The following is a 61340-nucleotide window of genomic DNA, read 5'->3' on the forward strand; positions in this document are numbered from 1 at the left end:
ATGTAGCACCCTCCTCTTTTAACACTGCAACAGGGGCAAAAATCCATTGAAAGTCCATCAGGAAACCAGATGTGCAAAGAGAAAGTTGTCAGGACAAGCTGAAGGTATGTGAGCAGACAGATCTCCACTCAGACCTGTGATAACCAGTCATGGCTGCGCCGAGTCCAGTAGATCCCAAATCCTCATCCCAAAATGCCAGATAGATAAAAACAGTCGCCTATGTACACATTCGTAATGCTTTAAATAAAATATTACCTAGTTAAGGTATTTAAACGCCTGTTTATCATGTGGGTGCTGGTGGAGAAAGCTCTGCACAGAGACGGACGCTATAGGAGACAGGCTCACAGCCCACAGCTCCTTTCTGCCCAGTCAAGCCCCCAAAACTAAGGGTTTTCCCAGAGCTGAGGTTGCAAAGGCTGCCGGGCCATGCAGAAGGCTTTGACCAAAAGTGTCCTTGCCCACCAGAGAGACTTCCAGCCTTTGCGGGTTCCCTGTGGTGGCCTGATGGGAGGCAGAGGCAGAGAACATCAGTGTTTGTATCTTCAGACCTCTCAAAGCTCAGGAAGAATTGACAAAATCAGAGATCCAGCAGCCAGGACACGGAGTCGCCAGGAGGACTTAGGGAAATGGCCTTTACCTGCCTGGCCTCTAGGGGAGCAAAACAACCAGGTGTTGTGGAAAGAAGCATGTGACCTCCAAGGACCTTGAGCTGAATTCCAGGCCCCGCCTGCACCAGCTAGATGACCTTGGACACGTCACTTAACCTGTCTGAGCAACCTCGGTGTCCTCATATGGCTCATGGCTGTAATCCTCGCACTTTGGGAGGCTGAGGTGGGCGGATCACTTGAGGTCAGGAGTTCAAGACCAGCCTGGCCAACTGGTGAAATCCCATCTCTACTAAAAATGCAAAAATTAGCCAGGCGTGGTGGCAGGTGCCTGTAATCCCAGCTACTCAGGAGGCTGAGGCAGCACTGAGTGCACCACTGCAGTCCAGCCTGGGAGACAGAGCGAGACTGTGTCTCAAAAAAAAAAAAAAGAAAAAAGAAAAAGAAAACAGTAATTTCATCTTGTGAGGTTTTGGAAGAGCAAAATACAAGAAGAGGGATGTGAATGTGTGCACGTTCATAAGTGCGCATATTATCTGTTATACTGGTAAAAAGGGGGATGGTGTGCAGAGATGTGTGCATGGGGTGCAGGTCATGGTGTGCCTGTAAATTAGCTCTCCAAAAACAGGAAGCTCTGATCTGTAGCTTTCACCCATCACCATGGTGTAAACACTCACACCTTGGTTAATTTCACCCTACCAGTCTTCTAATAACTTGCGAAAGCCTGAATATGTAACAGTCAGTCTCCAGGGTGCCCTAAGGATGTAAGAACACTGATACCTTCAATGACTCCTCACCTCCCGCCCCAGCAGTGGAGCAACATGAGACGGGATGGTATACCCTCCTCATGTAAAGTGCTCATGGCTCTCCCTCCAGCAGCGTCCCCCCCACAACCCATATCCCCTCTTCTGCCACCCACCAGATCAGCAGCAGAACAAGTGTGGGACTCCTCCTGCCTCCTCCTCTCCACACCTTGCTCTTCCTGCTAGGGTTGACTGTTCTATATCTTCCATATAAACCAGCTCTCTGGGCTGGGCGCAGTGGCTCACGCCTGTAATCCCAGCACTTTGGGAGCCTAAGGCGGGTGGATCACCTGAGGTCAGGAGTTCAAGACCAGCCTGACCAACATGGTGAAACCCCATCTCTACTAAAAATATAAAAATTAGCCGGGTATGGTGGTGGGCGCCTGTAATCCCAGCTACTCGGGAGGCTGAGGCACGAGAATCACTTGAAACCAGAAGGCAGAGGTTGCAGTGAGCCAAGATCACACCACTGCACTCCAGCCTGGGCGACAAGAGTAAAACACTATCTAAAAAAAAAAGTGGGATATAGGCCGGGTGTGGTGGCTCACACCTGTAATCCCACCACCTTCGGAGGCCAAGGTGGGTGGATCACTTGAGGTCAGGAGTTTGAGACCAGCCTGACTAACTCGGTGAAATCACGTCTCTACTAAAAATACAAAAATTAACCGAGCATAGTGGTGTGCGCCCATAATCCCAGCTACTTGGGAGGCTGAGGCAAGAGAATCTCTTGAACCCGGGAGGCAGAGTTTCCAGGGAACCAAGATCATGCCACTGTACTCCAGCCTGGGTGACAGAGAACCAATCTCAAAAAATACATAAATAAATATAATTTAAAAACCAAACAGAAAAAACTCAAACCCTGATGTGTGTATTATGATCCTTGTGGATCATAATCTCCATTTTATAAATCAGGAAACTGAGGCACAGAGAGGATAAGGGACAGGCCCAAGGGTCTTGCACACTGGTCTGTGGAGAGCTGGATTTGGGTCAGGTTCGACTGGCACCAGACTCTGGACTCCTATCTCACCATTTCTGAGCGTCTCTGTGACAGAACTGGCCCTGTACAGGGACCCTTTGGGGCTGGGTTTGTTGTCACCAGCTTCACATCCCTGGCTTCCCTGGCCGGGCTTCACAAGAGGTACAGTTGGGAAGTGGCGGAGCGGGAGGAGCCTGCATCTGGCTTGTAGCATTTGCGACGACCAATTACATACATTGCTTTTCATCCTTGGCAATGCCACTTTGGCAGCACAAAATTGGCCCCGGCATGAGTATTTACACCATGGAAATTGACAATGCTACACACCAGAGGTTTTAAAACAATTATTCTCTTTTTTATTTTTTTGACATGGAATCTCGCTCTGTCACCCAGGCTGGAGTGCAGTGGCGCAATCTCGGCTCATTGCAACCTCTGCCTCCCAGGTTCAAGCATTCTCCTGCCTCAGTCTCCCGAGTAGCTGGGATTACAGGCGTGTGCCACCACACCCGGCTAATTTTTTATATTTTTGGTAGAGATGGGATTTCACCATGTTGGTCAGGCTGGTCTCGAACTCCTGGCCTCAAGTGATCCACCCGCCTTGGCCTCCCAAAGTGCTGGGATTACAGGCGAGAGCCACCATGCCCCACCAAAAAAAAAATTCTTTAATTTTTTTTTAAGGTCAGCTTTCCTCCCTGGGCAAAAGATTTGGAGGCAGTGTGTTTCCTTGCAAGCAGCCAGGTCTGGCCAAGGGCAGGAGGCTTGGGTGTTAGATAGTCCTGGCTTCAACGCTTTGCTCCGCTGGTTAGAAGCTGGGTGCCCTCGGGAAAATCACCAAACCTCTCTGGGCTTTGGCTTCCTGCTTTGTAATATCAGCAAATTATCCTTACCCCACGGGGGGAGTCTGTGTGAATCGGTGAAGACAGCATCTAGAAACCACCAAGGGAGACTGACACCCTGGAGGAGACCCAGACAGGTGAGCCTCTGCCTGCCCCGCTTCCAGCTCTTTCTCGTCACACCTGCTGAATATCACGCCTGTGACATCAGCATGCTCATTGGAAGTGGGTGCTGGAATTGTCACTGGCTCTTTCTGAATCCCATAGATGCTGTCCCCAGAGCCTGCATTTCGGCATCTGGTTACGCTGTACATGGTGGCAAATTTGACAGGTGCCCATCTCCCAACCCTTTGACCTCTACCTGTCCCCTCTCAGCACCCGTGGTGCATGAAGCCAGCATGGGCACCCTTAGCACCCCAAGCTGCTCCCACCTCCCACTTCCTGAGCCCAGTAGCAGGGGCTCAGGCATCGGTGGAAGGAAATGCTCTGTAGCTTTTGCAAACTGATATGGAAAAGAGAGTTTGGGATATGGTGGCTCACGCCTATAATCCCAGCACTTTGTGCGGCTGAGGCGGGCAGATCACTTGAGGTCGGGAGTTCGAGACCAGCCTGGCCAACATGGTGAAACCCTGTCTCTACTAAAAATACACAAATTAGCTGGGTGTGGTGACGGACACCTGTAGTCCCAGCTACTCGAGAGGCTGAGGCAGGAGAATCGCTTGAACCCAGGAGGCAGAGGTTGCAGTGAGCCGAGATTGCGCCACTGCACTCCAGCCTGGGCAACAGAGCGAGACTCCATGTCAAAACAAAATCAAAAACAAACGAGAGTTTGGGAAGCTGAAAATTGGGGACCGTAAAAGTGTTCTGTAAGCCTTCAGTGCTGTCATCCCCCTGTGCAAGCCCCCCGCCCACGACCAAAGTGGCTTTAGATCTCCAGTTCTGGGTCCATCTGCATCCCCCTCCCCACCCTCAAGCGCTATCCTAGGATTCTCCCTCGCGGAGCCTGAAGCTGATGGAAAGGAGAAGGCTCAACGCCACTCACACCACACCTTCAGCTTCCAATCCAGTGGGAAAGGCAGCTCTGGTCTGTGACGCTGACTCAAATCCTTCCCTGGCCGGGAGGCTGTCGACCCTGGGGACAGCCTAGCCAAGCTCTGTCTGGGCCTTACAGAGAAGTCCTCCCAGGTGGGCACGCAGCCGGGGTGTGGGAGGTGTGTTGCTGGGGCCACTGATTCAGCTGCCCTCCCAAATGTGAGTCTACTGAGCAGGACACTGCCTCACTCCCACCTGCCTTCACTCATCCTGCCCTGGCAGTGCCCACTGAGCGCAGTTGCAGAGGCCAACGAGTCCAGAACGTCACACAGGCCAGCCTGCTGCCGACTGCTCTCCTGACTCCCTGAGGCATGACGACAGCTCTGCTGGGTCACCGGGAACATCACGGCCCCAGGGATGGAAAGGAAGAGAGTGTTGCTGTCTGAATTTCCGGTGCATGCCCTCCCCACCCTTTTTTTTTGAGACGGAGTTTTGCTCTTGTTGCCCAGGCTGGAGTGCAGTGGTGCAATCTTGGCTCACTACAACCTCTGCCTCCCGGGTTCAAGCGATTCTCCTGCCTCAGCCTCCCGAGTAGCTGAGATTACAGGCATGTGCCACCATGTCTGGCTACTTTTTGTATTTTTAGTAGAGACAGGGTTTCACCACATTGGCCAGGCTGGTCTCAAACTCCTGACCTCAGGTGATCTGCCCACCTCGGCCTCCCAAAGTGCTGGAATTACAGGCGTGAGCCACTGTGCTCGGCGCCCCTCTCTACACCACACACCCAGTGCGCAGCCTAGAATGCTACCAGGACAGGGCCTTGCCCACTGGAGAGAATGGCCTAGGAAACTTCTTTTCCTTTCCTGCACTACTTAGGATACATTCAGAGGACATCCAGGGTCTGGGCTTGGGTGGAATGGAATCCTGGGAAAATCACTTCCAGAATGATGCTGGGGAAGAGAAAGGGTTTATGGGAAGCATGCCCTGAATTGGAGTGAGGGGAGGAAATGTGGCCAAAGCCCTTCAGAATGCCCTCCATGTTCTCACCAGACTACAGTTGGAAATTCCACCATTAGCGATTCATTCCTTTGGCTGACACCCCTGAAATCGTGTGATCTTTAGGATCAGGGGTTGCTTTCCATTGGAAAGCCAACAGAACTAATGAGGAGAGCAGGTGGTGTTGTGCATTTGTTATCCTGCTGCATCTTCAAGCAGCCCATAAAGTGCTGCTTTCCCCATTTAGCAACTGAGAACACTGAGGCTCAGAGAGGTTAGGAAACTGACCAAAGCTCCCACAATGCCGGGGTTATGCTGAATTTGATCCCAAGTCCAGCAAGACACAGTCCCTCCCTCCAGGAGCTCCCAGGCCTGGGACCAGTGCAAGTAGCTGCATGATGAAGGATGGGGCTCCAAGCCGTGATGCCGGAGGGCAGGGGGCATGACAGGGAGCAGAGGGGAAGCCCCTAAGTCAGAGGAAGGCCAGAAGTTCCCCAGTGCTGATGCCTGAACTGGACTTTGAAGGATGAGTAGGAGTAAGTTGCGTGGACAAGGGGATCAACAGTTCCCACCAGTGGGACCAGCACCTCCAAGAATCCAGGGGCATGAAGGAGCAGGCTGTCCTGGGGAAATGCAAGCCCAGATGCCCAGGAGGAGGGGGCACGGGAGGTGCAGGTGTCAGACTGAGGAGTCAGCAGCTGCTATGGGGCCACTAAAGAAGTCCCAAGTCATCCAAATAGGAAAAGAAGTCAAAGTATCTTAGAAGAAAAGAAGAAGAAGGAGAAGGAGGAGAAGAGGACGAGGAGGAGGAGGAAGAGGAAGAGGAAGAAGAAGCAGCAATGAGAAGAAGAAGAGGAGGAGGAGAAGGAGGAAGAGGAAGGGGAAGAGGAGGAGGGGAGGAAGGGGAAGAAAGCGAAGAAGGAGAGGAATGGGAGGAAGGGGAGGAAAGGAGGGAGGGAAGGAGGAAGAGGAGGAGGAAAGAAGGAAGCAAGGAAGAAGGAGTAGTCCCAAGTCACTGGTCCCAGGAAGGTGCTTTGGTGTCCGTCAGCATCGTGATCACAGGATTTTATCTTGGCCTGGCATGGTGCCACGCCTTGGGAGGTCTCCTAAACAACACCCCAGAACCTTCAGAACCCCCTCTCCCAGCCCCAGGCCCAGGCAGAGGTCAAGTTTTCAGTGTCTCTGTCCCCATTTGGGAACGAGTCTCTCTCCAACCAGCCCTCCCCTGCAAAAGTTTCCCCACTGACCTCCAGCCCTGACCCCAGCTGGTGGGAAATATTTGGTGAGCTCCACAGGTCAGGCTTACCGAAGACAGCTTCCAGGCATTAGGAGTGCCTGTGTAGACACACGTGTGCACACACACGCACATATACACGCACACACACGCACATATACACGCACACACACGGGCAGGAGGACAAAAGCTATCCACACAGCATCTCCCAGCACGGAGGCAGTCTGGTCTGTGGAATGTGTTGAGATAATTTAATACTGGCTTGGACACACTGGATTCCAGGTGCAGGAACCCTGGAACTCCCTGGAATGTGCTAGAGATAAGCATAAGGCATCCTGTCTGTGCCCACTCCACCCTGGTTGGGAGTCGCAGAATGAGGACCTCCTGACTTGAGACAGATTCTTTATCCAGAGAATCTGAGATTCCAATTCAGATCCTGGAGCTCGGCCTGCTACTCACCTCCCCAGTAAATGTCCAGGCAGCACTGGACAGAGAGGCTGGCTCTGCCCTGAAGGGGGCTGAAGAACAGGCCCCCAGCAGCCTTGTTGTTGGGCTACTGAGCACTTCAGAGGTTGGGAGGACCTGGAACAGTCTCCCCAGATCCATGTGCCTTCCGTTTGGGGTACACCTGAGTAGCCTCTAACAGCCACTGATTGGCACCAAGAGAGAATCCAAATGTTGGCATCACAAACCTTAAGTATGGAGCAGGGAGCAAGTGCCTGGGGGCTGTTTGCCCCATCTTATGAATGAATAGCTCTCGTAATGTCTCTGGATTTTTGGAGATGGGAAGAAATGGCCAAGTAACAGCATCCTCATTCCCAACTCTACTGAGAACCAACTACGGTGGAACAGAACATCAGGGGCTGCATGGGTGTGTGCCTCAGTTTCCCTCTACTGCCCCCAAACTGCCTACTCCAGGAGTTTCCCAAAAGGGAGGGGGAGATGAGGAGATAGGCATGCAAATGCCCATTTGGAGATTTTCAGCTACTCTGGCCATTATCCCATTTCAGAGCACACCAGACAGGAAGGGCAAAGAGGTCCCATCATGAGTGCCAAATTGATTGGTACTGGCTGCCCAGAACACTGTGCTGGGAAGAATTCTGACATCACCCATGTACTGCACTTGACTGGTGATGTCTGCCATGGTCACAGCCATTCACCATCCCTCATCTCCAAGCTGGGCTGTCCCCTTTCCCTGAACCAGAGACAATACGCCAGCCTGGACTTTGGTAACAGAGAGGGAGGCCCTGGCCACCCAGGTATAAACAACCCACAGGACTCTTTGCCAGATTCCTCAGGACCTTAGGAAACCCAGATTGGCCCGTCATTCCCCAATTTTCCAGGACCATGCCTGCTTCCTTTTCTGAAGATGTTAATGTTGCTTGTATTAGGAAACACTCATCTAAAATAGAAACACATTACAGGGTTAATTTCTCCTCTGTAAGAATGGCTAAATGCTTTCTTTCTCGCTGGGGACTCGAGGGACGATCTGGCTGTCACCCGAAGTCACCTTGGAGCCATCAAGAACTCTACCCAATAAAGGGAAGACAGGCCTTGGCGCTGTGCTCTGGGTTAACGTTCGCAGAAACGTGCTCCACTCCTAAAGCCCAAACGACCTCTCGAGTCTGGGTCACCTCATTTGGACACCTTGGTCTGCAGGGTGCTGGGCAGATAGAGGTACCTCCAGATGGCATAGTAGTGGGTACCAGCACCAAATGCTACAAAGAGATGCCAGATGGCGTGGGCAAAGGGGATCCTCCCGTCACTCTTGAAGAAGACCATGCCCAGGCAGTAGAAGACCCCTCCGGTCACCAGCTCCCAGATGCCCTCGGTGTTGGGCTGTCGGCAAGGACAAGGGTGGGGCACAGGTCAGAGGGGCAGTCAGTGTGGCTGAAAGCACCAGCCAGTCCCCACCACCCAAAACCAAAAGACATGCAGATGGCAAACCAGCCCAGACTCCCAGGTGAGAAGCCTCAACACTGACATACCAGCAATTCTCCCCAGACTAGTTCTCAGATGATAGACATTCTCATTTCTATTAAAACTTCACCAATTTTTTTTCTTTTGACAGGGTCTTGGTCTGTTGCCCCAGCGGGAGTGCAGTGGCACAAGCGTAGCTCACTGTAGACTCCAACTCCTGGGATGATCCTCCTGCCTCAGCCTCCCCAGTAGCTGGGACTACAGATATCCCATGGCACAACCATGCCTGGCTAATTTTATTTTATTTTTGGAGATGGGGGCATCTCACTATATTGCCCAGGCTGGTCTCAAACTCCTGGTCTCCAGTGCTTCTCCCACCTCGGCTTCCCAAAGTGATGGCATTACAGGTGTGAGCCACCACACTCGGCCTCAAATAATATTTTTATAACTTATCTTATCTGTTTTTTTTTTTTTTTTTGAGACACAGTTGCTCTTTTGCCCAGGCTAGAGTGCAGTAGCAAGATCTCAGCTCACTGCAACCTCCACCTCCTGGGTTCAACCAATTCTCCTGCCTCAGCCTCCCGAGTAGCTGGGACTACAGGCATGCACCACCATGCCCGGCTAATTTTTGTATTTTTAGTAGAGATCGGGTTTCACCACGTTGGCCAGGCTGGTCTCCAACTCCTGACCTGAGGTGACCTGCCCACCTTGGCCTCCCAAAAGTGCTGGGATTATAGGCGGAAGCCACTGCGCCTGGCCTATAGCTTATCTTTTGTAAAAATGTAATACATCTGGGTATATACCCAAAGAATTGAAAGCAGGGTCTTGACAAATACTTGCACACCCTTGTTCATAGCAGTATAATCACAACAGCAAAAGGTGGAGGCAACCCAGGGGTCAGCCAAGGAATGAATGGATAAACGAAATGAGCTCAAGGCCGGGCACGGTGGCTCACGCCTATAATCCCAGCACTTTGGAGGCTAAGGAGGGCGGATCACGAGGTCAGGAGTTCGAGACCAGCCTGGCCAACACAGTGAAACCCCATCTCTACTAAAAATACAACAATTAGCCGAGAGTGGTGGCACGCGCCTATAATCCCAGCTACTCAGGAGGCCAAGGCACGAGAATCACTTGAACCTGGGAGTTGGAGGTTGCAGTAAGCCGAGATCGTGCCACTGCATTCCACGCTGGGCGACAGAGTGAGACTCCATCTCAAAAAAAAAAAAAAAATGAGGACAGGACAGAGTTATAGTTTGCAGAGATGCAAAAAGTTCTTGAGATGGATGGTGGTGATGGACGCACGACAATGTGAGTGTGCTTACTGCCACTGAACTGAATATTTTACCACAGTTTTTTAAAGTAATGGCATGGCAAACAAAAAAAAGTAGAGAAAATAATTTTTGTTTTTGCTTCATGGCAAAAAATATTTAGAGAAAAAAAACATGGTAAGAAAAAAGTAGTAGTCCTGGCCCCCAGATGTGAGTACTATTAACACGAGTTGTTCTTAGTGAAAGAAACTCTCCGCAGGGCACGGTAGCTCATGCCTGTAATCCCAGCACTTTGGAAGGCCAAGGTGGGCTTAAGCCCAGGAGATCGAGACCAGCCTGGGCAACATAGTGAGACCCCATCTCTAAAAAAAAGAAACACTCATAGAATAGGAGGGAATTAAGCAAGAAGAACCTGCCAAGCCCTCACCAGACCAGGAATTCAAGACCATCCTAGGCAGCACAGGGAGATCCTGCCTCTATAAAAAAAAAAAAAAAATTGTTTTTTTGAAACAGAGTTTCACTGTTGTAGCCCAGGCTGGAGTGCAGTGCTGCAATCTCGGCTCACTACAACCTCTGCATCCCAGGTTCAAGACATTCTCCTGCCTCAGCCTCCAGAGTAGCTGAGACTATAGGTGTGTACCACATCTGGCTAATTTTTTTTTTTTAGAGATGGGTCTTGCTATGTTGCCCAGGCTGGTCTCAAACCCCTGGACTCAAATTATCCTCCCACCTCAGCCTCCCAAAGGACTGGATTATAGGCATGAGCCACTGATACCTGGCCTACTGCCTCTTTAGACAAGTCATGCCAGGCCTCAGTTTCCCCGCCTGCCAAAGGAGAGGGTTTGTGACAATCTCAACAGCCAGGTCCAGCTCGGACACTCTTGGTCTCTTGCAGGGACCCATCTATGCAGGGCTGGCAGCACTTACCATGGAGAGGATGACCAGGGCGGGAAAGAAGCCCATTACGACATAGCAGAGAAGCTCCACAAGCTTGTACCTGGCAGGAAGACAAGCCGTGCCGGCCTTAGGACATGCCTCCCCACGAAGAAACTGCACACAGCTCCCTGTTCTTGGGGAAGAGGGAACACTCTGGCCAGAACAGTGAGAAGAAAGGACGCTTTCTCTGTCCAGCACGGCTTGGCTCAGATTTCACCCAGCTACATCCAACAGGTGCTGGCAGTTATGTGACCTTGGGCACTTTCCCTCCCTAAGACTCACTTTCCACATCTGTAAAATGCATGCTGGTGCCAGAGCAGGGATTACAAACATTGGGCATAGCACACACATGGGCACTTCCGATGCTCAGCCCATGGCAGACATCACTATTCGATCCCAGCATCTCTTCCCACAAGGCCCAAGCAGCCACTTCCAATTGAGCTGGGTTGCTGCAGCAGCTGAAGCCTCTTTGCTGTCCCTGGACTAAATGACTTCCAGAGGTTCCTGGGCTCTGAGACTACAGGAAGTCTGTTATGTTCTTTTGCTTGTATCGTCCTGTTTCTTTCCCCACTGAATTATTTCCATCCCCATCACTCGACAGAATGGGAATACAGAGAGTGTGGCTCTCTCAAGACCTCTCCCCTTCATCTGCTAATAATTTAGGTAGGGCAGGTGGCATGTGACCACCCCCGCCTCCCCCCACCCACCCCGGTCCAATGGGGCTAGGAACCTATGTTTTTTGGTTGTTGTTTGTTTTTGAGACAGAGTCTCGCTCTGTCGCCCAGGCTGGAGTGCAGTGGCACGCTCTCGGCTTGCTGCAACCTCCACCACCCGGGTTCAAACCATTCTCCTGCCTCAGCCTCCCAAGTAGTTGGGATTACAGGCGCCCATCATGACACCCAGCTAATTTTTGTATTTTTAATAGAGACAGGGTTTCATCATGTTGGCCAGGCTGGTCTTGAACTCCTGACCTCAAGTGATCTGCCTTCCTCGTGGATCACTCGGCCTCCCAAAGTGCTGGGATTACAGACGTGAGCCACCATGCCTGGCCACCTATGATGTCTTTTTGACAACTTCAAGTTGACCCTAGGGTCTGCAAGACCTGGTGGCCACCCATGAGCCTGAATGACGTGACAGCCAGAGCTGTGCTCTCATGATTATGAGATCATCCTGGACTCTCGGCAGCCCAGGAGTGCTGGGGAGGCCGGAGCATGTAAGGGAATCCCGCCTCCCTGAAGCCCCCAGGCCTGGCTTACCGCTCGTGGAAGAAGAAGACATAGATGGTGCCCACGGAAGCCATAATCCAGACCAGCCAGCGCATGTGGGAGGCCCAGGGGCCCAGCTCCCGAAGGTTCAGCCTGGGAGAGAAAGAGCCAAGGCCATGGCCCTGAGGGGGGCCCACCAGGACCCCGGCCCTCGAGGACTGGCCTGTCACAGGAAATGGACCCCAGGGAAGTCCTGTCACCTGTGACTCCATGGCTGGGACATGGGTGCTCACAGGAAGACGGGTGAACAGGCAGAAAGGGTGCTAGATAACTTGAAACAGCAAGCAATGATTAGAGGAAAATTAGCAAAATTGATAATATCTAGAAGAAAAGGTAAGTAGCACCTCAAACTGGTGGGATTATGAACAAGTAAAGCCTGTTTGGGGGCGATTGTGCATTCTCTGTCACCGCAGTTCCGGCAGCTAACCAAGGCAATGCTGTTTTGTTTTATTTTATTTTATTTATTTTATTTTATTTTATTTATTTTATTTTATTTTATTGAAATGCAGTCTCTCTCTGTGCCCCAGGCTGGAGTGTAGTGGCACAATCTCGGCTCACTGCAACCTCCGCCACCCGGGTTCAAGCGATTCTCCTGCCTCAGCCTCCTGAGTAGCTGGGATTACAGGCATGTGCCACCATGCCTGGCTAATTTTGTATTTTTAGTAAAGATGGGGTTTCTCCATGTTGGCCAAGCTGGTCGCGAACTCCTGACCTCAGGTGATCCACCCACCTTGGCCTCCCAAAGTGCTGGGATTACAGGCCTGAGCCACCGTGCCCGGCCTCCAATCCTTTGTTAATAATTATTTTAAGAGACAGGGTCTTGCTACTTGAGAAGCTGGGGTGGGAGGATCGCTTAAGTCTGGGAGGTGGAAGCTGCAGTGAGCCATGATCCCAGCACTGCACTCCAGCCTGGGCAACAGAGTAAGACCCTGTCTCAAAAAAATTAAAAATAATAATAATTAAAAAATGAAAAATAGGAAGAAGATCTGTTTTTACCAACATAGATAGATCTCTAAGCTATATTGTGAGGTGTTCAGGAGGGTGGAGGGTATGAACCAAGAAGAATAAGATGACAATATTGTGTGTATGTATAAAGAGATAACTGTTGGCCGGGCGCGGTGGCTCACGCCTGTAATCCCCGCACTTTGGGAGGCTGAGGCGGGCAGATCACGCGGTCAGGAGATTGAGACCATCCTGGCTAACATGGTGAAACCCTGTCTCTACTAAAAATACAAAAACAAAATTAGCCAGGCGTGGTGTCGGGCGCCTGTAGTCCCAGCTACTCAGGAGGCTGAGGCAGGAGAATGGCGTGAACCCGGGAGGCAGAGCTTGTAGTGAGCCGAGATCGTGCCACTGCACTCCAGCCTGGGCAACAGAGCAAGACTCCGTCTCAAAAAAAAAAAAAAAAAAAGGGATAACGGTCAATGCACAGAAAAAAAAGATCTGAACCTCTTCCCAAGTGGTTTTGTCTGGAAAGGTGTAGTTAACAGTGGTGGTGATGACTGAGGAAGAGGGTCCTTTAAGTTTTTTCTGGAATGAATTTCTTTTTTTGTTTGTTTTTTGATATGGATTCTCGCTCTGTCACCCAGGCTAAAGTGCAGTGAGGCAATCTCAGCTCACTGCACCCTTCGCCTCCCGGGTTCAAGTGATTCTCCTGCCTCAGCCTCCCGGGTAGCTGGGATTACAGGCGCACCACCACGCCTGGCTAATTTTTGTATTTGTAGTAGAGATGGGGTTTCACCATGTTGGCTAGGCTGGTCTCAAACTCCTGACCTCAGGTGATCTGCCCTCCTCGGCCTGCCAAAGTGCTGGGATTACAGGCGTGAGCCACGCGCCTGGCCTGGAATGAATTTCTGAAATGAGAATGTGTTATGTAAAACTTCTGCCAAAAAAAGTGACCTGCTTGGAGTCTGTCATTGTAAAGAATTTAAGTAACACCGAAAAGTTTAAGAGTAAAAAATAATAACCCATCTCATTACCCAAAATAACCATCAGTGAACATCATTCTAGATATCCTTCCAAGTAGACCCGAAAATAGGCCACTGGGTAGAAGGATAGGACGGGATGAAGGGAAAGGAGAAAGGGTGAGAATTAAAGTTATACACATCTTTTTTAATTAAAAGTATTACATTTAATTTTAACTTGACTTCAAAAGAAGAAAATGGACACTTACAAATTTTGCTGAACTTCAAACAAATGTTTCTTCACCATAAAATTCACTTGGACTCTGAAGTTAAGATAAATTATGTAAAGCACAAGAAAACTGGATTTTCTGCCGGGCGCAGTGTCTCACGCCTGTAATCCCAGCACTTTGGGAGGCCGAGGCAGGTGGATCCACCTGTGGTCAGGAGTTCAAGACCAGCCTGGCCCAAATGGTGAAACCCCATCTCCACTAAAAATACAAAAATTAGTTGGGAGTGGCGGCGGAAGCCTATAATTCCAGCTATTTGGGAGGCTCAGGCAGGAGAATTGCTTGAACCCGGGAGGCAGGGTTTGCACTGAGCCAAGATCATGCCATTGCGTTCCAGCCTGGGCAACAAGAACGAAACTCTATCTCGGCAAAAAAAAAAAAAAAAAAAGTGGATTTTTTTTTTCAAGCCATTCTTCTGCCTTAGCCTCCCGAGTAGTTGGGACCACAGGTGCCTGCCACCACACCCGGCTAATTTTTTGTATTTTTAGTAGAGACGGGGTTTCACCGTGTTAGCCAGGATGGTCTCGATCTCCTGACCTCATGATCCGCCCACCACAGCCTCCCAAAGTGCTGGGATTACAGGCGTTAGCCACTGCGCCTGGCAGGTGGATTTTTTAAATTACATGTTTCAGTTTCTTGTTTGTTTTTTTAGAGACAGGGTGTCACTCTCCCAGGCTGGAGTGCAGTGGCACAATCATAACTCACTACAGCCTCGACTTCCTGGGCTCAAGCGATCCTCCTGTCTCAGCCTCCTGAGTAGCTGGGAGCACAGGCACATGCCATCACAAACTAGTTTCTTTCAAAAACTCCTCATGGTTATGGTATTCTTGGACTTCTTTCATGCGTGACCATGGTGCCTATTGTTTTTATGTCTGCATGACAACCCCATTTGATAGTTTATTCTGAAGTTTATCTCTGGGAAATTATTAGAAGTGTCTCCACTGTGTGTCAGCATTAAATGGTGCTGTGGCCACATTCAGAAGCCAGCTTGTTTTTTTTCACATTGCAAATAATTTACTTTTTCAGTCTCAATGCCTGCAGAATTTGTCTCTTTCATTTCCATCAGCTTCTCTCTGATTGCTGTAATTTAGACTTTTTGAAAATGTATTCTCCCTGATTATGTAAAACCTTCAATATTTATTTGGTTTTCGGTTTGTTTGTTTTTGTCCCCAACAAAGAGAGGGAGCTGGGGGTTTTGTTTGTGACAATACCCTCAGATACCAGCACAGGGCCTGACACAGGGCAGTGCCCAGTCAATCACAACCAGGGGTAAAGGTAAAGAAGAGAAACTCAGGCCGGGCGCGGTGGCTCACACCTGTAATCTCATCACTGTGGGAGGCCGAGGCAGGCAGATCACCTGAGGTCAGGAGTTTCAGACCACCCTGGCCAACATGGTGAAACCACATCTCTACTAAAAATACAAAAATTAGCAGGGTATGGTGGCATGTGCCTGTAGTCCTAGCTACTCAGGGGGCTGAGGCAGGAGAATCATTCAAACCCATGAGGTGGAGGTTGCAGTGAGCCGAGATCATGCCACTGCACTCCAGCCTGGGCAACAGAACAAGACTCCATCTCAAAAACATAAACAAAACAAAACAAAAAATAAAAACAAAATAAATATATACTTATAAAATGTGGCCATTGCAATGGCTCACGCCTGTACTCCCAACAGTTTGGGAGGCTGAGGCGGGAGGATGGCTTGAGGCCAGGATTTCAAGACCAGCCTGGGCTACATACTGAGACCCATCTCTACAAAAATAAAAATATTAGCCAAGCATGGTGGCTTGCACCTGCAGTCCCAGCTACTTGGGAGGCTGAGGCGGGAGGATCACTTGAGCCCAGGAGTTGGAGGCTGCAGTGAGCTATGATCACAACACTGCACTCCAGCACAGGCAACAGATCAAGACCCTGTCTCTTAAAAAAAAAATTAAAAATTTAAAAGCTATATTAAATAAATTAAATATTAAGTAAATATAAATATAAGTATATATGTATGTATATGCATGTGTATGCATACGTCTATGTCTATTACACATATTTATATATGTGTATATATGTAGACACATATGCATACATATGTACATATTAATATTTGCTTTTCTGGATGGGCACGGTGGCTCACACCTGTAATCCAAACACTTTGGGAGGCTGAGGCGGGCAGATCACTGGAGGTTAGGAGTTCGAGAGCAGCCTGGCCAACATGGTGAAACCCCATCTCTACTAAAAATACAAAAATTAGCTGGGCGTGGTGGCGCATGCCTGTAATCCCAGCTACTCGGGAGGCAGAGGCAGGAGAATCTCTTGAACCAGGGAGGCGGAGGTTGCAGTGAGCCAAGACCTCGCTACTGCACTCTAGCCTGGGTGACAGAGTGAGATTCTGTCTCAGAATTCTCAGAAAAAAAAAAATGTATATATTTGCTTTTTCTGCATAAAATAACTCAAGAAGTGAGTTATTTTCTGCATAAAATAACACAGCAAAGTGGATATAAGTAGCTGCTTCCAGGAAGGAAAAAAGGGTGGCGGGAAGCTTTTAACCTAACTCCTTTGTGCCAAGTCAACACATTACCCAGCCAAATAGAAAAATAAATTCAAACGATGAAAAGAAAGGCCGCCAAGGGTTTGCTGGGTGGCGGGATGGTACTCACCAGGGTGCGTAGGAAGCCGCTATGAAGAAATAGATGACCATCCGGTCGAACATGTGTAGACAGTGTTCCACCATCCTAGGGCGGCAGAGAAGCCGGCAGTCACAGCCCCTGCACAGCAGGGAAGGGCCAGTGCCCCCAGAGCCGTGCCCTGGGCTGATCGTGCCTGCCTACAGGTTAGCAGGGCTGGGCTCCTCTGTCCAGCCAAGACCCCTTGGCCCTCAGAATCCCCATCTGTAAGTGACCAGAGCAGTGGTCTTCAAACCAGGCTCCTTATCACCCTAGGGGCTGCATGGAGACACCTTGCCTCGGGGGTCCCACTGAGGGCCTTGCGCCCCTACAGGTAAGGATTGAACATCCTCCGTCCCACTTTTTTTTTTTTTTTTTTTTTTAAGATAAGGTCTTGCTCTGTCTCCCAGGCTGGAGTGCAGTGGCACGATCTCAGCTCACTGCAACCTCCGCTTCCCGGATTCAAGCCATTTTCTTGCCTCAGCCTTCCAAGTAGCTGGGATTACAGGCACCTGCCACCATGCCCAGCTAGTTTTTGTATTTTTAGTAGAGACGGGGTTTCGCCATGTTGGCCAGACTGGTCTCAAACTCCTGAACTCCAGTGATCCACCCGCCTCGGTCTCCTAAAGTGCTGGGATTACAAGCGTGAGCCACCGCGCCTGGCCATCCTCCCCTACTTTAATCAGAGCCACTGTGCATTTCTGCTTTATATACTGGGTTTTTCCAAAGATTTATAATGGGGAAAGAATTCTGTGGACAAAGTGCAAAAATGGCCAGATGGAGTGGCTCACACCTGTAATTCCAGAGCGTTGGGAGGCTGAGGCAAGAGAATTGCTTGAGCTCAGGAGTTGGAAACCAGCCTGGGCAACACAGTGAGACCTCATCTCTACTAAAAATTAGGAAGATCAGCCAGGCATAATTGTGCATGCCTGTAGTCCTAGCTACTCCAGAGGCTGAGGCAGGAGGATCTCTTGACCCTGGGGGGTGGAGACTGCAGTGAGCCATGTTTGTGCCACTGCACTCCAGTCTGGGCAACTGAGCTAGATCCTGTCTCAAAAAAAAAGTGCAAAAACTACTAAATTACGTGCCCCTCAAGACTGTCTGGGAGCTGACATTCTAATGCTAGAAGAGCTTAGTGGTTCGGATCCAAGCTGTGGAGCCAAAAGGCCTGGGTTCGAATTCCAGCTCTACACTTCAGGAGTACATAACCTTGAGCAAGTTACCTATTTGATCTAGGTCTCAGCTTCCTTCTCTGTAAAATACGGAGGATGCCAGCAACCTGACATGGGGCTGTGGGGAGGATTAAATTAGCTAATACCCAGCACAGTACATAGTAAGTGCTCAATAAATACCAGCTGTTTTGGCCAGGCATGGTGGCTCATGCCTGTAATCCCAGCACTTTGGGAGGCCGAGGTGGGTGGATCACCTAAGGTCAGGAGTTTGAGACCAGCCTGGCTAACATGGTGAAACCCCGTTTCTACAAAAAATACAAAACATTCCCCGTCTCTACTAAAAATACAAAAAATTAGCCGGGTGTGGTGGTGGGCACCTGCAGTCCCAGCTACTTGGGAGGATGAAGCAGGAGAATGGCATGAACCTGGGAGGCGGAGCTTGCAGTGAGCCGAGATCATGCCACTGCACTCCAGCTTGGGCAACAAGAGTGAAACTCTGTCTCAAAAAAAAAATAAAAAATAGATAAATAATAAAAATAAATAAACACCAACCATTTTTATGATGACCTCACCTTGTGTAGTGAGCGATAACCCTCAATACATGGGACTGGAATGGTGCCAGCCTCCACAATGGTGACCAATGAGTCAAGCCCCTAGTATTCACACACTGGGACCCTCCCCTCCCAAAACAGATAAGGTAAACTCAGGGAACAAATAGGACATTGCAGAAATGATGGTGTGTGGTTCCTGAGGCCAGATCATAAAAGACATTACAGCTTCTGCCTTGTTCTATTAGGTCGCTAAGTTTGGGGAAAACAAGCTCCCATGTGGCTGTGAAGACAGCCACACTACAACCCAGCACTAGCTCACCAGCCAAGTGAGGGAGCTTAGAGCCTCCAGCCCCAGTCAAGCCATCAGATGACAGCAGCCCCAGCCAGCCTCTGACTACAGGAAACAGCACAGACTGGAGCCACACAGCTAAAGCTCTCAAACTCTTATTTGAGACAGAATAAGTGTTTCTTGTTATTTTAAGCCATAGTGCTCTGGGATACTTGGTTACAAAGCAATCACTGACCAGTACAAACTGTGGCTCTGTCTAGCAAAGTGCAGCCCTGAACAAATTTGACTAATGATTGTATGCACGGCTCAACTGCATGTCTTCCTAGAAATTAAAGGGAGTGGCATACAGCTTTATGGGGGGCCTGGATTCCCAGAGTCAGCTTGGGTTGAATGTGGCTGATATGCAACCTTGAGCAAATAAGGTTTCTTTTCTTTTTCTTTTCTTTTCTTTTTCTTTTTTTTTTTTTCAACAGATTCTCACTCCGTTGCCTTAGCTGGAGTACAGTGGCACTATCTAGACTCACTGCAACCTCCGCCTACCAGGTTCAAGCAATTCTCATGCCTCAGCCCCGTGAGTAGCTGGGATTACAGGTGTGTGCCAGCCCCAGTGCCTGGCTAATTTTTGTATTTTTAGTAGAGACAGGGTTTCACCATGTTGGCCAGGCTGGTTTCAAACTCTTGACCTCAAGTGATCCTCCTACCTCGGCCACCCAAAATGCTGGGATTACAGGCATGAGACACCTTGCCTGGCCTGTAATTTTTTTTTTTTTAATCAAAACTAGCCAGGCACAGTGGCTCACACTTGTAATCCTGGCACTTTGGGAAGCCAAGGAGGGCAGATCGCCTGAGCCCAGGAATTCAAGACCAGCCTGGGCAACATGATGAAACCCCATCTGTACAAGAAATACATAAAATTAGCTAGATGAGGTGGTGCATGCCTGTAGTCCCAGCTACTCGGGAGGCTGAGATAAGAGGATCGCTTGAGCCCTGGAGGTGGAGGCTGCGGTGAACCGAGATGACGTTATCACACTCCAGCCTGGGTGACAGACTGAGACCCCATCTCAAAAAAAAATAAAAATCAAAACTGTAATACTCAGGGATTCTAGTGCCTGCATTGCAGAATTATTAGAAAGATTAGGGAATGGCGCCTGTAGCATGCCTGGAACGAAGCCCAGAGGGGAGCTGGCCCGTCGTGACCACCCTGCAGCCAGCAAGGGCTTTTCTCTTGGTCCTCTCAGAAGCAAGCAAAACAAGTCAGGCGTGAAGGCTCATTCCCGAAACTCCAGCACTTTGGGAGGCTGAAGCAGGTGGATCACTAGAGCCCATGAGTTGGAGAACAGCCTGGGCAACATGGTGAAACCCCATCTCTACAAAAAGATACAAGAATTAGCCAGGCATGATGACACACACCTGTGGTCTCAGTTACTCAGGCAGCTGAGGCAGGAGGTGCTTGAGCCCTGGAGGTGGAGGCTACAGTGAGCTGAGACTGTACCACTGGACTCCAGCCTGGGCAACAGATTGAGACTCTTTCTCAAAAAACAAACAAACAAACAAACAAACAAACAAAAAAGAAAACAAGTTGGCCAGGCACAGTGGCTCACACCTGTAATCCCAACACTTTGGGAGGCCGAGGTGGGTGGACCATCTGAGGTCAGGAGTTCGAGACCAGCCTGGCCAACATGGCGAAACCCCATCTCTACCCACCCCCCAAAAAAATACAAAAATTAGCTGGACGTGGTGGTGCATACCTGTAGTCCCAGCTACTCGGGAGGCTGAGGCAGGAGAATTGCTTGAACCCAGGAGGCAGAGGTTGCAATGAGCTGAGATAGCGCCACTGCACTCCTGCCTGGGCTACAGAGTGAGACTCCATCTCAAAAAAAACAAAAAACAACAACAAAAAAAGTGAGCAAACCAGGCTCCCGTGGGCGAGGTGGTCTGCCCTGAAGAGACTCAACTGCAGCCTGTTTAAGGCAGGGCTTGTGCCTCCTGCAAAGCCAGCCTGTGGGTCGCCCAGCCCAGCCCCTCCCAGCTCAGTGGAGAATGTCACCAGGCAGACCGGATGTCCTGGTTCACCCCCCGGGCTGCCATGGGTCCTCCTGCCCCGACCCCCTACCCGGCATGGGTCCCCTCTGGGCGGGAGGCACCTGAGGTGGCTCTTCTTCCAGGAGATGGTGTGAAACACAGTGGACACCACGAAGAGGCCGCAGAGGCCGAGGCCGTAGATCCAGGCAGAGATGGTCTCCCAGTCATCGTCCGACAGGAAGTAGAGGTTGGAGCTGCCCAGGATGCTGGGGATGATCCAGAACTGGAGGGGCAGGGACGGCAGGGACAGGTGCAGCAGCTGGGTGGCTCAGAGCACACCTCCTGCCCCGTCCCCGGCTGAGCTGCCCAACGTGGCAGCACTCGGCTCTTGAAATGTGGTCAGTGCCACTGAAGAACGGAATCATTTTATTTCACTTTAAGGGATTCAAGTGTAAATTTCCTTTCTTTCTTCCTTCCTTCCTTCCCTCCCTCTCTCCTTTCCCTTTCCTTCTTTCCTTCCAGCCTTCCTTCCTTCCTCCCTTCTTTCCTTCCTTTCCTTTCCCTTTTCCCCTTTCCCCTTTCCTTTGCTTTTTTTCTTTTCTTCCTCTTTTCCTTTCCTCTTTCTTTCTTCCCCTTCCCTCCTCCCTCTCTCCTCCCTCCCTCCCTCCCTTCCTCCCTTTCTCTCTTCCTTCCTTCCTTGTCTTGTCCCCCATGCTGGAGTGCAGTGGTGCAATCACAGTTCACTACAGCCTCAACTTCCTGGGCTCAAGTGATCCTCCCACCTTGGCCTCCCAAGTACCTGGGACTACAGGCACACACCACCACGACTGGCCAATTTTTATATTTTTTATAGAGGTGGGGTCTGGCTATAATGCCCAGGCTGGTCTTGAACTCCTGACCTCAGGCTATCCTCCCACCTTGGCCTCCAAAGGACTGGGATTATAGGCGTGAGCCACCATGCCCAGCCTCAGGTGTCAATTTCAACAGCCACGTGGGGCCAGTGGCTGCCAACCTGGACAGTGCAGGTCTAGATCTTTGATTCAATTCTCAAAGGGGTCCATGTATGAAACGGTCAAAGACCACGTCCCAGAGAGTGGCCATCCCCACCACATCCCAGCCACTCTCTGGGCCACCACACAGAGAAGTATGATGTGCCACATGTCACCCATCATCACCACTGATGTCCTGACCTCATCTGCTTGGACTGCCCTGAAGGAAGAGCCCAGCCCTAAGCAGCACAGGCGCCCAGGTACCATTCAGCTTGTAAACGGGTTTAAATAGTGGATGGTGGCCAGGTGCGGTGACTCACACCTGTAATCCCAGCACTTTAGGAGTCCGAGGCAGGCAGATCACGAGGTCAGGAGTTCGAGACCAGCCTGGCCAATATGGTGAAACCCCGTCTCAACTGAAAAATACAAAAAATTAGTCAGGCATGGTGGTGCGCGCCTGTAATCCCAGCTACTCAGGAGGCTGAGGCAGGAGAATTGCTTGAACCCAGGAGGTGGAGATTGCAGTGAGCTCAGATCGCACCACTGCACTCCAGCCTGGGCGACAGAGCAAGACTCTGTCTCAAAAAAAAAAAAAAAAAGTAGGCAGGTGGGAATTCAGCCCCTACCGTGTGCATCCTCCAGGACTCACTGAACGCAATCTGCCTGCAAGATCAGCCCAGGTGAGTCCCAAAGGAAAGAGGTGTCCCGCTAGCCTCCCCGACAGCCAGGCTGGGCGCCGGATGGGGACAGGTCAACAGCAATGCACCAGAATGGGATGGCTCCTTAATAAGAGGCCATCAGCCACCCACATGTCCATCTGCGCATGGCAGACTGAACATCAACAGGGAAGATAGAAGCCTTGCTGTAGGGGATGGAATTATAACTTTAAAAAATCATTTCTGGCCGGGTGCGGTGGCTCACACCTGTAATCCCAGCGCTTTGGGAGGCTGAGGCCAGGAGGATCACCTGAGGTCAGGAGTTCAAGACCAGCCTGGCCAACATGGTAAAACCCCCTCTCTACTAAAAATACATAAATTAGCTAGGCATGGTGGCATGCGTCTGTAATTCCAGCTACCTGGGAGGCTGAGGCAGGAGAATCGCTTCAACCCAGGAGGCGGAGGTTGCAGAGAGCCAAGATCACGCCACCATACTCCAGCCTGGGTGACAGAGCGAGATTCCATCTCAGAAAAAAAGAAATCACTTTCATCAATCTTATTACATCATCTTAAAAAAATAAACAGCAACTGGCCAGGTGCAGTGGCTCATGCCTGTAATCCCAGCACTTTGGGAGGCTGAAGCAGGTAGATCACTTGAGGCCAGGAGTTTGAGACCAGTCTGGTCAACAGGGTGAAACCCCATCTCTACTAAAAATACAAAAATTAGCCAGGCGTGATGGCGCACGCCTGTAGTCCCAGCAAGACTCCATTTTTAAAAAAATAAATAAACAGCAGCTATCCATGCTACTTCATAATTTGGGGACATGATTCTCATTAGGCTGTAGACTCCAATTATGTTTTGTGCTATTTTAAAATATATATACATTTTTTTTTAGTGATGGAATCTCTCTATGTTGCCCAGGCTGGAGTGCAGTGGTACAATCATAGCTCACTGCAGCCTCGACATCCTGGGTTCACATGATCCTCTTGCCTTGGCCTCCTGAGTAGCTGGGACCACAGACACATGCCACTGCGCCTGGCTCCTAGTTTGTGCTATTTTGCGATCACCTACCATGCCTAGTATTCATTGAGTTCCTCTCTCACTCATTCATTCATTCCACAAACCTGTGAGCACAGGACATGTCCTCAGGAATGAAATGATACATGCCCATCACCCTGCCCTCACCCTGTGCTCATAGGTGCTAACTGAGGGAGCATCCAATAAATGAATGAGTTAACAGCAGGGGCCTGGTACCTGTGACTCAGTCACCCACTTCCTGGAGCCTGCTGGACTATGAATATGCCTTGTGTTTATAGCATCAGTGGTCAGAGGAGATCATAAATAGGTTTTTGTCCCCAGCCTCACAGCTTCTCTCAGGTATGATGGCAGAATCAATTCAGCACTTTTTTTTTTTTTGTAAACGAGTCTCACTCATTCTGTCCTGCACTCAACTGGAGTAAAGTGGCACAATCTTGGCTCACTGCAGCCTCTGCCTCCTGGGTTCAAGTGATTCTCCTGCCTCAGCCACCTCAGTAGCTGGGATTACAGGCACACACTACCACACCTGGCTAATTTTTGTATTTTTAGTAGAGATGGGGTTTCGCCATGTTGGCCAGGCTGGTCTCGAACTCCCAACCTCAAGTGATCCGCCCGCCTCAGCCACCCAAAGTGCTGGGATTACAGGTGTGAGCCACTGCATCCGGCCAATTCAGCACCTCTTTCCTCAGGAGTGTGCTGTCAAAGAAACACACTTGTCAATGTGCCTACATTGTGCCAACATGGTGCCTTCAGCAACATTCACAGCCACCCTTGGGAGTGGCTCTTACGATGTCCATTCTACAGATAAGGAAACTGAGGCTCAGGGCCACTAAATGATGGAGCTGGGATTCAAAGGCAGGTCTTCTCTTCCTAGAGCTTTACTTTTTGGGGTGCAGTGTAGACTTGTGTCGATGAGTTAGCTTGAGGCTTTGGGCAGATTCTCTCACCCAAGCCTCAGTTTCCTCCCTTGCAAAAGAGGGAGTCATGTGTTCATTCTCAAATATTTTCCGAGCCCCTACGATGCACACAGCATGGGGCTTCAGAGATGAGCCAGTGAGAACCAGTCTCTGCTCAGCAGAGCACCTGCTCAAAAGGGACTGACTGAGAAAATGCGAACTTAGAACCCAGTGTGGGCTGGGCACGGTGGCTCACACCTGTAATCCCAGCCCTATGGGAGGCCAAGGCGGGTGGATCACGAGGTCAGGAGATCGAGACCATTCTGGCTAACACGGTGAAACCCCGTCTCTACTAAAAATACAAAAAATTAGCCGGGCTTGGTGGCGGGTGCCTGTAGTCCCAGCTACTCGGGAGGCTGAGGCAGGAGAATGGCATGAATCCAGGAGGCAGAGCTTGCAGTGAGCCGAGATAGCACCACTGCACTCCAGCCTGGGGAACAGAGCAAGAGTTCGTCTCAAAAAAAAAAAAAAACAAAACAATAACAACAACAACAACAAAACCAAGTGTGGTCCAGGCACACACTAAGTTCGAATCAGCACCAGCCACTCCTTTCTATGACACCGGTGGCCCATTGTTAAAGGCCTGGGCTCAGGCCAAACACACAATAGCCCCCGGGGTCTAACAGGTCAGGGCGGGGGGTTTGAGAATTAATTCACCTCCACACACGCTATCTGGGCACTTCCCTGTGCCAGGTGTGCTGAGATGTCCTGAGATATCAAAGAATCCAGCAGGGGTTCTGTTTGAACTCATGTCTGCATTGCCAGGGCCTGGAGCACTGCCTGCTGCCTTGAGGGTACCCAGGAACTGTTTGCTGAATGAATATGTGATGGGCAGCTGGCATGGTGATGGGCTGTGAAGGCTACAATGGCTGGGGAGGCAGGCACTGGCTCAGAGCTTCCCAGCATCTGGGCAGAGGGGAAGACTTTGTTGGGGAACATTTCAGCAAGGCTTGGGAATGATGGAAAGGGTTTCATAGGCAGGGCTGGAGTGCAGACGAGAAATATTCCCGGTAACAGGAACAGCACGTGCAAAGGCAAGGAGTCATGTCTTCCATTTAGGAAACAGTGAGGGATTCAAGTGTTTGAGCCTGAGAGCAAGAGCATGGTGGTGGGAGGTGCGTGGACAGACGGGCTAGGAGCTTGCTAGAGTGACAGGATGCCATACTAGGTACTAGGGAGCCATCGAAGGTTCTTTTTTGTTTGTTTTTGAGACAGGGTCTTGCTCTGTCACCCAGGCTGGAATGCAATGGCATGATCTCGGCTCACTGCAACCTCCGACTCCAGGGTTCAAGAGATTCCCCTGTCTCAGCCTCCAGAGTAGCTGGGGTTACAGGTGCCCGCCACCATGCCCAGCTAATTTTTGTAGTTTTAGTAGAGGCGGGGTTTCACCATGTTGGCCAGGCTGGTCTCAAAATCCTGACCTCAGGTGATCTGCCCACCTCAGCCTTCCAAAGTGCTGGAATTATAGGCATGAGCCACCATGCTCGGCCCCATCGAAGGTTCTTAGAGCAAGACAGAGACATGGCCAGCACTGCAGTCCAGTTTACCCCAGTGGCCTTCCCTCGAGACGCACTCGCTCTTCTGAGGGCCACAGAAGACCCGAGGAACAGGCCACTTAGGACATACATGAAGGAGGTGACTTCCCCCACCCCCCTTCCCCGGAAGTGTCCCCATCTCAGCCCTGAGCTCCCCAAAAGCCAACTCACAGCATGGGTGGCACAGTTGGCCGCATGTTCATACTCTGTGGGCTGGTACCTCTTGTGGGCAGGGACTCGGTGGTTCATGAACCTGGAAGGAGAGGGAGAATTCCAGGAAGCTCCGCTGGGTAAGAGGTGCCATCCGAATTCCCAGGAAGCCTGAAGACCTTACTTCCTACTGGTAGGAAAAGAAGAGCACTCCCCTTCTCCCTTTTTCATCTCCCCCCCCCCCTTCTTCCTCCCCTCCCTCACTCTTTCCGATCATTAAATGGTTTTGGATTATCCAATATTTTGTGCCTAATCCCCAATGCGGTATTTGTTACAAAATTTTACTAAATGCTAGATACGGCATTCTCTTCATTTACCTTTTTTATTTTTATTTTTTGAGATGGAGTCTCGCTCTGTCGACAGACTGGAGTGTAGTGGCGTGATCTCAGCTCACTGCAACCTCTGCCTCCCAAGTTCAAGCAATTCTCTTGCCTCAGCCTCCTGAGTAGCTGGGCATGTGCCACCACGCCAGGCTAATTCTTGTATTTTTAGTAGAGAAGGGGTTTCACCATGTTGGCCAGACTGGTCTCAAACTCCTGACCTCAGGTGATCCGCCCGCCTCAGCCTTCCCAAGTGCTGGGATTACAGGCGTGAGATACCACGTCCGGGCTTTTTTTTTTTTTTTTTTTTTTTACACAGGGTCTTACTCTGTCTCTCAGGCTGGAGTGCAGTGGTACAATCATGGCTCACTGCTGCCTCCACCTCCTGGGCTCAAGTGATCCTCCCGCCTCAGCCTCCTGAGATGCTGGGACTACAGGCACAATCTACCATGCCCGGCTAAATTTTTTTGTATTTTTTATAGAGACAGGGTTTAATCACGTTGCCCAGGCTGGTCCCGAACTCCTGGGCTCAAGCGATCCTCCCACCTTGGCTTCCCAAAGTGCTGGGATTACAGGCGTGAGCCACCGCTTCCGGCCTCATTTCCTGTTTCTTATTTTCTCTAAGTACAACTTACAAACAATATAGCTCTGCAAGGGGGCAGCTTGAAGGATTTTTACAGATGCATAGACCCACTAAACCACCATCCAGGAAGAGCTACGGCTCACTCCTCACCCCCAAGAAAGTGCCCAGTGCCCCCTCCCATGGGTACCTCTTCCCAGGGAAACCACCCTCTGCCGTTGTCTTCTTGGACTTGTTTCCCCTGTTCTTGAACTTGCTCAATGAACTCCCGCAGAACACGCTGTTTTCTGTCTGGCTTCTTTTGCTTAACGTGATTTTTGCGAGATTCATCCACATTTTGGGGTACAGCAACTGGTAGTTTTCTTTTTTTCTTTTTTCTTTTTTTTTTTGAGACGGAGTCGTGCTCTGTCGCCCAGGCTGGAGTGCAGTGGTGCGATCTCGGCTCACTGCAAGCTCTGCCTCCTGGGTTCACGCCATTCTCCTGCCTCAGCCTCCTGAGTAGCTGGGACTACAGGCGCCCGCCATCATGCCCAGCTGATTTTTTATATTTTTAGTAGAGACGGGGTTTCACTGTTTTAGCCAGGATGGTCTCGAACTCCTGACCTCGTGATCCGCCTGCCTCGGCCTCCCAAAGTGCTGGAATTACAGGCGTGAGCCACCGTGCCTGGCCAAGCAACTGGTAGTTTTCATGGCTGTATTGTATTCCACTGGGTGAACAGACCACAAGTGACTTCTCCAACCCACTGCAGGGGGACACTCCTGTTTGGGGATATTATGGAGAACTCGGCCCATGAACTTTTTTGTGCATATTTTTTGGTGAACACGTGCACTTATTTCTGCTGGGCTCAGGTGAAATTGCTACATGACTTTATCTTAAAAATAAACGTTCCTGGCCAGGGGCAGTGGCTCACGCCTGTAATCCCAGCACTTTAAGAGGCCGAGGCAGGCGGATCACTTTAGGCCAGCAGTTCGAGACCAGCCTGGTCAACATGGTGAAACCCCATCTCTACTAAAAATACAAAAATTAGCTGGGAGTGGTGGCATGTGCCTGTAATCCCAGATACTTGGGAGGCTGAGGCAGAAGAATCGCTTGAGGGAGGTGGAGGTTGCAGTGAGCCAAGATCGTACCATTGCACTCCAACCTGGGCGACAGAGTGAGACTCCATTTCAAAAATATATATATATATTAGCCAGGCGTGGTGCCACAGGCCTGTAATCGCAGCTACTTGGGAGGCTGAGGCAGGAGAATCACTTGAACCCGGGAGGCAGAAGTTGCAGTGAGCCGAGATTGTGCCACTGCACTCCAGCCTGGGTGACAGAGAGAGACTCGTTCTCAAAAAAACCAAACCAAACCAAAACAAACAAAACAAAAATTCCCGATGTTTTGGTGTCTTTTTAGAATCTTCAAAGCGTTATCACCTCTGTTTAATCCTCACCGGAGCACCACGTGGAGCTATTGGCCATTTTACAGATGGAGAAGCTACAGGTCAGGGAGGTGAGGGAAAGAAATCACCCGGTGGGAAGGGACTCAACCCAGCCCTGGTTGACTCCGACGTCTGGTTCTGCCTTGACGCAAGTCTGTGCTCGGGGACTTAGTCAGGCTGGGAAGACAGACAAGGGTTGGCTGGGCAGGGAAGAGGCATCCAAGAACTGGGGCTAAGGTCTGCACACACCTGGCTGTCGGACCAGCAGCCGGGACCACAGCTGCATGTCTTCAGCCCACACAGGCTCGGAATCAGCTCACCTGGACGTTGCCAAGCAGCAGCCACCCAATGGGGTTAAACTCCACTAAACACACCAAAAACTTTCCCCTCAGGTCCGATGGTTACTTTGTAGACTGCCCCCCAAACAAATGAGTGTATGGTTCAGGACAAATGACTCCATGCAGTATATATGGGTCACTAAGCATTTATTGGGCACTTTCTGTATGCTGGCGTCATATCAGGAGTGCATGGAGCATTTATTCAGCATCTCCGGTGTGCTGGCTCCACGCTCATCAAGACCCTGGAACATTCACTGAGCACCTTCTGTGTGCTGGCTCCATGCTAAGTACAGTTCATGAAGCATTTGTTAAGCACCTCCTGTATGCTGGATCCAGGTTAAGTACAGTTACAGAGCATTCATTGAGCACCTTCCGTATGCTGGCCTCATGCTAAGTACAGCTCATGGAGCACTTATTAGGCAGCTTCTGTGTGCTGACTCCATGCTAAGTATAGTTCATGAAGCATTCATTGAGCACCTTCTGTGTGCTGGCTCCATGGTAAGTGCAGCTCATGGAGCATTTATTAAGCACCTTCTGTGTGCTGGCTCCATGAAAAGTGCAGCTAATGGAGCATTTATTAAGCACCCTCTGTGTGCTGGCTCCCCTTCTGTATGCTGGCTCCATGCTAAGTACAGTTCATGGTGCATTTATTAAGTACCTTTGATGTGTTGGCTCCGTGCTAAGTATAGTTCATGAAGCATTTATTAAGCACCTTTTGTGTGCTGGATCCATGCTAAGTGCAGCTCATGGAGCATTTATTAAGCACCTTCTGTGTGCTGGCTCCATGCTAGTACAGACCTGGGGCATTGATTGAGCACCTTCTGTGTGCTAGCTGTATGCTAGCATAGTTCAGGGCTCATTTATGGAGCATATTGTGTATGCTGGCTTTACGTATGCTGGTATGGGCAGGGCAGGAGTGAAAGCTCGGCAGGGGGGTCTGCCAGGCACTGACACTGTGATTTTCCCTGGGACACTTGGCGCCTGGGTGAGTCCAGGGGTCTCCAGGTTCGGGTGACTGCTCTCTGCCTGCATCCAGCTGGGACTCCATGGTCACGTGATTCCAGTCAGTCAAGTGACTTCAACGCCAGGGTCACGCCGAGCCCATTCGACAGATGAGAAAACTAAGACCCCTGGGGCCAGGCTTCTGCAGCAAGCCAGAGAGACACCAACCCCCATCTCCCACGGCCGCAGCAGCCTTGCAGGGGCAGACTGAAAACTGGAATTACAGTCACAGAGAACATGGAGGACCCACCCTGGGGACCCCATTGAAGCCGCCCCCAGGAGCCCAGAACACGCCGCCCATCCACCCACCTTCCTCAAGGTGGGCGAGGAAGCTGCCTGTGGCCAAGACTGGCTTATGTTTGTTTGTTTGTTTGTTTTTTGAGATGGAGTCTCTTTTTTTTTTTGAGACGGAGTCTTGCTCTGTCGCCCAGGCTGGAGTGCAATGGCGCTGTCTTGGCTCACTGCAACCTCTGCCTCCCGGGTTCAAGTGATTATCCTGCCTCAGCCTCCCTAGCAGTTGGAACTACAGGCGCCCGCCACCACACTCGGCTAATTTTTGTATTTTTGGTAGAGACGGGTTTTCACTATGTTGGCCAGGTTGGTCTCAATCTCCTCACCTCATGATCTGCCTGCGTCAGCCTCCCAAAGTGCTGGGACTACAGGCGTGAGCCACTGTGCCCAGCCAAGACTGGCTTATTAACTAATAAGTAATAACAACGAAAATGGTGATATGGGTTGAACCGTGTCCTCCCAGCATTCACACATCGAAGCCCTAACTCCTGGTATTCAGAAGGGGACCTCATTTGGGAACAGGATTGGAGCAGATTTCATTAGTTAAGATGAGGCCAGGGCCGGGCGTGGTGGCTCACACCTGTAATCCCAGCACTTTGGGAGGCCGAGGCGGGCATATTACAAGGTCAGGAGATCGAGACCATCCTGGCTAACACAGTGAAACCCCATCTCTACTAAAAATACAAAAAAATTAGCTGGGTGTGGTGGCGGGCACCTGTAGTCCCAGCTACTTGGAGGCTGAGGCAGGAGAATGGCATGAACCCAGGAGGTGGAGGTTGCAGTGAGCCAAGATCACGCCACTGCACTCCAGCCTGGGAGACAGAACAAGACTCCATCTCAAAAAAAAAAAAAAAAAAAAAGAGCCCAGACTGCAGTAGGGTGGGCCCCCATCCAATATGAGTAGGGTTCCCTAAAAAGACAAAACAGGCCGGGCATGGTGGCTCACACCTGTAATCCCAGCACTTTGGGAAGCGGAGGTGGGTGGATCATCTGAGGTCAGGAGTTTAAGACCAGCCTGGCCAACACGGCAATACCCCATCTCTACTAAAAAAAAATACAAAAATTAGCCAGGCGTAGTGGTGGGCGACTGTAATCCCAGCTACTCGGGAGGCTGAGGCAGGAGAATTGCTTGAATCTGGGAGGCGGAGGTTGTGCTGAGCCAAGATCGTGCCACTGCACTCTAGCCTGGGCAACAAGAGCGAGACTCTGTCTCCAAAAAAAAAAAAAAAAAGACGAAAGAGACACAGAGAGGACAACATCAAATGAAGACAGAGACACACGGGGACGACAGCCATGTGACGGTGGAGGCAGAGATTGTGGCAATGCGAAGAAATATCTGCTGTTGTAAGCCGCTGCTGTGTCGTCACCTGTGATTCCAGCCCTCGGACAAAAACACAGGTGCATGTCGTGCTTGTTTTTTTCTTTATTTTTATTTCTTTTTAATTTGAGACCGAGTCTTGCTCTATCACCCAGGCTGGAGTGCAGTGGCGCGATCTCGGCTGACTGCAACCTTCGCCTCCTGGGTTCAAGTGATTCGCCTGCCTCAGACTCCTGAGTAACTGGAATTACAGGCGCCCGCCACCAGGCCTGGCTATTTTTTGTATTTTTAGTAGAGATGGGGTTTCCCCATGTTGGCCAGGCTAGTCTCAAACTCCTGACCTCAGGTGATCCACTTGTCTCTGGCTCCTAAAGTGCCGGGATTACAGGCCTGAGCCACTGTGCCCGGCCTTTGTTGTTGGTTTTTGTTTTTGTTTTTTTGAGAAAGGGTCTTGCTCTGTGGCCCTACTATCATAGCTCACTGCAGCCTCGACCTCCTGGGCTCGAGCAATCCTCCCACCTCAGCCTCCCGAGTAGCTGGGACTACAGGTGCACACCACCACACCCGGCTAATTTATTTTTATTTTTATTTTTGTAGAAGTGAGGTCTCACTATGTTGTCCAGGCTGGTCTCAAACTCCTGACCTCAGTTAATCCTCCCACCTCAGCCTCCCAAAGTGTTGGGATTACAGGCATGAGCCACTGCGTCTGGCCTCTTTACCTTTTTCTTTTGAAACAGGGTCTCACTCTGTCACCCAGGCTGGAGTGCAGTGGTGTGATCACAGCTCACTGCAAGCTTGAACTCCTGGGCTCCAGGGATCCTCCCTCTTCAGGTGCACTCCACCATGCCCAGCTAATACTTTTTAATTTTTGTAGAGATAGAGTCTCACTGTGTTGCTCAGGCTGGTCTCAAACTCCTGGGCTCAAGTAATCCTCCTGCCTCAGCCTCCTGAGTAGCTAAGATTACAGGTGCATGCCACCACACCCAGCTAATTTTTTAATTTTTTGTAGAGACTGGGTCTTGCTCTGTTGCCCAGGCTGGTCTCAAACTCCTGACCTCAAACAATCGTCCTCCCTTGGCCTCCCAAAGTGCTGGGATTACAGGAATGAGCCACCGTGCCCGGCCTCACAGTATTCATTTAGAGAGACTCTGCCCAAAAGCCCTCCAGGAGGCCGGGCCAATTTACGCTTCCCACCAACTGGGCAGGGAGTCCGGAGACCAACTATGAGGGTGTGGTTTGCACTGGTCTCCAAGGTGGGAAACCTATTCTCCCCGAGGTCTCTCCCTCTACCTGCCACCAGGTGCAGGCCTGCAGCCCTGGCTTCCCCTGCTCCTGTAACAAACACCAGGAAACCACCAAGGGTGCCAGCCACATGGGTCCCAGGGTGATGTCACGGTTGCCGTGGCGACCTGGGGCGGGCAGTTATTTATTTATTTCTGAGTTCCACAAGACTCTCCTTGTCTCTCAGTCACTGTGGCCATTGAATGCTGGCGGAGAGGGGAGAGGGAGGCCCGGAGACAGGGCCGTGGGCAAACGACCAAGAAACAGTGTTCCCACCACCCTGAAGACCCGAGCACTTTCCCTTTAACTCCTTGCGACCTCATTTCTTTCCTCCCTAAACCTCTAGTCAGGCATTTTAAGAAAAAGTGAATTCATATTTTAATTTGCTTTATAATTTACATAAAGCAAAATTTCCTCTTTTTTTGCTATAGTTTTGTGAGTTTTGACAAATACGGAGAGTCCTGTAACTGCCACCGCCACCATCAAGGTGAATAACAGATTCACCATCCCCCAGAATTCTCTCCTGCCCCGTCTTTGCACCTAAAACCTCTGCCCAGTGCCAGCCAGTCAGCTAAGGCCCTGTCCTCTGTCCTCTGTGGTGCATTTTTTTTTTTTTTTTTTGAGAAGGAGTTTTGCTCTGTCGCCCAGACTGAAGTGCAATGGCATGATCTCAGCTCACTGCAGCTTCCACCTCTTGGGTTCAAGTGATTCTCCTGCCTCAGCCTCCTGAGTATCTGGGATTACGGGCATGTGCCACCACCCCTGTCTAATTTTTGTATTTTTAGTAGAAACAGGGGGTCTCATCATGTTGGCCAGGCTGGTCTTGAACTCCTGACCTCAGGTGATCCACCCGCCTTGGCCTCCCAAAGCACTGGAATTACAGGCGTGAGCCAACAGGACTGGTCTCCGTGCTTTGCCTTTTCCAAAATGTCACCTATGTGGAGTCACACAGTTTTACAGCCTTTTTTTTTTTTTATGTTTAAAGAGAATCTGTTGTATAAAGTTGAAAGTGAAAAGAAACTGTACTCTGAATGCCAAAAAGGGATTTACTTGTTTTCTCTTAAAATGTATTGTGGTCGGGCGCGGCAGCTCACGCCTGTAATCCCAGCGCTTTGGGAGGCCGAGGCGAGAGCATTGCTTGAGACCAGCTTTGGCAACATAGCAAGACCCGGTCTCTACAAAATATTAAAAAATTACCTGGGTGTGGTGGCATGTGCCTGTCATCCCAGCTGCTTGGGAGGCCGAGGCAAGAGGATCATTTGAGCCCAGGAGGTCAAGGCTACAGTGAGCCAAGATCGTGCCACTGCACTCCAGCCTGCGTGAGAGAGCATGATTGTCTCAAAATAAAACAAAATGTATTGAAGGTAAATTTGTTTTATACTAAAAGAAAATGGCCCCTCCTAAATGTAATGTTATCTTTCCTGGTAATTATTCTCGACTCTTCCATCCCTATCTTTGCTCCTGCATCCCCTTTGCCGTCTGGCTTTGTTGTTGGGCAGGGAGCATCTGAGATTCCTCCTCCCTGGTGTTGCACGTCCCTTCCTTTTTACTGCTGAGCAGTATTGCTTTGCATGGACATACCAGAGTTTGTTCATTCATTCTCCAGTTGAGGGATAATGAATACATTTTTTTTTTTTTTTTAGATAGGGTCTATCACCCTGGCTGGAGTGCAGTGGTGCCATCATAGCTCACTGCAGCCTCGCATTCCGAGGCCCAATCATTCCTCCTGCCTCAGCCTCCCAAGTAGCTGAGACCACAGGTACACACCACCATGCCTGGTTAATTTTTAAATTTTTTGTAGAGACAGGCTCTTGATATGTTGCCCAGGCTGGTCTCAAACTCCTGGACTCAAGTGATCCTCTGGCCTCAGCCTCCCAAAGTATTGGGATTACAGGCATGAGACACTGTGCCCGGCCACAATGCCTTTTTTTTTTTTTTTTTTTTTTTTGAGACAGTCTCCTAGGCTGGAGTGCAATGGTGCAATCTCAACTCACTGTAACCTCTCCCTCCCGGGTTCAAGCAATTCTCCTGCCTCAGCCTCCCAAGTAGCTGGGATTACAGGCATCCGCCACCACGCCCAGCTAATTTTTGAATTTTGACTACAGATGAGGTTTTGCCATGTTGGCCAGGCTGGTCTCAAACTCCTGACCTCAAGTGATCTGCCCACCTCGGCCTCCCAAAGTGCTGGGATTACAGGCGTGAGCCACTATGCCCGGCTCACAATGCTTTTATTTCTTCCACCACCACACCCAACTAATTTTTTTGGATTTTTAGCAGAGACAGGGTTTTGCCATGTTGCCCAGGCTGGTCTCAAACTGCTGGCCTCAAGCAATCCTCCTGCCTCTGATTCCCAAAGTGCTGGGTTACAGGTGTGAGCCACTGGGCCTGGCAGGGATGCATGTTTAACAAGTGAAATGCATAGATAAAATTGAGACTGTGTTAGAACAGAGGTGGCAGTCAGAGAGGCGGCCTCGGCTGTGGGAAACTTCTCTTGAAAGAGCCGACGTTTCTAGCAGGCCGTGGCTGGTTAAACTAAAGGAGGGAAGTGGCCTTTTCTTCCTCCTCCCTGGAGAACAGACTCCTCATTTTGTAGCCAACCCTTACTGCTTACATGAGCACATGGCCATGGCTTGGTGGAGGACTCCCAAACTCAGCCGGGACCCAGAGCCAGATGCTGGCAGGAGACGAGGAGAGAATGTTGAATTCTCACCCTGAACTTGAGGAGGTACAGGCTTTGGAGCTTGGCACTGTTGGGCAGAAAATGCCTGCATGGGCAGTTGACCGCTGTGTGAGCTAGGGAAAATTACTTAACGTCTCTGGGCTGCAGCTTCCAAGTATGTAAACGGGAATAATATTACCTAGCCAGCAGGTGTCATAAAGAATACAGTTTAAGGCCGAGCGCGGTGGCTCACGCCTGTGATCCCAGCACTTTGAAAGGCTGAGGCGGGCGGATAACCTGAGATCAGGAGTTCAAAGCCAGCCTGGCCCACATGGTGAAACCCCATCTCTACTAAAAATACAAAAATTAGCCAGGCATGGTGGCGCACACCTGTAATTCCAGCTCCTCAGGAGGCTGAGGCAGGAGAATCTCTTGAACCCGGGAGGCAGAGGTTGCACGGAGCCGAGATCGCGCTACCACACTCCAGCCTGGGAGACAGAGCGAGACTCTGCCTCAAAAAAAGAAAAAAAAAAAAACTAGCTATATGTGGTGGGGCACGACTGTAGTCCCAGCTACTTCAGAGGGTGAGGCGAGAGGATCATATGAGCCAGGAGGTCGACGCTGCAGTGAGCTATGATCGTGCCACTGCACTCCAGCCTGGGCCACAGAGTGAGACCCTGTCTCAAAAAATAATAAAATACTGACGACTGGGCTCCACACCCAAAGATTTCAGTTTATTCGGTCTGGGGTAAAGCCTGGATATTGGCATGTTTAGAAGTTTCTTTATTATTATTATTTTTTTTAGCATTTAAAAAATGGGCAGAGACAGTGAGACCTTATTTCCACAAAAAAATAAAAAAATTAGCCAGACGTGGTGGCATGCATCTATACTCCCAACTACTCAGGAGGCTGAGGTGGGAGGATCACTGGAGCCCAGGGAGGTTGAGGCTGCAGTGAGCCATAATTGAGCCACTGCACTCCAGCCTGAATAACAGAGCAAGACCCTGTCTCAAAAAAAAAAAAAAAAAAAAACCAAAAAAATTGTATACGTTGTTGGTGCTAGACCATGATGCTTGGCATTGTGGAGTGGTTCCAATGTCAGTTTCTTGCTTTGGACCCTGTACTTGAATTATGTAAGATGTTCCACTAGGGAAATTGGAGAAAGGATTCTCAGGATCTTTCTACCATTCTTGCAACTACCTGTGCCTTTATAATTATTTCAAAATAAAAAATTTTGGGCCGGGCGCAATGGCTCATGCCTGCAATCCCAGCACTTTGGGAGGCCGAGGCAAGCAGATCACCTGAGGTCAGGAGTTCGAGACCAGCCTGTCCAACATGGTGAAACCCCATCTCTACTAAAAATACAAAAACTAGGCAGGCGTGGTAGTGGGCACCTGTAATCTCAGCTACTCGGGAGGCTGAGGCAGGAAAATCACTTGAACCCGGGAGGCAGAAGTTGCTATGAGCTGAGATCGTGCCACTGCACTCCAGTCTGGGTGACGAGAATGAAACTCTGTCTCAAAAAAAAAAAAAAAAAAGGAAAAAAAAATGTAAAGTGTAACCACATACAATGCAAAGATGTTCATCAAAATCAAATGAAAAAATCAAGTAATAAAATTATATACACAACATGATTTCATTGGTGTAAAACACACACACACCCCAACATTCTAGAAACATAAATGCATAGAAATAGACTTGAAAGAAAACAGGGAGATTGGTGAGTTTGGGGGTGCAGGTCACAGAAGACTTTGCCCCCCTCCCTTATTTTTTTAATTTTTAGGATTGGGTGGGAGATAAAGAGTCTTTCATTTGATTTGTGTTGTTTGAATCTTTTTAAGATTGTATTCAAATTTTACTCATGTAACTACAATAAAAGTGTTATTTTTATTTCATTACTAATTTATTTTGTAGAGATGGGGTTTCACTGTGTTGCTCAGGCTGGTTTTGAACTCATGGGCTAAAGCAATCCTCCTGCCTCAGCCTCCCAAAGAGCTGGAATTGCAGGCATGAGCCATCACAACCAGCCTAAAAAATGGTAAAATTATACAGGAAATGTTTGCCACAGAATATTTTATTTTATTTTTTTGAGACAAAGTCTCAGTCTGTTACCCAGGCTGGAGTGCAATGGCGCGATCTCAGCTCAGTGCAACTTCCACCTCCCGGGTTCAAGCAATTCTCTTCCCTCAGCCTCCCAAGTAGCTGGGATGACAGGTGTTTGCCACTACACCTGGCTAATTTTTTTTATTTTTAGTAGAGACGGGTTTTCACCATGTTGGTCAGGATGGTCTCAAACTCCTGACCTCAAGTGATCCACCTGCCTCAGCCTCCCAAAGTGTTGGAATTACAGGCGTGAGCCACCATGCCCAGCCCACGCAGTCTTTAAAGGGTATCTTAGTCCATCTTCTGCTGGAATACCTGAGACTGGGTAATTTATAAAGAAATTATTGTGGGCCGGGCATGGTGGCTCATGCCTGCAATCCAGCACTTTGGGAGGCTGAGGCGGGTGGATCACCTGAGGTCAGGGGTTCGAGACCAGCTTGGCCAACATGGCGAAACCCCGTCTCTACTAAAAATACAAAAATTAGCCAGGCACAGTGGCGCGCACCTGTAATCCCAGCTACTTGAGAGGCTGAGGCAGGAGAATCACTTGAATCCGGGAGGTGGAGGTTGCAGTGAGCCGGGATTGCACTACTGTGCTCCAGCCTGGGCAACAGAGAGAGACTCTGTCGCAAAAAGAAAAAAAGAAAGAAAAAGAAAGAAAGAGAAAGAAAGAAAGGAAGAAAGGAAGGAAGGAAGAAAGAAAGGGAAATTACTATAAATTATAAATTATTTTTTGCTGTTTTGTTTTTTAGAGAAAATAATGACAGGTTCTCGCCCTGTCATTCACGCTGAAACGCACTGGCACAATCATAGTTTGTTGCAGCCTCCAACTCCTGGATTCAAGCGATGTTCCTGCTTCAGCCTCCCAAGTAACTGGGACTGCAGGCATGCACCACCATACCCAGATAATTTTTAATTTTTTGTAGAGACAGAATCTCGCCATGTTGCCCAGGCTGGTCTCAAACTCCAGGGCTCAAGTGATCCCACCCTGCCTCAGCCTCTCAAGTAGCTAGGACTACAGGCGTGCGTCACTACATCCAGCTAATTTTTAAACATTTTTTGGTAGAGATGGGGTCTCACTATTGTTGCCCAGGCTGGTCTCAAACTCCTGGCCTCAAGCAGTCCGCCTCCTTTGGCCTCCCAAAGCACTGAGATTACAGGCATGAGCCACATCACTTGGTCCTAAGAAAACAATTTAATTTCTTTTTCTTTTTTTTTTCTTTTTTTCTTTCTTTCTTTCTTTTTTTTTTTTTGAGATGGAGTTTTGCTCTTGTTGCCCAGGCTGGAGTGCAATGGCACGATCTCAGCTCACTGCAACCTCCACCTCCCGGTTCAAGAGATTCTCCTGCCTCAGCCTCCCCCATAGCTGGGATTACAGGTGCCCACGACTATGCCAGGCTAATTTTTGTATTTTTAGTAGAGACGGGGTTTTGCCATGTTAGTCAGGCTGGTCTCAAACTCCTGACCTCGTGATCCGCCCACCTCAGCCTCCCAAAGTGCTGGGATTACAGGCATGAGCCACCACGCCCGGCCCAACAATTTAATTTCTTACAGCTCTTTAGGCTGGGAAGTCCAGGGTCTAGGGACTGTGTCTGGTGGGGGCCTTCTTGCTGCTGAGGATGCTGTAGAATCCCGAGGCAGTGTGGGGCATCCCGTGGTGAGGGGCCTGTATGTGCTAACTCGAGTCTCTTTTTCTCCTCTCTAAAGCCACTAATGCCTCACCCTCAAGACTGCAGCTAATCCTAATCACCTCCCAAAGGTCCCACCCCTCCAGTACCACAGTCAAATTTCCCACCCTCTTAATACTGTTACAATGGGGATTAAGTTTCAGAATAAGTTTTCGAAGAGACAAACATTCGAAACACAGCAAGGGACAAGGCCAGGTTGTCGACTTGGAAAGGCAGAAGGTATGAAAGAAAGCAAAGTCAACCTTTGGCTGTAGCAGAGGAGAGACTGGGGGAGACAGGCATGAGAAATGTTATTTTATTTATATTTGTGTGTTACTTGACCAGCTACAATGTTCATGTACTACCTCAGTGATCTTTTTAAAATCCTATCAAATAAAAAACATTTTAAATAAAGTCAAGTTTTGAAATCAACACTCGAGGCCAGATGACATCAAACAAGCTGCATCAAAGTTGGGGAGGGGTGGCTGGGCTCGATGGCTCACGTCTGTAATCCCAGCACTTTGGGAGGTTGGGGTGGGTGGATTACCTGAGGTTGGGAGTTGGAGACCAGCCTGGCCAACATGGTGAAACCCCATCTCTACTAAAAATACAAAACAATTAGCTGAGCATGGTGGTGGGCACTTGTAATCCCAGCTACTCGGGAGACTGAGGCAGGAGAATCACTTGAACTAGAGAGATGGAGGTTGCAGTCAGCTGAGATCGTGCCACTGCACTCCAGCCTGGGTGACAGGGCGAGACTCCGTCTCAAAAAAAAACCCAAAAAAAACAAAGTTGAGGAGGAGAGGTGCTAGGTAAAAGGAATCCTGGAGGCTGGGCCCGGTGGCTCGTGCCTGTAATCCCAGCACTAGGAAGGCAGGAGGACTGCTTGAGGCCAGAAGTTCAAGACAAGCCTGGGCAACATAGCAAGACCCTTTCTCTACAAAAAAAAAACCTTAAAAATTAGCCAGGTGTGGTGGTGTGTACCTGTGGGCTCAGCTGCCCAGGAGGCTGAGGTGGGAGAATAGCTTGAACCCAGGAATTTGAGGCAACAGTGAGCTATGATCATGTCACTGCACTCCAGCCTGGGCGACAGAGAGAGACCTTGTCTCAGAAAACAAAAAAAGTCTTGGAAACTACCCAAATGCCCACCATGGTAGAATTAGCATAGAAATATTCACACAATGGAACACTAGATAGTAATGAGAATTAATGAATTACAGCTTTCAGAAGAAATAAGGACACTCTGCAGACTGCAGACAAATGTCAAATGGCGGTGCACACACTTCCAATCTATTTCTTTCTTTCTTTTTTTTTTTTTTTTTGAGATGGAGTCCTGCGCTGTTGCCCAGGCTGGAGTGCAGTGGCACAATCTCGGCTCACTGCAACCTCTGCCTTCCAGGTTCAAGCAATCTCCCGCCTCAGCCTCCTGATTAGGTGGGACTACAGTTGTACAGAACCACACTGGCTAATTTTTTTTGTATTTTTACTAGAGACGGGGTTTTGCCATGTTGGCCAGGCTGGTCTCGAACTCCTGACCTCAAGCAATCCATCCGCCGTGGCCTCCCAAAGCGCTGGCATTACAGGCGTGAGCCACCGCACCTGGCCCAATTTATTTCTATAAATTTCAAGAACAGGCAGCGCAGATCTGTTGAAGGTCCGATGAAGCCAGGAGAGTGGCTGCCCTTGACGGTAGTGAGGACTGACTAATGGGGTGTGAAGGGGTTCCTGAGGCCTGGCATGTTGAGCATCCTGACCTGGGTGCAGGGTCCGGCACACCCCAGCTCCCCTGGCTCCCTCCTCCGAAGTCTGGCAGGAGCCAGGCCCAGTCTCAGAGCTCAGCTTCTGCAATTCCTCCCTCTCTCTCTCTGGCCTGACCCAGCTGGGGTCTATGGCCCCCAGAAAGAAGCCTGACCCCTTTCATGAATGAGCCTGGGCCCGGGAACGCGGCTGCAGCCACCCCTCCCAGGCTGGGCTGGTGCCTGTCAGTGGCGACCCTGAGTCCCTTGGACAGAGGACTAGAGAGATTTGCCCGGGCTCCTACACAAAGGGGGTTCTGTCCGTCTGTCCCACAGAGGCAAGGGACCACGCAGGGCCAAGTTGGCCCCGGCCGTGCTAAGCCTCTCTCCCCCTCTCTGCTTGGCCCTGGCCGCTTCTTTGTGTCCATTCATGAATTCAAGGCTCCTCCTGAAAGGCCGGCGATATCTTGGCTCAGTCTTTGGGAAACAGTCCTTGGGCCGGTGCCACCTGGGAATGGTCATGAAATAAAATCCTGGGGCAGACAGTGATGGGAACAGGAAGGGGAAACTGAGCAAGGGGTGGAAGGGGCCTGGGCTTGCATCTCGTGCCAGGGGCGCGGGACTCTGGCATGATCTGCAGGAGACAGCACTCAGGTGCACTGTGCGTGGCATCCCATGTGAACGGCCCCCTGGGCCTGGGGGTACTGACCCGACAGATCTGAGACCAGCTCCCAGCCTTGGCGCCCACCCTGTGGCTCCCCGGGAAATCTCTTCCCCTATGGGATGAGAAGGGTCCGTATCGCCAAAGCCAGGACCATCTCCCAGCCTCAGGAGGCTCCCAGATGCTATCAAGTGAGAAGGGGCCATGGTCATCGCTGGCTGCTGTGAGTGGGGTTAGGAGGAGGGGTCGCCCCAACAAAGATGGGGGCTCCTTAGCCACCTGTTCGTCCTCAGCTAGCTCCTGGGTCAGCCTTTGTGAACATACCACAGACACCAGCCCTAACCATCAAGCCCTCCTTCCACCTGACCTAGGGGCTCTCACCCACCAATCATCTCCCAGAGATTCCTGTAACATCACCAGCAGCCAATCAGAGTGTCCCAGGTTGACAGGTCAGAGGCAGCCTTACTTTGAGAGTTGGTAAGTTTTCAGGCAATAGCAGAAAAAGGACACTTCTGACAGGGCGCGGTGGCTCGCGCCTGTAATCCCAGCACTTTGGGAGGCCGAAGCAGGTGGATCACTTGGGGCCAGGAATTCAAGACCAGCCTGGCCAACATGGCGAAACCCTGTCTCTACTAAAAATACAAAAATTAGCTGGGTGTGGTGGCACGCGCCTGTAGTCCCAGCTACTCAGGAGGCTGAGGCAAGAGAATCGCTTGAACCTGGGAGGCAGAGGTTACAGTGAGCCGAGATGGCACTGCACTCCAGCCTGGACGACAGAGTGAGAACCTGTCTCAAAAAAAAAAAAAAGACACTTTTTTTAAACAGTGGAATACTGCATTTTATTATTATTTTTCTTTATACTTTTTTAAACTGCTGTTTTAGGTTCAGGGGTACATGTGCAGGTTTGTTATGTAGGTAAATTGCATGTCACGGGGGTCTGGTGTCCCTGACTCAAATAAAGAAATTAATAAACATCTTCTTAATAGCACCAGGAAGGTTGCACCACAAATGTATCTTTAGAGTCCTTGAGGTGACAAAATAATCTGCATGCCAAAGGACACTTTAAAGATACATTTGTGGTGCAACATTCCTGGTGCCGGTGGGAGGTCATTTATTTATTTATATATTTTTGAGATGAAGTCTCGCCCTGTCGCCCAAGCTGAAGTGCTGTGGCATGATCTCAGCTCACTGCAGCCTCCACCTCCTGGGTTCAAGTGATCCTCCTGCCTCAGTCTCCCGAGTAGCTGGGACTACAGGCATGTGCCACCATGCCCGGCTAATTTTTGTATTTTTAGTAGAGACAGTGTTTTGCCATGTTGGCCAGGCTGATCTTGAACTCCTGACCTCAGATGATCCACTGCCTTGACCTCCCAAAGTGCTGGGATTACAGGCATGAACCACCATGCCTGGTCTTATTTTTTATTTTTATTTTTTCTATAGAGATGGGGGGTCTTGCCATGTTGCCCAGGCTGTTCTCGAATACCTGGCCTCATGTGATTCTCCCGCTTTGGCCTCCCAAAGTGCTGGGATTACAGGTGTGAGCCACCTGGCCCTGCCTGGGAGGACATTTATATATTTTTTTTAATTTAAAATTTTTTTTAAATTAATTAGAAATGGAGCCTCACTATGTTGCCCAGGCTGGTATTGAACTCCTGGCCTCAAGCTACCCTCCTGCCTCAGCCTCTCAAAGTGCTGGGATTACAGGCATGAGCCATACACCCGGCCCTAGGAGGACATTTCTAATTCCCATTACACTTTCCATCCTGTCTATACCTCTTTTTTTTTTTTTTGAGACAGAGTTTTGCTCTTGTTGCCCGGGCTGGAGTGCAATGGTGCTATCTCGGCTCATTGCAACCTCTGCCTCCCAGGTTCAAGCGATTCTCCTGCCTCCGCCTCCCAAGTAGCTGGGACTACAGACACGTGCCACCACCTCACCCGGCTTTTTTGTTTGTTTTTTAGTAGAGACAGGGTTTCACCATGTTGGTCAGGCTGGTCTTGAACTTCTGACCTCAAGTGATCCACCCACCTCAGCCTTCCGAAGTGCTGGGATTACAGGATGAGCCACCGTGCCCGGCCCCATCCTGTCTATACTTCTGTCCTAACTCCATCCCAGCCAGTGACCCCTTAGATAGTTGGAGTACACTTCAGGAGGTCCTGCCCTTTTTTTTTTTTTTTTTTTTTTTTTGAGACAGAGTCTCTCACTGTCACCCAGGCTGGAGTGCAGTAGCGCAATCTCAGCTCATTGCAACCTCCGCCTCCTGGGTTCAAGCGATTCTCCTGCCTCAGTCTCCTGAGTAGCTGAGATTACAGGCGCCTGCCACCACGCCCGGCTAATTTTTTATATTTTTAGTAGAGATGGAGTTTCACCATGTTGGCCAGGCTGGTCTCAAACTCCTGACCTTGTGATCCACCTGCCTCAGCCTCCTAAAGTACTGGGATTACAGGCATGAGCCGCCGCGCCTGGCCTTTTTTCTGTATTTTTAGTAAACACGGGGTTTCACCATGTTGACGAGGATGATCTCGATCTCCCGACCTCGTGATCCACCCGCCTCAGCCTCCCAAAGTGCTGAGATTACAGGCGTGCGCCACCGTGCCCAGTCCTGCCCTTTTCAACTCACACCCTACCCATTTCACAGAAGAGAAGACTGAGACCCAACTGCTCTACCCTGATGTCCTCTAGCAGTGCCCATTACCTAGCTTGTGTCAAAGGGCAGGGGGAGGGTTTAGGCTGAGCACTCACACTGTGGCCACAGAAAACCTCTAGATATGGAGGCCAGTAGCCAGCATGTTAGCCCTGCAGTCCAGCCCTGGCTGTGCAACCCAGGAAATGGTACTTAACCTCCCTGAGCTTGTAGCCCTTCTGGAAAATTCCTGTCCTAGACACTTCACAAACTGCCTTGAGAGCCGAAGAGGAGGGCAGCTTGAAGACAAATCACTGTTGTTGACTGATTATTTTATTTTACTTTATTTTTTGAGACAGGATCTTGCTCTGTCACTCAGGCTAGAGTGCAGTGGCACGATCACAGCTCACTGCAGCCTCAAACTCCTGGGCTCAAGTGATCCTCCCACCTCAACCTCCTGAGTAGCTGGGACTATAGGTGCATGCCACCACCCCCAACTAATTTTCTCGTTATTTTTTGTAGAGATGAGGTCTCACTATGTTGCTCACGCTGGTCTTGAACTCTTTAGCTCAAGCAATCTTCCCACCTCAGCCTCCCAAGTAGCTGGGGACTACAGGTGCACACTACCACATCCAACACTCCCTCTCTACAAAAAATGTAAAAATTAGCTGGGTATGGTGGCACACGCCTGTAGTCCCAGCTACTGGGGAGGCTGAGGAGGGAGGATCGCTTGAGCCCAGGAGTTCGAGGCTGCAGTGAGCTATGATCGAACCACCACACTTCAGCCTGGGCAACAGAGCAAGAAAAAAAAATTGGAATCTATTCTGAAGGAAATTAGCAAATCCTTCCCATCCCTCCCCTGGCCCCAGGGAAACTTTAGCCCTGGGCTCACTTGGAGGGAGCAAAGGTGGGTCTAGTTCCAGAGATGAGGGGAGCCAGGGGTGAGCCCACCCTCCTGCTGGAGCCAAGAGGCATGACCTGGGCCAGCTCACCCCACGCTGGATCTGTGGAGCAGGCTCCGGTGGCCGATGCTCTCCGTTTTTCAACCCTCTCAGCACTCCTACTATTCCTGCGAAAGGACTGGTGGAAGATCGAGGAGGCCTTGGAATGGCCATTCTCCACCAGAATAGTCCAGCCCGGCCAGTGGCCATGGGTCCAGTGTGCCATCGCAGAGCCCAGAATAGCAGAGAGACAGTCTCTCTGGGTCCTGCTGAACCCCGCTACTTCTGGTCTTTTCAGTCCTGAACACCAACACATTCCTTTTTTTCTTTTTTCTCTTTCTTCTTCTTCTTCTTCTTCTTTTTTTTTTTTTTTTTTTTTTTTTTGAGACAGAGTCTTGCTCTGTCACCCAGGCTGGAGTGCAGTGGCGCAATCTCGGCTCACTACAAGCTCCGCCTCCCAGGTTCACACCATTCTCCTGCCTCAGCCTCCTGAATAGCTGGGACTACAGGCGCCCGCCACCATGCCTGGCTACTTTTTTTTGTATTTTTAGCAGAGACGGGGTTTCACATGTTAGCCAGGATGCTCTTTCTTCTTTTTCTTCTTTTCTTACCTCTCCCTCTCCCTCTCCCTCTCCCTCTCCCTCTCCCTCTCCCTCTCCTTCTCCTTCTTTTTCTTCTTCTTCCTCCTCCTCCCCCCCACCCCTTCTTCTGGACACCAACACACTTCTTTTTTCTTTTTCTCTCTTTCCTTCTCCTTCTTCTTTCCCTCTTCTTTTTCTTCCTTCTTCCTCCTCTTCCTCTTTCTTCTTCTTCTTCTTCCGCTCTCTCTTTCTTTCCCTCCCCTTTCTTTCTTTTTTTTTTTTGAGACAGTCTTGCTCTGTCACCCAGGCTGGAGTGCAGTGGCGTGATCTCGGCTCACTGCAACCTCTGCCTCCCGGGTTCAAGCAATTCTCCTGCCTCAGCCTCCGGAGTGGCTGGAACTACAGGTGCCACCACCATGCCCAGCTAATTTGTATATTTTAGTAGCGACGGGGTTTCACCATGTTGGCCAGGCTGTTCTTGAACTCCTGACCTCGTGATCCACCTACCTTGGCCTCTCAAAGTGCTGGGATTACAGGCATGAGCCGCCTCACCCAGCACTTCCCTCCCCTTTCTCCCTTCCTTTCCTTTGGAGATCTCACTCTGCCGCCCAGGCTGGCATGCAGTGGCGCAATCTTGGCTCACTACAGCCTCCGCCTCCAGGGTTCAAACGATTCTCCTGCCTCAGCCTCCTAAGTAGCTGGGATTACAGGTGTGCACCAACACACCTGACTAATTTTTGTATTTTTAGTGGAGATGGGGATTCATCATGTTGCCCAGGCTGGTCTTGAGCTCCTGAGCTCAAGTGATCCTCCCGCCTTGGCCTCAAAGAGTGCTGGGATTACAGGCGTGAGCCACCACACCCGGCCTCTTTCCTTCTTTCCTCCAGGACAGAGGAGTGAAAATTCCAAAGCAGAGAGCTCTGAAATTGGTACAAGCCAGTTTCCAGCCCAACTCCTTTCCCAAAGACCAGAATTCAGCATTCATTCCTATGTAACGCAGCTGCCTGCTCAGAGAAGATTCCTCTGGAGACGTACACCTCTCTGGGGCAAAATGCACACGCGCACACGCACGCACGCACACGCGCACACGCGCACACACGCGCGCACACCTGCACACATGCACACACACGCACACACCCACACACACACGCATGCACACACATGCACACATACGCGCACACACACGCACACCCCACCCCGTGCACACAATCCCAGGAGCTTCACAGAGTCGAAACACCATCCCCCCATCCTAAGAATAGCCATGCTCCAAACATGGACGGATCAATTTGTTTCCCTCTGCGGCCTTTCTCTGAAAGAAATGAAACCTTGGCTTTATCTAAGATAATAATGAAAATCCAAGTACTTTAAAAAGCTGAGTCCAGTGATGCTGAAGGGAAGTGGGGGTGCAGAGTCTTCACTAAGGGAGGATCTTGAAAAAGCATAAAATTGCAACCGCGAGTGAAACAAAGGATTCAGACAATGATAACCAATGGATGCTACGACCACCAGGTGAGAGGCTGCTGAGTAACAGGATGCTGAAAAGGACCTCAGTATCTCTCATCCCAGGGATTACCTTAGAGCCCTCATGGATCAACCTAGCACCACGGGTGGCAGGTCTACCAGATATCTCCCAGTAAGGTGAAGTACACCATATGGCCTATAATCCTCCTGGCCTTTCTTTCTTCTTATTTTTAGAGACAGGGTCTGGTTCTGTTGCCCAAGCTGGAGTGCAGTGGTGCAATCATAGCTCACTGCAGCCTCGAATTCCTGGGCTCAACGGATCCTCCCCAGTAGCTGGGACTACAGGCTCGTGCCACACTACTAGAAAGAAATACCTGAGACTGGGTAATTCATAAAGAAAAGGAGTTTAGGCTGGGTGTGGTGGCTCATACCTGTAATCCCAGCACTTTGGGAGACCGAGATGGGCCGATCACCTGAGGTCAGGAGTTCAAGACCAACGTGGCCAACTTGGTGAAACCCCATCTGTACTGAAAATACAAAAATTAGCTTGGTGTGGTGGTGCATGCTTGTAATCTCAGCTACTCCAGAGGCTGAGTCAGGAGAATCGCTTGAACTCGGGAGGTGGAGTTTGCAGTAAGCTGAGATGGCGCCACTGCACTCCAGCCTGGGTGACAGAGCAAGACTCCGTCTCAAACAAAAGAAAAAAGAAAGAGAAAAGCGGTTTAGTTGGTTCATGATTCTGCAGGCTGTACAGGAAGCATGGCGGCTTCTGCTTCTGGGGAAGACTCAGGAAGTTCCCAATCATGGCAGAAAGCAAAGGGGGAGCAGGTGTCTTACATGGGAGCAGGAGGAAGGGAGAGAAGGAAGAGGGGTGCTACGCACTTTTTTTTTTTTTTTGAGACAGGGTCTCGCTCTGTTGCACAGGCTGGAGTGCAGTGGTGGGATCTCAGCTCACTGCAACCTCCACCTCCCGGGTTCAAGCGATTCTCCTGCCTTAGCCTCCCGAGCATCTGGGATTACAGGCGCATGCCTCCAGGCCCAGCTACTTTTTTGTATTTTTAGTAGAGACGGGGTTTCACCATGTTAGCCAGGATGGTCTCAATCTCCTGACCTGGTGATCTGCCTGTCCCGGCCTCCCAAAGTGTTGTGATTACAGGTGTGAGCCACTGCGCCTGGCCTTTTTTTTTTTTTTTTTTTTTTTTTTGAGACAGAATTTTGCTCTGTTGCCCAGGCTGGAGTGCAGTGGTGCGATATCAGCTCACTGAAAACTCCACCTCCCAGGTTCAAGCGATTTTCCTGCCTCAGCCTCCTGAGTATCTGGGATTACAGGGAGTGCTTCCGCACCTGGCTAATTTTTTGTATTTTTAGTAGAGACAGGGTTTCACCGTGTTAGCCAGGATGGTCTCGATCTCCTGACCTGGTGATCCACCCACCTCAGCCTCCCAAAGTGCTGGGATTACAGGCGTGAGCCACCGCGCTCGGCCACTACACACTTTTTAACGACCAGATCTCACAAGAACTCATTCACTATCTCAACCAAGGGGGATGCTGCTAAACCATTCATGAGAAACCGCCCCCATGATCCAATCAGCTCCCACCATGCCCCACATCCAACATCGGGGATTACAACTGAATAGGAGATTGGGGCAGAGACACAGATCCAAACCATATCAAACTCTATACAAGTGCTATGAACTGCATGTTGGCATCATCTCAAAATCCACATGTTGAGGCCGGGTGTGGTAGCTCACACCTGTCATCCCAGCACTTTGGTAGACTGAGGCAGGCAGATCACCTGAGGCCAGGAGTTAGAGACCAGCCTTGGGGGGGATCCCCATCTCTACTAAAAATACAAAAATTAGCTGGACGTGGTGGCGCACATGCCTGTAGTACCAGCTACTCGGGAGGCTGAGGCAGGAGAATCACATGAACCTGGGGGGCAGAGGTTGCAGTGAGCCAAGATCGCGCCACTGCACTCCGGCCTGAGTGACAAGAGCGAGACTCCGTCTCACCGAAAAAAAAAAAAGAAATCCACATGTTGAAATCCTCACTCCTCAATGTGATAGTATTAGGAGGCGGGGCCTCTGGAAAATGACAAGGTCATGAGGGTGGAGCCCTCACAAATGGGATTAGTGCCCCTAGAAGAAGAGGCCAGAGAGCTCTTACTGCCAAGTCTATAAGAAGTCTGCCATCTACCACCTGGGAACAAATCTGACTGTGCTGACACGTTGATCTTGACTTCCAGCCTCCAGAATTGTAGGAAATACATTTTTGTGTTTTTTTCTTTCCAAAATTCTTTTTAGGTTCTATAAATTTCTGTGGTTTATAAGCCACCTAGTCTAGGCTAAAGTGTAGTGGCACAGTCACGGCTCACACAGCCTCCATCTCCCAAGCTCAGGTGATCCTCCCACCTTGGCCTCCAGAGCAGCTGGGACTACAGGGTTTCACCACCATGCCTAACTAGTTTTTGTATTCTTTTGTACAAAAGATGGTTGCAGGGAGCTGAGCCAACATGGAAAAACCCATCTCTACTAAAAATAGAAAAATTAGCTGGGCGCAGTGGTGCACACCTATAACCCCAGCTACTCGGGACGCTGAGGAAGGAGAATCACTTGAGCCTGGGAGGCAAAGGTTGCAGTGAGCCGAGATCACACAGCTGTACTCTAGCCTGGGCAATAGAGTGAGACTCTGTCTCAAAAAATTATTATTATTAAATTATTAACTATTGTCACCCTGCTTGCTATCAAATATTAGGTCTTATTCATACTAACTATTTTTTGGTACCCCTTAACCATCCCAACCTCCCCCCAACCTGCCCACTCCCCTTCCCAGACTCTGGTAACCATCCTTCTACTCTCTATGTCCAAGAGTTCAATTGTTTTGATTTTTTGATCCCACAAATAAGTGAGAACATGCAATGTTGGTCTTTCTGTGCCTGGCTTATTTCACTTAATAGAATGATCTCCAGTTCCATCCATGTTGCTGCAAGTGACAGAATCTCAGTCTTTTTTTTTTTTAGACGGAGTCTCACTCTCTTGCCAGGCTGGAGTGCAATGGTGCAATCTCGGCTCACTGCAACCTCGGCTTCCAAGGTTCAAGCAATTCTCCTGCCTCAGCCTCCCGAGTAGCTGGGACTACAGGCACCCGCCACCACACCTGGCTAATTTTTGTATTTTTTGTAGAGACGGGGTTTCACCATATTGGCCAGGATGGTCTCGAACTCCTGATCCACCCGCCTCAGCCTCCCAAAGTGCTAGGATTACAGGCATGAGCCACTGTGCCCAGCCAGAATATCACTCTTTTTATGCCTGAACAGTACTATGGCATTTTATAAGAGTAGCGTGAACAGGCTAAGATAATTTGATCATAATTTTGCATCAATGTTAAATTTCCTTTTCCCCCCATCTCCTCTCTCACATTTAACAAATGACCTGCCCACGTTACCATTTCTGGCTAGGTATTTTTAGAATAATTTTTTTCACTGTGGTAAAACACACATCAAATGTACTATCCTAACCATTTTTAAGCATACAATTTGCTGTCATTAAGTACATTCACCTTCTTTTGTGTGTGTGTGTGTGTTGTGTGTGTGAGAGATGGAGTCTCACTCTGTTGCCCAGGCTGGAGTGCGATGGGCAATCTCAGCTCACCACAACCTCCACCTCCTGGATTCAAGCGATTCTCCTGCCTCAGTCTCCTGAGTAGCTGGGATTACAGGCATGCACCACCAGGCCTGGCTAATTTTGTAATTTTAGTAGAGATGGGGTTTCTCCACATTGGTCAGTCTGGTCTTGAACTCCCTACCTCAGGTGGTCCGCCTGCCTCGGCCTTCCAAAGTGCTGGGATTACAGGCGTGAGCCACTGCACCCAGCCCCACATTCACCTTCTTATACCACCGTCACCACCATCCATCTCCAGAACTCTTTTTATCTTGCAAAACTGAAACCCTGTCCCTATTAAACACTAATTCTCCATTCCCTACCCACCCCCACCTGCCTCTGGCAGCCACCACTCCACTTCCTGTCTCTATGGATTGGACTCCTCCAGGGACCTCAGATAAGTGGAATCATACAGTATTTGTCCCCTTGGGGCTGATTTCATTTAGCATAATGAATGTCCTTGTGGTTCATCCAGGCTGCCGCGTGTGCCAGAATTTCCTTCCTTTTTAAAGCTAAATTTCTTTCTTTCTTTTTTTTTTTTTTCTGAGATGGAGTCTCACTCTGTCGCCCAGCAGGCTAGAGTGCAGTGGCGTGATCTCAGCTCACTGCACCCTCTGCCTCCCGGATTCAAGCAATTCTCGTGCCTCAGCCTCTTAAGTAGCTGGGATTACAGGCATGCACCACCATGTCCAGTTAATTTTGCATTTTTAGTAGAGACAGGGTTTCACCATCTTGGCCAGGCTGATCTTGAACTCTTGACCTCAGATGACCCACCCGCCTCAGCCTCCCAAATTGCTGGGATTACAGGCGTGAGCCACAGCGCCCGGCCTAAATTTCCTTATTTTGATCTCATTGCATAAGAGAGTGCCCTGAAGGGTTTGTAGGTCTAGGGGCCTGATGTCCACAGGCAACTCCCACAGTCCAGGAGGTGAAGGGCAGCCCCGACCCCATGAGGCACCTACAGCTCCAGCCTGCCTGCAGCCCTATCCTTGGAATCCCAAGAAAGCAACTCCCTTGATAACTATGATGGCAGCCTCAAAAGTAGCTTCTGTCCCTTTATTTTCTTCCCTCTGGAGCCCAAATCCAGACGGTTTAATTGCTTTTAAACCCTCAGTTTAAAAGCCCTTAATGGTGCCATAGAGCCCATGGAACAGTGGTTGGGTGTGCTCGGGACTCGTTGGGACCAGGCTCAGTATCCTCTCCACGCCCAGCCTGTGTTGCAGCCTCACCAGACCCTGCCCTGGGTCCCTGCACTTCACCCCCCAATGGCCTCATTCTTCAATGTCCTTCCCTCACCCTGGAAAACTCCTATTCATCCTGAAGAGCCCACTTACATGCTGCAACCTCCGAGGCTTGTCCTGTCCTGTCATGGACACCTGTGGTTTCTGCCCATCCAGCATCTAGCACTACTCATTCTTCCCCACCCCACCTCCTGAGACAAGGTCTTCCTCTGTCACCCAGGCTGGAATGCAGTGGCACAATCATGGCTCACTGTAACCTCAATCTCCTAGGCTCAGGTGATCCTCCCATCTCAGCCTCCAAAGTAGCTGGGACTACAGGCATGAGCCACTACAACTGGCTAATTTTTAAATTTTTTGTACAGACAGGGTCTTGCTATGTTGCCCAGACTGGTCTGAAACTCCTGGGCTCAAGCAATCCTCCCGCCACAGCCTTCCAAGTAGCTGGGACTACAGGTACGTGCTACCATGCCCAGCTAATTTTTTGCCTTTTTTTGGAGAGATAGGGTTTCACCATGTCATCCAGGTTGGTCTTGAACTCCTGGGCTCTAGTGATCTTCCAGCTCAGCCTCCCAAAGTGCTGGGACTACAGGCTTGAGCCATCATGCTCGGCCTCAACAAGGTTTTTGAATGCATCAGTGAACCAACTAACCAGCTGTGGGTAGTGGACAAGCCAGGGACGCCCACCACACGCCAGACCATGCTGGCCCCTTGGGGAACACAAGAGGGTTTGAATAGCCCCAGCCCACTCCTGCTCCGAGCGGCTTGCAGTCTGGCTGGGGAGAGGTGTGCAAAGCTGAAGGACATGTGGGGCCATCCCCTGCTCATTCCTGAAGGATCCTAAAAGGCCCGGGACTTGGGACAAGCCTGGAAGGGTGGGCTGTGCCTGGATGAATCTGAAGATGCATTTCTGCACTGCTGATGAAGTGGGGGTTTCCAGGCAAATCTCACTTCCTATTTCTCCCTGCATATTGGTCAACTCAGCTCTTCGGTCAAGGAGGAAAGAAACACACTGAGACCTGCTGGTGCTGAAAGAACAGCTCCCCCCAGGCATAGGCCGGGCGGCCACTGCCCTAACCTCCGCCCAACACTGCCTGGTATCAGCCCATCGTTTATTTGGCACCTACTGTATACCACTCTGCACGCATTTCCTCACAGTTAGTCCTACCAAGAAGGCATCCTTTTTTTGTTTTTCAGATTCTCATAGGAGCATGAACCCTATTGTGAACTGCACATGTGGGGATCTCGGTTGCGTGCTCTGTATGAGATTTTTTTTTTTTTTTTTTTTTTGAGACACAGTCTTGCTCTGTCGCCAAGGCTAGAGTGCAGTGGCACAATCCTGGATCACCGCAGCCTCCGCCTCCTGGGTTCAAGCAATTCTCCTGCCTCAGCCTCCCGAGTAGCTGGGATTACAGACACACACCACCACACCTGGCTAATTTTTGTATTTTTAGTAGAGAAGGGGTTCACCACGCTGGCCAGGCTGGCTTCAAGTGATCTGCCTGCTTCAGCCTCCCAAAGTGTTGGGATTACAGGCGTGAGCCACCACACCTGGCCTTTTTTTGTTTTTTGTTTGTTTTTTTGTTTGCTTGGTTGGTTTTTTAGAGACATGGTCTCGATATAATGGTCAGCGTGGTCTCAAACTCCTGGCCTCAAATAATCCACCGGGATTACAGGCATGAGACACCATGCCCAGCCAAGGGAGTCATCTTAATCCCTGTTTCCTCCATCCCTACAGTTCCCCATCTCACCTGGACGTATTCCTATCTGAAGTGTTATCACATAGTTATTATCTGTTGTCTGCTTCCCACAGAAGAATGTGAGCTCCAGGAGGGCAGGGAATTGTCTTGGTCAGCACCGCCTGGCTACTTCCAACAGGTGCACATGGCAGCTGGAAACACCATCAATATCAACACATTCCTACAACTCCTGAACTCCTGCAGATGTAGGGCTACACATGACTTGTATAAAACCCGATTCCAATTCTTTACACTGGCAACTAGATGGACGTTGAACCCTCAGCCTGAGTGGTTTCATTTTCGTGTGATTCAGTCTCTTTTTTTTTTTTTTTTTAAGATGGAGTCTCACTCTATCACCCAGGCTGGAGTGCAGTGGCAAGATCTTGGCTCACTGCAACCTCTGCCTCCCAAGTTCAAGCAATTCTCCTGCCTCAGCCTCCTGAGTAGCTGGGACTACAGGTGCATGCCACCACACCCGGCTAATTTTTGTATTTTTAGTAGAGACAGGGTTTCACCATGTTGGTCAGGCTGGTCTTGAACTCCTGACCTCAGGTGATCCACCTGCCTTGGCTTCCCAAAGTGCTGGAATTAAAGGCGTGAGCCACCGCACCCAGCCTCAGTCTCATTTTCATAAAATATTTTGGTTTTATTGAACTACTTTGGACTTTAAATTTTTACAGTTGTTCATCTGAAATTTACATTTTGCCTTTTATCGTATTTTTTGGAGATGGAGTTGTTCTATCACCCAGGCTTGAGTGCAGTGGCACGATCATAGCTCACTACAGCCTTGAACTCCCGGGCTCAAGGGATCCTCCTACCTCAGCCTCCTGAGTAGCTGGGACCGCAGGCACACAACCATGCCCAGCTAATTTTTTTCTTTTTGGAGAGGCTGGTCTCAAACTCCTGGCCTCCAGAGATCCTCGCACCTAAGCCTCCCAAAGCACTGGGGTTACAGGCACTGCACCCAGACAGTTAGGCTTCTCATGCACTGGATATTAAAGTGGTATCTCATTTTGCATTGTCTTGGTTACCACTGCGAGGGAGCAGTTCTTCACATGCTCACCTGTGTTCTCTTCCAAGAAATCCCTGTCCGTGTCTTTTACATTTTCTATTTGGTTATTTGTCTTTTTCTATTTCTTATTCTCTATATATTTTGGATATTAATTACTTGTTGGTTAAAGGTGTTGCAAATATGTCCTTTGCACTGTGGCTTGTCTTCTACTTTCTTCATGGCATTTTTGATTAACAGAAACTTAATTTTTTTTTTTCTTTTTTTGAGACGGGGTCTCCCTCTGTCACCCAGGCTGGAGTGCAGGAGCTCAGTCTCAGCTCATTTGCAGCCTCGATCCCCAGGCTCAAGCAAGCCTCCCACCTTAGCCTCCTGAGTAACTGGGACTACAGGCACACTTCACCATGCCCAGCTAATTGTTTGTATTTTTTGTAGAGATGGGGTTTCACCATGTTGCCCAAGCTGGTCTAGAACTCCCGGACTCAGGTGCTCCTCCCACCTCGGCCTCCCAAAATGTTGGGATTACAGGCATAAGCCACCTTGCCCGGCTGCAACTTAATTTTTAATGTAGTCAAGTTCATCAATCTTTTTTTATGATTTGTACTTTATGTGCCTTCAGAACCTTACCCCAAAGTTCAAAAGTTATTCTTTTATAGATTCTCAAAGTTTTCAACTTTTTTATTTATTTCATGTTTACATCTTTCATCCCTCTAAAAGTGTCTTTTCTGTATGGTGTGAGGTAGGGTTCCTGTTCCACTGTTCTCATCTGAATAATGAATTGTCTCAGTACCACTTATCCAATAGATCATCCTTGCCTAGGTGTATCAGCAACACCACCTTTGGTAAAAATAAAATGCCTTTTAAAAAGTTGAGATGGGATCTTGCTATGTTGCCCAGAGTGTTCTCAATCTCCTGGCCTCAAGTGATCCTTCCTGCCTTGGCCTCAGGTGTAGCTGGGATTACAGGCACGTGCTACCACACACAGCTTAAAACACCTTTACATGCATGAATCTATTTCAGGCCTCTTTATTCTGCTCCATTGGTCAATTTGCCCAGCCATGCACCAACACCATACTGTCTTCATTCTTACAGCTTTATGATATGAATGTTTCTTGATGTAGAAAAGCCATTCCAGGTGACCAGGTGGTTACTTACATCAAAGACTCTAGGTTAGAACCTAGGGGGTTAGCTGGCCTACCACCCACTGAGAAACAGAGACTCCAAGAAGGACAGCATTTTTTACAATGTCACACAGAATTTAATTTGGAATACCCATCTCTCACCACAGAAGATACCAATACGGTAGACACAATCTACATGTGGTTATTGAGCACTTGGAATTGACTAGCCCAAATTCAGACGGGCTGTAAGTATAAAATGCACATTAGATGAAGACTTGTGGGGAAAAAAATGTAAAATATCTCCTAAATAATTTGTTCATATTCATTGTATATTGATATAATAATGCCTTGGATATAAAGAGTTAACTAAAATATATTCTAAAAATTATAATAATTTCACCTGTTTATTTTTACTTTCTTATAACAAGATGGAATATTAGGCACACATTAAACTGAGTGTCTACTAGAAAATTTAAAGCTGGCCGGGCGTGGTGGCTCACTCCTCTAATCCCAGCACTTTGGAAAGCCAAGGTGGGTGGATCATTTGAGGTCAGGAGTTCGAGACCAGCCTGGCCAATATGGTGAAACCCTACCTCTACTAAAAATACAAAAATTAGCCAGGCGTGGTTGCGGGCATCTGTAGTCCCAGCTACTTGGGAGGCTGAGGCAGGAGAATCGCTTAAACCTGGGAGGCAGAGGTTGTAGTGAGCAGAGATTGCGCCATTGCACTCCAGCCTGGGTGACAGAGTGAGACTCCATCTCAAAACTAAATAAATAAAATAAAGCCACATCTGTGGCTTGTATATTACTCATGGACAGCCCTGGATTATACCATTAAATTCATTCAATCAGCTGGGTGCAGTGGCTCATGCCTGTAATCCCAACACTTCAGGAGGCTGAGGCAGGAGGATCACTTGAGCCTAGGCGTTCAAGACCAGCCTGGGCAACATAGTGAGACCCCATCTTTACAGATACTTTTTTTTTAATTAGCCAGGCATGGTGGTGCACACCTGTAGTCCCAGCTACTCAGGAGGCTGAGACAGGAGAATCATGTTTGCCTAGGAGTTTGAGGCTGCAGTGAGCTATGATCACACCACTGCATTCCAGCCTGGGTGATAGAGTAGATCCTATCTTTAAAAAAAAAAATCACTTAATCAACAAGCCTTTACTACAGACCTAATTTGTGGACTGTACAGTTGTAAAGACTGCACAACGAGGAAGGGAACAGAAATAGAACTAATCCATGCGATCCATTTCCTCCCTGGACCCATCACCCATAGAAGCTGCATTGGCCCAAGCATGAAAGACTGGCCCGTGCTCCAGCTCCAGATCCCTATTCCAATTCCAGAGCAGCCAGCGCAAGTGTCCAAATCTAGAGACCATTTAGACCAGCTCTCATGACTTTACAAATCAACCCACTGGGGTCAAGAGAGGTTGAGACATCTACCAAGGTCACACAGCAGGTGTGGGACAGGCCCGGGCTGGTTGCTGAGACTTCAGAGCTCCTTCCCTTCATGTCCACGTCGGCAGCCTTAAACCCAGGGTTTCTCTCTTTCCCGTGAACAGTCCACCAACTTACGTCTCACAAAATCCCCTGGAGCCAGCCTTTACAAGTCCAAGTGCCCACTTTGGGAGGCCGAGGTGAGAGGATCACTTGAGCCCAGGAGTTCAAGACCAGCTTGGGCAACATGGCAAGACCCCGCCTCTATTAAAAATACAAAAATTAGCCAGGCTTGGTGGCAGGCGCCTGTAGTCCCAGTTACTCGGAAGGCTGAGGCGGGTGAATCACTTGAACCCGGGAGGTGGAGGTTGCAGTGAGCTGAGATCACGCCACCGCACTCCAGAGTCGGCAACAGAGTGAGACTCTGTCTCAAAAAATATGTATATATATATATACAAAAATTATCTGGGTATTGTCGTGGTCCACACCTGGAATCCCAGCTACTCGAGGCTGAGGCAGGAGGATCGCTCAAGCCCAGAAATTTGAGGCTGTAGTGAACCATGATTGTGCCACTGCACTCCAGCCTTAGTGTGGGTGACAGAGCGAAACCCTGTCTCAAAGAAAAAAAACAAAGGCCGGGGGCGGTGGGTCATGCCTGTAATCCCAGCACTTTGGGAGGCCGAGGTGGGGGGATCACGACGTCAAGAGATTGAGACCATCCTGGCTAACGCGGTGAAACCCCGTCTCTACTAAAAATACAAAAAATTAGCCGGGCATGGTGGCAGGTGCCTGTAGTCCCAGCTACTCGGAAGGCTGAAGCAGGAGAATCGCTTGAAACCAGGAGGTGGAGGTTGCAGTGGGCCGAGATCATGCCATTGCACTCCAGCCTGGGCAACAAGAGCGAGACTCCATCTCAGAAAAAACAAAAAGTAAGTCCAGTCCAGTCCCACAATCTGGTCAACAGAGTCAATCCGCAGGAACTCATCCTCAAGTCCTTCCCAAGTGCATCACATCTCCGGGTGGGATTCCCCATTTAGGAGAGATAGACTCATCATGTCCCCCAGGGGGAAACAGAGGGTGAGACTGAGGGGGAAGGAAGGGTTCCGTCCTGTCCGCCAGCCTTCCCTACCCTGGACACCATCCTAGCCCTGAGCTCCTCTTGTCAAGCTGTGCTCAATATGACCAGAACTTGTGGAGACTTCAGGAGCACCAGGGCACTCTCAACAACCAGTTGCAAGTAACAAGCCACACTGATGTGAGTAGGAAGAATACTGCCAGCCCATCTCCCACTCATCACCCACTGGAGCCTCAGCACACACCAGGCCCCTCTGTTCACGAAGGCAGGGGACCCCAGGTGGCAGAGGGGGAAAGGTGACCTGGAGGACAGCCTGGTGCCCCCTCCAAAGAGGCCCCCGCGGGCTGCTCCCAACAGACGGGTCTGTGCTCGCCGAAGACCACTGGGGACGGAGGAGCAACTTTAGGAGGGGATTTTTCATGCCAGCTTCCAGGCAAGCACATCTCCCAACAAAATCTTAAAGATATGTAAAAGGAGAAACCCCCTCCCCACGCCCACCTTCTTCACTGGAATTCCAAGCAACAGGAGCCTAACTTCTACTCAGATATCACAATGTCTGTTAATCACCATTTTACAAAAGAGACTGAGGTTCTGAGGGGACCACGGAGTTCACACTATGAAAAGACCAGGATGTACAGGTGCCTCCCCCCACCGCACCCCGAGCCTCAGTTTCTCCATCTGAAAAGAGCACTTACTCTTTCCTCCGACTTGCTGGAAGGGTGGACAGAGGTGGTACCAACGCCTTTTACCATGAACAAGAGTGCCCAAGAGAGACCGAGCGTAACTGCCCGAGCGTAGCTGGCCTGGGCTCCAGGCGCTGTGCAAAGTGCTCTGCAAGGACCAGCTCGCTTAATCCTCACGGCGACCCAGGACACGGGGACTCGCATAACCCCCGTTTTGCAAACGTGGAAATGAGGTTCAGAGAAGTGAAGCGACTTGCCCAATGGCACCTAGCGAGGAGGCGCGGGCGCCCCGGTTACTCCATCCCAGCGAGAAGACGAGGCTGCCTGGGTCCTGGTTTTCTCGGGCGGGGGTCAGGGGTCCGCCGATCCCCTCTAGCGCTCCGGGCGGCGGGGCCCGAGAACCAAGGTGGCCTCCGCGGCCCCCGCCGCCGCGCGCCCCTCCCTCCCTCCCCGCGGACCTCCGCGGCCGCCGCTCACCTAGCGTATTTCGTCTTCTGGAAATCCAGCAGCCGGGGGGCGAACATCGCGGCGCTTCCATGGGAATCTGGCCCCGGGCTCAGAGCGCGGGTAGCTGGCAGAGCCTGGGGGGCGCGGCGGCCGCAGCAGCAGGTTGGACGGCGCGCGGCGGGGGCCAAGGGGACCTGGTCGGCGCCCGGAGCCGGAGCCGGAGCCGGAGCCCGAGCCGGAGCTGGAGGCGCCCGGAGCCGCAGACGCCAAATCCCGAGCAGATGGTGGCGGGGGCGGGGCGGGCGGGGGCACGGGGGGGGCTCCCGGGCTCGCGCTGCCAATCGCCTAAGCCCGGCCCCCTCCCTCCCGCGACCCCGCCGCCTCCGCTGGGGTGGAGGAGGGTCGTGGGGAGATGGGGGGTGGGAGAGGTGGGGGTGAGGAAGTGGGCGTAAGGAGTGGGGGCGGGACGGGGGGGTTCTGGCTGCGCGCGCGAGCCACCCATCGCCCAGGCCTGGGGCGGCCCTGGCCCCGGCCCCTCTTCCCGGTGCCCTCCCTGGAAGCCAGGAGGTGGGGGGTTGGTGGGGTGGGGAGCGGGAAGTGGTAGTAGGGGGAAGTGGGAAGGATTGGGAAGGGGGGGCGCCAGGTGGGTGGAATGCAAAGTTGCGGGGCTGAGGGAGTCGGGGAGTGGGAAGGGGACGGGAGTGGGAACAGGGGGTGCTGGAGGGGTTGGGGGAAGTGGGAAGAGGGGGGTAAGGAGAGTGGGAATGGACGTGGGATGAGTGGGAAGTGGGGGCGTTGGTGGGGAGTGGGGGACTTGGGGGTGGGGGAGCGGAAAGTGGGGGGTTGGGGGGAGTGGGGGACCTGGGGGTGGAGGGAGTGGGGGACTTGGGGGTGGGGGAGTGGGAAGTGGGGGGTTGGGGAGAGTGGGGGACCTGGGGGTGGAGGGAGTGGGGGACTTGGGGGTGGGGGAGTGGGAAGTGGGGGGTTGGGGAGAGTGGGGGACCTGGGGGTGGAGGGAGTGGAAAGTGGGGGAAGTTGGGGGGAGTGGGGGACCTGGGGGTGGAGGGAGTGGGAAGTGGGGGAAGTTGGGGGGAGTGGGGGACTTGGGGGTGGGGGAGTGGGAAGTGGGGGGTTGGGGAGAGTGGGGGACCTGGGGGTGGAGGGAGTGGAAAGTGGGGGAAGTTGGGGGGAGTGGGGGACCTGGGGGTGGAGGGAGTGGGAAGTGGGGGAAGTTGGGGGGAGTGGGGGACTTGGGGGTGGGGGAGTGGGAAGTGGGGGGTTGGGGAGAGTGGGGGACCTGGGGGTGGAGGGAGTGGAAAGTGGGGGAAGTTGGGGGGAGTGGGGGACCTGGGGGTGGAGGGAGTGGGAAGTGGGGGTGTTGGGGGGTGGAGGGAGTGGAAAGTGGGGGGTTGGGGGAGTGGGGGACCTGGGGGTGGAGGAAGTGGGGGGTTGGTGGGAAGAAGGGGACCTGGAGGTGGAGGGAGTGGGAAGTGGGGGTGTTGGAGGGAGCGGGGGACCTGGGGGTGGGGGGAGTGGGAAGTGGGGGTGTTGGAGGGATCGGGGGACCTGGGGGTGGGGGGAGTGGGAAGTGGAGGAGTTGGTGGGGAGTGGGGGACCTGAGGGTAGGGAGACTGGAAAGTGGGGTTGGTGGGGGGTGGAGGGAGTAGGAAGTGGATAGGGGACTTCTCAATCTAGCCCCTTTTTCCCAGGTGTCCTCCACCAGTACTTTTTCCAGTGAGGAGAAAAAAGCCCTCCAGGGCTAGACAGGGCTGGACCGACCCTGCTGGCCCCAACTTGGCTGGAGGGACAGCGGAC

General features: G+C 50.5%; 1 protein-coding gene across 2 annotated transcripts; it reads right to left on the minus strand.

Moving 5' to 3' along the window:
* Positions 1 to 6707: 6707 nt before the first annotated feature.
* Positions 6708 to 59805, minus strand: MMD2 (monocyte to macrophage differentiation associated 2). 2 transcript variants are annotated; one of them, XM_003318284.4, is made up of 7 exons: positions 59556 to 59805; positions 26091 to 26172; positions 20867 to 21027; positions 16705 to 16779; positions 11860 to 11961; positions 10595 to 10664; positions 6708 to 8318 (listed from the first exon to the last, which is right to left on the minus strand). In XM_003318284.4, exons 1-7 carry the CDS (start codon positions 59600 to 59602, stop codon positions 8115 to 8117), a joined length of 741 nt encoding a protein of 246 aa, XP_003318332.1. In that variant the 5' UTR covers positions 59603 to 59805; the 3' UTR covers positions 6708 to 8114. The 2 variants fall into 2 exon arrangements, with proteins under 2 accessions (XP_003318332.1, XP_054511424.1); XM_054655449.2 differs by having other exon boundaries at positions 20471 to 21027; positions 59556 to 59794.
* Positions 59806 to 61340: the final 1535 nt, after the last annotated feature.

The sequence above is a fragment of the Pan troglodytes genome, chromosome 6 (assembly GCF_028858775.2).
Source record: "Pan troglodytes isolate AG18354 chromosome 6, NHGRI_mPanTro3-v2.0_pri, whole genome shotgun sequence".
Lineage (NCBI taxonomy): Eukaryota > Metazoa > Chordata > Mammalia > Primates > Hominidae > Pan > Pan troglodytes.

Coding starts and splice junctions, on each gene's coding strand:
- MMD2 (XM_054655449.2), bottom strand. CDS start 59,602: ATGTTCGCCCCCCGGCTGCTGGATTTCCAGAAGACGAAATACGCTAG. Junction 26,173..59,555: donor CAGAAGACGAAATACGCTAG/GTGAGCGGCGGC, acceptor CTCTCCTTCCAG/GTTCATGAACCACCGAGTCC. Junction 16,780..20,470: donor CCGAGTAGCTGGGACTACAG/GTATGCACCACC, acceptor CTGCCGCCCTAG/GATGGTGGAACACTGTCTAC.